This window comes from Calliphora vicina, chromosome 4, assembly GCF_958450345.1.
Source record: "Calliphora vicina chromosome 4, idCalVici1.1, whole genome shotgun sequence".
Classification (NCBI taxonomy): domain Eukaryota; kingdom Metazoa; phylum Arthropoda; class Insecta; order Diptera; family Calliphoridae; genus Calliphora; species Calliphora vicina.
Window position 1 is genome coordinate 32,167,113 of NC_088783.1, and position 60,948 is coordinate 32,228,060.

At 29.5% G+C, this 60,948-nt stretch overlaps 8 protein-coding genes and 1 long non-coding RNA gene across 10 annotated transcripts in view; 8 read left to right on the forward strand and 1 right to left on the reverse strand.

Annotated features, from left to right (window-relative positions):
* Nucleotides 1–253, forward strand: part of LOC135958072 (uncharacterized) — an 11,950-nt gene extending 11,697 nt beyond the window's left edge. Inside the window, exon 2 of the long non-coding RNA XR_010576446.1 lies at nucleotides 1–253. This exon is cut by the window's left edge and continues 1,630 nt beyond it. This is a non-coding gene — a long non-coding RNA (uncharacterized LOC135958072).
* A 6,477-nt stretch (nucleotides 254–6,730) lies between these two features.
* On the forward strand, nucleotides 6,731–13,204 carry BTBD9 (BTB (POZ) domain containing 9). Its single transcript, XM_065507967.1, has 5 exons — nucleotides 6,731–7,109; nucleotides 7,175–7,659; nucleotides 7,723–7,830; nucleotides 11,851–12,613; nucleotides 12,676–13,204. Exons 1-5 carry the CDS (start codon nucleotides 7,031–7,033, stop codon nucleotides 13,131–13,133), a joined length of 1,893 nt encoding a protein of 630 aa, XP_065364039.1. The 5' UTR covers nucleotides 6,731–7,030; the 3' UTR covers nucleotides 13,134–13,204.
* Nucleotides 13,205–26,966: 13,762 nt separating this feature from the next.
* On the forward strand, nucleotides 26,967–28,800 carry LOC135958221 (farnesol dehydrogenase-like). 2 transcript variants are annotated; one of them, XM_065509105.1, is made up of 3 exons: nucleotides 26,967–26,983; nucleotides 27,965–28,550; nucleotides 28,624–28,800. In XM_065509105.1, exons 2-3 carry the CDS (start codon nucleotides 27,975–27,977, stop codon nucleotides 28,798–28,800), a joined length of 753 nt encoding a protein of 250 aa, XP_065365177.1. In that variant the 5' UTR covers nucleotides 26,967–26,983; nucleotides 27,965–27,974. The 2 variants fall into 2 exon arrangements, with proteins under 2 accessions (XP_065365177.1, XP_065365176.1); XM_065509104.1 differs by lacking the exon at nucleotides 26,967–26,983 and having other exon boundaries at nucleotides 27,966–28,550.
* Nucleotides 28,801–34,241: 5,441 nt separating this feature from the next.
* LOC135958328 (dehydrogenase/reductase SDR family member 7-like) lies at nucleotides 34,242–38,981 on the forward strand. Its single transcript, XM_065509232.1, has 4 exons — nucleotides 34,242–34,935; nucleotides 35,006–35,180; nucleotides 38,160–38,746; nucleotides 38,800–38,981. Exons 1-4 carry the CDS (start codon nucleotides 34,360–34,362, stop codon nucleotides 38,974–38,976), a joined length of 1,515 nt encoding a protein of 504 aa, XP_065365304.1. The 5' UTR covers nucleotides 34,242–34,359; the 3' UTR covers nucleotides 38,977–38,981.
* A 2,537-nt stretch (nucleotides 38,982–41,518) lies between these two features.
* Nucleotides 41,519–42,392, reverse strand: LOC135958863 (farnesol dehydrogenase-like). The gene is made up of 2 exons (XM_065509797.1): nucleotides 41,799–42,392; nucleotides 41,519–41,727 (listed from the first exon to the last, which is right to left on the reverse strand). Exons 1-2 carry the CDS (start codon nucleotides 42,372–42,374, stop codon nucleotides 41,551–41,553), a joined length of 753 nt encoding a protein of 250 aa, XP_065365869.1. The 5' UTR covers nucleotides 42,375–42,392; the 3' UTR covers nucleotides 41,519–41,550.
* A 3,175-nt stretch (nucleotides 42,393–45,567) lies between these two features.
* On the forward strand, nucleotides 45,568–46,520 carry LOC135958864 (farnesol dehydrogenase-like). Its single transcript, XM_065509798.1, has 2 exons — nucleotides 45,568–46,184; nucleotides 46,246–46,520. Exons 1-2 carry the CDS (start codon nucleotides 45,612–45,614, stop codon nucleotides 46,420–46,422), a joined length of 750 nt encoding a protein of 249 aa, XP_065365870.1. The 5' UTR covers nucleotides 45,568–45,611; the 3' UTR covers nucleotides 46,423–46,520.
* A 3,714-nt stretch (nucleotides 46,521–50,234) lies between these two features.
* On the forward strand, nucleotides 50,235–51,207 carry LOC135957837 (farnesol dehydrogenase-like). The gene is made up of 2 exons (XM_065508643.1): nucleotides 50,235–50,865; nucleotides 50,932–51,207. The coding sequence occupies exons 1-2, from the start codon at nucleotides 50,293–50,295 to the stop codon at nucleotides 51,106–51,108; spliced, it is 750 nt and encodes a 249-aa protein (XP_065364715.1). The 5' UTR covers nucleotides 50,235–50,292; the 3' UTR covers nucleotides 51,109–51,207.
* A 3,138-nt stretch (nucleotides 51,208–54,345) lies between these two features.
* Nucleotides 54,346–55,288, forward strand: LOC135957524 (farnesol dehydrogenase-like). Its single transcript, XM_065508292.1, has 2 exons — nucleotides 54,346–54,972; nucleotides 55,036–55,288. The coding sequence occupies exons 1-2, from the start codon at nucleotides 54,400–54,402 to the stop codon at nucleotides 55,210–55,212; spliced, it is 750 nt and encodes a 249-aa protein (XP_065364364.1). The 5' UTR covers nucleotides 54,346–54,399; the 3' UTR covers nucleotides 55,213–55,288.
* Nucleotides 55,289–58,889: 3,601 nt separating this feature from the next.
* On the forward strand, nucleotides 58,890–59,845 carry LOC135957693 (farnesol dehydrogenase-like). Its single transcript, XM_065508479.1, has 2 exons — nucleotides 58,890–59,539; nucleotides 59,605–59,845. Exons 1-2 carry the CDS (start codon nucleotides 58,967–58,969, stop codon nucleotides 59,779–59,781), a joined length of 750 nt encoding a protein of 249 aa, XP_065364551.1. The 5' UTR covers nucleotides 58,890–58,966; the 3' UTR covers nucleotides 59,782–59,845.
* The last annotated feature ends 1,103 nt before the right edge of the window (nucleotides 59,846–60,948 follow it).

A 60,948-nucleotide genomic window follows, 5' to 3' on the forward strand; every position in this document is an offset into this window, starting at 1 on the left:
TAAATTGATACCATTATTATATTATAAAGCTCTAACTATTGTATCAATATCTAGGTATATGAAATCGTAGGTTTTGAATAGTTAAATTACACTAGTTTACAAGTTTTTTGTTCATGATTCGAAACTCGGGAAAAATATTGAAAAAAAATCCAGGACGCCAAACTTTTGAGATATTTAATAAGAAAATATTAAAAATAAAATTTAAATTACAACAAAAAATTAAAAATGAAAAAAAAATCGAGTTTTATCTTGACTTTATTTTGTTTTTTTTTTGCAAATAGTTGTTTATAGTTGTCAACATTAATTTCTAAAAATATTATTTTATACCTATGTAGGGTAAACGCTCCTATAGTCGGCATGACCCAGTAGTCGGCATTTTTGACTTAAAAGCTTAATAAATAAGAATAACGATAATTTTATACAAAAGTAAGATTTAACTTTAATTAAACATACACTCATTTATCTTTATGTAATGTTTAAATTTGGGTGAGATGAGTATTTTCATCTATTTTTGTCCTCATTAAGTGACCATCTTTCAACTGGTGCGGAAGTGCCTGTTTTTTAAGAAATTTTTTAGTGGCAAGGCCAACTAAAACAAGTTAGTAACCATATCAATTTAAGTAATATTTTTACCAGAGTGGTGTTAACAGATAAAACTTTGTTTAAATATTACCTACAATGTGAAAGTTTTCACAAAAAATATTTTTTTTGGTTATTTTAATTGATGCCGTCATTAGGAACAAAAATTTCTACGATTTTCAATAGTCGGCATAGTGATGCCGACTTCAGGAAAATTGCTAATTTTTTGTATTAAGCTCAAATTCTACAAATTTGTTTATTACTCATCTCTCTTGACAATAGATTTGAAGAAAATGAGTTTGAAATGAGTTTACCCAATAGTCGGCACAGTTTTAATTGAGCATTTTAAGAACTGCCGAGTATAGGAGACCAAGCATCCTGAACTCGGCAGCAGCTTTTTATTTGACTGGAGATCGTTAAACAGAGTAATATTTAGAGATTCAGTAGGTATTATTAATTCTAACATCTTAGAATTCCAAATATGGACACTCCAGAAAAAAAACCCATGCACCAATATCCTGAAAAAGCCTTAAAATATTTTCTATGCGAGAGAAGGCCCGATTTCTGTATTAGGTGCCAGTAAACAATATGGAGTTCCGCGTTCAAAAATATAGGACAAATTATACGGTTCCGAAGGTCCTATGAGAATGGGGCCGCAAACAGTGTTATCTAATTCCAAAGAAAGTGAGGATTAACTTAACACGGTTCAATCAATCGTGAAGAGCAGCAAACCACACCATTTGTATATGATCTACCCGGAAAGAAATGGTATAAAGGGGTTTTTAAACTGTTCTCTCTAAAATAATCATGTAAGGTACCTTAATAAACAGGCTCTTTACTAAATCAGTTGGAGTTATTAGTAGGTGATCGACCTGAAAATGAGAAAAGAAACGGATTTGGATCTAGCTTTTGAAATAGTCAACCGACTAGCTCCTAATATGAGCGTAGAATTGATTCCGATGACATTATCGAAGAGAACAATAACTTAAAAATAAATTATCAAACTATTGAAATTGTGAGTAATCTTACCATAGAGGCAGGCACGTTCATAATTAACAAGGAAAAGTTGAAAATATGGTAGTATCGCCAACTTTAGCTGCAGAAAATCACAATGAAACGTTGAAACCTGTTCACTACTCATCTCCAACTTTATCAAATAATTATTCAAATACTTGGTTTCAGCCTTTTAACTGTTCAAGTCCAATCCCAACAAGTTGTAGTTGTACATTTAAAATTTTTTCAAAGTTTTTTAATAATATTATGGTCACTGGGATATTGTATATGATTGCGGTAACCATAATATGTTTACGTTACCATTAACATGATTGTAAATAAATATATATTTATGGCAATCATTTTCATGATAATGATTTATCATAATATGTTGATCTCAGAATATGATGACCATAATCCTAGAACAACACAATATGTTGAAGTATTACATCATAAACATGGTTGCCACAAACACATAAATATTTACTACAATCATATGTATATATGATTGCTACAATGATGTGAATGGTAACTAACATAATTACAGTGACCATAATAGAAAAATAAAATAAACCAAAACAAATTAAAAAAGGAAGATAAAACGAGTTAGGGGCACATGTGAAGAGGATTTGGACACAGATCCTGAGGATGATGGTCTAAAAACGTAGGATATGATATTTGCCCACAGTGGTTTCACCTCAAATGCACTAATTTATGTTTTTTATTAGTATTTATTTAAATGGCTGATATTTTAAATAAAAAATAATTTGAATTCTTTTAAGATTTTATTCTTTTCTTAATAAAAAATTCTATGCCGACAATTGGGTCACAAATTGCCGACATTAGGATCAAGGGTGCCGACTTCGGGTACAAATCGTGTTTTTTCAAAAAAACGTAAATTGCTCAAATTTAATAAAAACTGCTTGAAAAGAATTAATTGAGTCTAAAACTATACAAATTACTAAACAACAATAACCCATTTACATCCCAATACCATGTTCGCACTCATAATGGTATCACTTTAAAAACTGAAAAAAAGTTAAACTGCCGACTACTGGTGCATTCACCCTATTTACTCCAGAATAAGTTTATAAAAAAATGTACCATTGAGTTTTTCAAATTTTGTTCGCGAATTATCAGGCCTGTCACACATTTTGTTCGTAATGGTTTCAATTCCATATTAATTCAAAAAATATTTAATAATTCTGTATTTCTGATTTTAATTCGAAAACGTTGTTAATATTAAAACACGAGTGAAGTTTTTGGTACGGAAATTGATTAAAATTTTTAGAAAAACAAATAAATACCTACAAAGAAATGTTAATTTCACTTTGAAAACTGAAAGTGGTTACATTCCGAAAAAAATTTTCGTTTAACTTTTTCTGAAGAAGCGAAATACGGAATTAATTCCACTTCCGATCGGAATGCAATTGTGTGACAGGCCTGTATAATAAATATAGGTACTACATATTTATTGGAATAGGTCTGACATTTATCAGTTACCCTTGCTACCAAAAATAAGGACAGATAGGATTTTGTAAAAATTGTAAAATTTTTAGTTGCATTTTATTCAGATGCATAACTTTTTTTGTAACTAAAAACTTCTAAAATATGATAAAACTTACTTTTCAAGTTTTTTTCCTTGAAAAATTTGACCTGTATTGGTATACAAATTTTTAATACCTATGAGGAGTCATGGAATAGACTCTCGAATATAAACACTACTATATTTCAATTCTCAAATAAATCACGGAACCAGAAACGGATATGGCATAAAAATCGATTCAGTAGTTGGCAATAGTGAATGTAAATTTTACAGAAACAATAAAAAGCACAACAAAATACGGTGAAAAAAATTACAACACAGCATTCTTTAAAACTACCACTACAATCTATAACTTACCAAAAAGACCTTGAACTGATTTTGTTGTTTTAGTTTTAATGCTGCTGCAGTTATAAAATAAATGTTGTTTAAAAAAAATTTAGCAAAAAAATCACTGCAAAATCCAGTTTTTATTTCAATCCTCTTAGAAACCGTTAGAATGTTTTAACGTAATCAACCAGAAATTAAATCCCACACTGTCACACTCTTTAAAAGCTATTTAATTAATGCACCGCAATTAACAGTTCAATGCAAAATAGAGAGAACTTTTGCACGACATGAAAATGTACAGAAATCATGTGAACATTTAAAATAAAAAAGAACTTAATTAAAAGGCTTAATAAATAGTATATTTAATTATGTATTTTCTTTTTTTAAGCCAAATCAAGGGTAAAACTAACACGGGTTACGACTTTGTTGCTATTTTACGTTGTTATTTTCTTTCGTTCTTCTTTTTTGACCCACACTTGAGTTAATAAACAACTAACGCACACACACACAAATCTTTGCTAGAGAGTGAATCAAATTGAAAATAAAGAATGAAAAAAGTCAGCAACAACTACAAATTAAATTATTTCTTCTTCGTTCTTGTTATTTATATTTTTTTCTCAATGAAGGGCAGCCAGCTGCAATATTCGTTATTATTGTTGTTGTTCCTGGTGTTGTCGTATTATAACAATATTTATTTTTTTTTGTTGCAATTCTCTAAACACTTCGATTTTTCACCAAAAACAAATGTAAGCAAAAATAAACATGTAACTACATGTACATACCTATGTAATTTATTTCTGGTATACCAAAATTTGTATTAGATTTGCAAAATTCTTACTTTTCCACTTGGAATTTTCCCTTAATTCACAATTTTCTTTTTTCAATCTTGTTGTACTTTAACAATAATTACGCAGTTTACTTTTTCGAAATTAGAAAAACTTTTTCTTTTCGTTATGAGCTTTTTTCTTCTGCTTTCTTGATATCCTTCTATAATTTTTTAACAATATTCTTGATGTTTTTGCGTTTCCATGTTTATTTTATTATTAGTTTTTCGGTTTATTTCCTGTATTTATTTTATTAAAATGTACATTACACAAGCGAAGAACTACCCAAAAAACACAAGTGTAAACTTTACACAATTTTATTTTTTCACATTCGTTCACTCTATGTTCTTTTTTCTATTTGAAAAAACACTCAAAAAATCAGTTTAACATAATGACCACGGATGATGTTTGAAAAAGTATCAAAAACTAGTTGATTTTTTGTGTTCAATATTTTCTGCATCTTCTTCGTTTTCTCTTTCATTGTTTTGTTTTTTATTTGTCTTCTTTACATATACCTTTGTTTATTTTGCATGCGAGAAAGAGAGAAAAATGTATACGAAAACATTGCACAGCTGTTCTGTCTACAATGTTGCCAGATCATTTTTGAAATTGAACTAAAAATTCGTCAAAATATTTTTGAAATCGTTAAAATATCGGAAAATTTTTCGGTTTTAGTGGAAAAAATATTTTGGAACTCCTTTATATTGAGGTGCTCATTTTATAAACCGTATCGGCAAACATTTGACAACAATTTTATGGAAAAAATTTCCTGCACTTTTTCTAAAAATTTCTTAAGGTTGAAAAAACTCGCATTAAAAAATTAGGTCGTCCGTGAATATTTAAATTTTAATGAAATTTTGAATGAAAGCAAAATGGGAAGTTTGAAAGGTCTGACCAAGGTGAATCCATTCAAGGTGCTATCAGCTCTACAAATACAACAATTGGTCTTAACAAATGTCAAAAATTAAACAAATATGTATTAAAACTTAATGTAGTGTAGATAATTGTATAGTGATGGCTTTACTTATTTATGTAAAAAATAAATATTTTGTTAATACGATTAGAATATGTAATCCTTACCTGTCCGACGAGTAAAAAATCCCTGTGTGTTTGTCAAACCGCCATGTAAATTAGATGGGGGTGTTTGACGAGTCTGTTTGACAAACAAAATCATGCTCGTTGTTGTTCCACTCGATTCCAGTCGTGCAAATTGTCAAAAACAAATACAAAATACGACTCTGTGCGAATAGAGGAGCAAAACATAATATCAGAAAACTACAACGACACACTGTTGCCAGATAGGTTTTTATAAAATCGTCAAAACTTCACTAAAAACTCGTCAAAATTTGACCATATTAATTTGAAATCGTCAAAAATAAAAATACCTAATATTTATTGGAAAAAACTAACAATCAAATAGAGTATTTACATATCTACATAATTAATTAAAAAATAAAAGTTAATTAGAATTATTTTAATTCTAAAATTAAACATATTGATGCCCTTCACCCCACAGAAACGGGATACTGAATGGTAATGTTATATATGAGTTTATAATTTCCATTTTTCTACATTTTTCATGTACATCGACAATAAGGATGGATATTATATGAAAGTTAACTCAAAGACCTTTCTAAGGAAATATTAAAAGTTTGGGCAGACAATGGGTTAGTTTCCGCAAATATAAATTGCCGTAATATATCAGGCTGTGCTAATTTTATATTATTTAATTTAAAAGATCTTTAGTAAAAGTATATAGAAATCCTTCAAGTAACTGTTTGTTACAGTTACAGGCGGACGAAAGCGGCAGAACTAAAATTTTTAGAATACAAATTTAACATTTCACAATTTTTTTTATTTAAAATCTTAATAAACTATTTTATTTTGATTCATGAAGTTCGTAAAATCAACTTAAGCTCTTTAAATTCGGAGATTGTTTTGTATTGTAATTCAAAAATTCGTGGTAAATCTCGGAAAAGTTAAGTTTTTAATATATTGCTTCCTTTACACCTTAATTTTTTTGAAGAAACTTGAAGAGCTAACAACTCTGCCTCCTTTTCATTAGTCAAGAAATTTCGGTATTAATTATATTCATTTATTTTTTTTATAAAATTCCTATCACAATTTTGATTTTATTCCGATAGGAGTACTAAAGCGGACTGGGTCAAGCTAGTAACTTAAAGTCGTAACTGTAACAGGGACCGTATCCTGTTCGAAACACAATACAGACCATCAGTTTCAACGATTCGTCAATATTTTCTCATATAGTGGATTCAAATAAACTACTTTTCTATTAACATCTATTAATAATTTAAAATTTTTCATTTTTTAATGATAAATTTCAAACTCCATTTTATTTTTTACAGTGTAACTAGAGTATTTCATTAATCTGGCAACAATTTCTATGGCATCTCTGTTTACTTTCCAATAAAACAAAATGCGAAATTCTACAAATTCCATTCCAACGAAAATTGGTGTATAAAAAAAATTTTGCGTCGTTCTACCGGAATAATTTTGATACAATCGAACCAAATCCATTAAAAACTCCAAAAATAGTTATAAATATAAACAATAAAGAAATTAAATATAAAAACATCAAAACAGACAATAAAATAATTTCAAAAACAGGGAAGTGTGTGTAAAAAGACAAAGAAAAACTAATTAGATAAGAAAAAAAATAGAGAAAAACTTTAAGAAAAAGGAATCGAAAGAAAATAATTTGATATTGCATGTTAAAATTAACTTTACGAAATATTTGGACATGAGCAGCCAAAGTCATCGTAAAATGTCTGGCGTACGTTTGCCAAATAAACCTCGATGTGATGAAATAGAACTTACAGGTAAAGTTTTTAATTGTTTTTAAGTGTCATGTAGTATAAATTATTGTCTTATTGGATTTTTCTAGAACTATTTTCCGCCCAAATGGCTCAGCTCTGCTTAAATGATGACTACTCGGATGTAGCGTTTATTGTGGAAGATCAAAGGCTGCCAGCTCACCGTGTTATGTTGGCTGGCCGCAGTGAATACTTTCGTGCACTTTTATATGGCGGCCTCTCAGAGTCCAAACAATCTGAAATACATCTTAAGGTACCAGTAGATGCCTTTAAGGCATTACTACGCTACATTTATTCCGGTCACTTGTCACTGACACAAATGGACGAAGATAACATATTGGATACATTGGGTTTGGCCAATCAGTATGGTCTCTCCGAATTGGAATTGGCCATATCGGACTATTTGCGCCAGTATTTAGCCTTGTCAAATGTTTGTGCAATTCTGGATGCTGCCCGTCTTTATAATTTGGAGAAGTTGGCAAAAGTTTGTTTGACATTTATGGATCGTAATGCTGCCGATATACTGCAACAGGAATCTTTTAAGAATTTATCAAAAGTAGGTGTTATTTTTATAGATGTTTTGGAATATGTTGTAAAAAATATTTGATATTTATTGCAGGAATCTCTACAAGAAGTTTTAAGACGTGATTCGTTTTTTGCACCCGAAGTACAGATTTTTGTAGCCGTCTGGGAGTGGTGCAAGCATAATAAAAATGTTGATATACAGGTAAATGAATTGCAAAATAAAGAAAGACTATTTTTAACATTCCACCATAACCCCCTGTCTATACTTGACAAATATTTATTATAACAATGACGTTTGTTGTCAAGACAAAGTTGTCTGTGCAAAAGCACTAACAATTTTGTCATAACGAAGCAATAATACTAATAAATGGAGAATATACTGGATAATTTTTTATCGTGACAACAATTTTGACGTTTATCATGATAAAAATTTATCAGGTATACCCAGGGGGTAACTCTCTAAATACATGACAATTCCGACATAACATAGATAGTAAAAATTATTAACATACAATTGGTCAATTCACAAGGTCTATTATCATGTCATATTGTCATAATGTCCTTATATTTCACAATGGTTTTTATTGTTTTTCAAGCAAAAAATGTCCTAAAATAATACTACTCTGTATGCTATGTTTATTGTGTTATCGTAACCAACCAGCCGAGCTGCCGAGTCGTGATATATTAGGACATTATGACAATATGTATAAGTAGTTTTCTTGGTATAACTTTTTTTAAGCTATTTTCCGGAATTTCAATTTTCAAAAACATGAACTTTTTGCTAATATAAATGTATATTACTAAGATAAATTCAAATTTACTAGGGCTTCAATTAAAATGTAGCAATTTTCAGGATTTTTAGTAGTCAATTTTAGCAAAACTACATTTGTAGGATGTGATTATACTTTTAAATTACTGCAAGAATGAAAACTAAAATATAAAGAATATGTAAGAACATTTTTATCATTATTTCAGTATTAATTTTACTTTTGTAATTTTTTTCGTTCAATACGTTTTTTAAATAATTATTAAAAATGGTTATATTGCGAAAATTTAAAACCCAAATTTTAATTCTGGATTTAAGCTTCAAAATTTATAAAAAAAATTTCGTGAGACAGTTACTGTAAAAACTCAACATTTGGGAGGAAGACCTTGTAAAACTAATCCAAGACAAGTTAATGTAATAGAAAGAGAGAGTTCAAGAAATTCCAAAAAATTACTCCCCGAGTGGTTATCTAAAATTGCAAATTAGTTCTTGAACTCTAAGCCGCAAGTCAAATGAAGCTGCTCTTGGTTACTAACGCACAGAGAAAAACTCTTATTTCTGAAAAAAACCGCACAAACAGCAAATTAAATTTATCCTCTTAACAATTCCATTAGAACTTCTTTCCTTTAAGAATTCATTCTTTATATAATTAATTTCTTATTGAATCATTAAAGTTTTCTTTAATTCAAATTCATTATAAAATAGCTTATTAATTTTTATTGAATTTTTTCAATTCAAATCTCAAACTCAATTTGAATTATTGTAATTAATTCGAAGCTCTGATACTGATTCACTACAAGATCCAGACAATTTTTGGAAAAATTAAACCTTTGTTCACAGAAAAAAGTAATTCATAATTGGAATGAATTTTGTAATAAATATTATTAATCGAACATGACTTTTTTCCCAAACTTTTTTCATTCAGATTAAGAACATGTTCATAAATATTATTAATTTGTACATGACGCAAATTTTAGCTTTTTTTACATAAATTCAATAATATTTTATAATAAATTGCATTATAATTTTATTGTGTAATAAATTAGTTCAATAATATTTGCATAATAGCCATATATTGGCCAATATTTCCAGATGAATCAACAATATCTGAAATTTTAAAAATATCATTAAACATGATAAAACTTTCATAAACATTAAAGCATGGCTCCCCAGCCATCCAAACCAGATTACAATAGCTATGTTCAGTAACTAAAAGTTGGTACTAGTTAGTAACAATTGTTACTGGAAAAGCGTTCATTAACTCAAAAACTTGCAAGTAGAGAAAAAATCAAGAGCGTATAAATTTTAGATAGTGTTCTCTCGTTGCAAACTATTACAAGTTCTATTTTGAACTCGTAATAGTTAGCAGCTTATATTTTATATGTTTTGTGTTATTATTTATTTATTTAAAATTTTATTTTTGTGGTGAAAAAATGTCAAAACAAAAGAATTTTCAATAAAATTGAAGAAAATGTGAGTATTTATACATTTTAAAAGGAATAAAATAAGAAAATTGTGTGTATAAAACAATTGTTACTGGAAAAACGTTCATTTACTTTTTACAATTTTTGAGAATTTAAGAGAGTAATTTTGTAAATTTTTATTTTATTCTCTGGTTGCAAGTATTGACTAGGAAAGTAAATGAACAGACCTAATATAATTATTTTCATATATTAACATAAGAAAGATATTGTAAAACTTTTAATTTATATGTAGAAATGGAAAATGAGAATAATTTATGATCCGATGGCAATTGATTCCAAATACGACAGATCCTTATTTTAAACGAATGTTCGAAAATTGAAAGATGTATTCGAGGTACTTCAAATTGAATATTCCGAGTAGAAGAAAGAAAATATACCAGCAAGATAATTGGTTTGACCAGTTTTCATAATCTTGTAGAAATATAAGAGTATATATACGTAGATGTAAGTAGTTACAACGGAGAAAAATGGGAATATATTCTGAAACACGGTCATGATCACGCGCTTAAAATCAAAAACATACCTACAATTTTTTCTAAGTATACTCTTTAGACAATAAATCCTAACGTAGTACTACCAGATACGACCTCTAGGCAGTAATTAAACTGTGACATTAACAAACCATATGCTAAACGGTATCTAAAAAATTTCGGTGTGTAAGCTTTAAAAGAATAAAGTCTTCTTAATGTCAGACATGTTCTTTTAGAAAGCCAATCAATGTGCAGATTAAATTTTAGGCTGGAGTCAATAATAATGCCAAGGCATTTGATAGAGTCAACATTTTCAATAGTTCTGCCATCAATGTAAATTGTAGGATTTAAGAAGTCATGATTTGGCAAATGAAAATTAATGGCTTTTGTTTTATTTAAATTTACACTAAGTTCATTAGAGTTTATCAAATTAATCATAAAGATGATTTGGAAATTGTTTTCCATTAAGCCCGCACTGAAAAGAAAAAAAATATCATCTGCAAAAACAAAGGATTTGCACTTATCATTATCCATTAATGAAATACAATCATTCAAATACATTAAAAATATAATAGGACCCAGAACCTTTAGGAACCCCAGAAGTAACAGTTCCAATACTCGAATTAATACCAAGTAGTGAAACAATGTTCCATCGTTCAGTTAAGTAAGAATAAATTAATCTACTAGCAGACTTAGAGAATTTAAATTTATCTATAAGTTTTCTTATAAGAATCTTATGATTGACTCGATCAAATGCCTTTGATAGATCCAGAGAAACCATTGTACAGTTTTCATGACGGTCAAGTTTAGTTCTTATTGAGTCAGTTAGAGCTATTAGTAATGAACTTGTGCTATGATTTCGACGAAGGGCATATTGATTGGAGTGCAGTAATGAAAAACGTTCACAGTGGGAAAGAATCTGTAGTTTAATAATATTTTCAACAATTTTCGAAATTGATGGTAAAATGCTAATAGGTCTTAAATTATCTGTACAGTAATTAATATTTTTTGCAATTGGTAACACTCTAGCCAATTTCCATGCATTAGGAAAGGTTTTTACCTATTAAATTTTGTTTCTCAAATTGTTTTTTCACCTATTTTTTTTCATTAAAAATTATTATTTATTATTTAAAAATTTGTTTTTTTTTTTTTTTATTATTATTTATTTTCAACAAAAATGTTTGCTTATCCAACAAACGGTTTGTCACCAAAAATAGTTTTCAATGTTTTCCTTAAAGTATACTTTGGTGAAGTGCATGGTACAGATTTTTTCCTCTCGAAAGTATCATAAAGTGGCTTTGCTCAGTAAAGATTTCTTGCATTGTCGTCCTTTGGCTAGCGCAAAGGTTTTCTCCTCTGGGAAGTATCAAAAAACTGACTTCGACCGGTAATGCAAGACAACTTACTGAGAGAAGTCGGGTTTTGATACACCCCAGAGGACAAAATACTAATATTTTTATTTGTATTATTATAAAACTGTCATTTGTTTTATTTAATTACAGTCTGTTGTATCATATGTTCGCTTGCCACTCATGAATCTCGAACACCTACTGCAAGTGGTACGTCCGTCAGGCATCTTAGAACCCGATAAACTCTTAGACGCCATCGAAGAACAAAGTACATCAAAATATTTACCATATCGAGCTGCCCTGTGGCCGGAGGAAAATGTAGCTACTGCAAAATTCGTATCACGTATGATACAGGGTGAATGTCGGGCTGAGTTATTGAATGGCGATGTCACCACCTATGACATGGAGAAGGGCTATTCACGGCACTGCATCACAGATACCAACGAAATGGCGATTGTCGTTGAGTTGGGCACCGCATGCATTATAAATCACATAAAAATTCTGCTATGGGATCGTGATAATCGTGCTTATTCGTATTTCATAGAAGTTTCTGCCAATAAAATACAGTGGGATCGTGTTATTGACTACTCCCAGTATTACTGCCGTTCGTGGCAATTTTTATATTTTCAAGCACGGCCTGTTCGTTACATAAAGCTGGTGGGCACGCATAATACCGTGAATAAAGTATTTCATGTGGTGGCTTTAGAGGCCATGTACACAACGAATCTGCCAAAAGTAGTTAATGGCATTGTCGCACCCACGGCAAATGTGGCCACCATCGAGATGAGTGCAGTGGTGGTAGATGGTGTCAGCCGCACCAGGAATGCTTTAATTAATGGTAACTACGTGGATTATGATTGGGATTCGGGTTATACTTGTCATCAATTGGAAAGTGGTGAAATTTTAGTGCGTTTGGGTAAGTTAAACATATTTTAATTTCATTTTTTGTATTACAACTTTCATATCTTATCTTTAAAGGACAACCCTATGTAATTGGTTCAATGCGCTTGCTACTGTGGGATTGTGATGATCGTAACTACAGTTTCTATATTGAAACCTCGGTAAATCAAAAAGATTGGGTTATGGTAGTGGACAAGCGCAATGAAAAGGCCAGATCATGGCAAAACTTTTCATTTACTCCCATACCGGTGGTGTTTATACGCATTGTGGGTACTCGCAATACAGCCAATGAAATCTTTCACTGTGTCCACTTGGAATGTCCGTCACAGGATCCCAATTTCATACTTGTTGAAAAAGAAAAACAACGTGTTGTTGAAGAAAAGAAACAGAAACAGCGTAAACTTGCCGATAATCAACCCAGTTCAAGCCGAGAGAGTACGTCACCACGTACTAGTTCGAATTTAGACCAAGCGCCGCAAGTAGATGAAGGTGTACTCGTCCAACTTGACAATAGTTATTTAGAAGAAACCAATTAAGTATTATTATAATTACTACGCGAATATTGAAAAGAAATTCGAATATAAAATACCAAATAATATCTCCAAAAGATTTTATTTTAGTTATTAGCTTGTTTGTAATATTTATATTTAAAAGAAAACCATCCTTAAGCAATAGTAATGTAAATTATTAACATTTTAATTTACAAAATTAATTAAAGCAATAATTTATTTGTGTGTTTCTGTAGGCTTTCTTTAAACGAAAAAAATATATATCTAAATTGACTTTTTAACTAAGGCCCTAATTTTATAAATCACGTCACCAAGTGATATTTATGTGGAAAGCACCAAAATTCAAGCGTTGATTTGCCTTTCATAATTTGAAAATTTTGTATATAAAACAAAAACAAATTTTTAAAATTTTTGAAATTTTGTTTTTGCTTTCCATATAAATATCACTTTGGTGACGTGATTTACAAAATTAGGGCCTAAGTTTAGATGTAAATTTTCCACTTTATTTAGCAGTACGACTGTTAGTTTTAATGTTTTTTTTTTGATGATTTTATTTTAAAAGGTACAAATTTGTTATATTTTCTTGCATGCTCATTATATACTTATTGTGCAAAGCCAATATTTCTTTAACATTCACAATTAGAAACTCTATTTTGCCTAATTTATTTTACTAAACATAAAAATTAACACATTTACTCACGTTTTTTGTTTTTGCTAAAAAAAATAAACAAAATTCTTATAAAATATGAAAACAAGTTTATGTAAATTTATTATTGAACGCCTAAATAAGAGTTTAACCTAAAGTTGTAGCTAAGATTTATGTTTTAATGCTACAAAATAATTTATATGTGTATAGTGTCTCAATATTTCGACAGGAGAGCTCTTGAAGAGTTATTCTTACACTAATCAATCAGATTGTACCAGGACACTGTAACATACAGGGAAATGATATAGTAGATGAACTGGGCAGATATGACTCAGGTCAGAACCATGGTATTAGGAAGACCTCCTATTTGTCACAAATACAGGCTAATATTTGAAAGATTTCGTGACTTCACCAACCAATCCTTGAATGATTGACTTCTTTGGTCACAAATGATTGGCTTATTTTGCCACAACAGCAGATGTCTTGGCACACATGAAACTTCTTGAGAATTTTGTTTGTTTTTTGTCCATCAGCCACATAAAAATCTTGGCCCTGCCAGTACATAAGTTTCATCATCTATCACACAATAGTTGTATTTCTTTATAAAATTTTACCTAAATTTGTTCGCTCGTTCTTTTGCTTCTAAGTTCTTTACCGCATTGCGATCTGGAACTTTATACGACTTCAACGCAGCATTAGCTTTGGCTCTGCACACAAAAGAATCAGAGCATTTTACTTTACGATGGAAGTGTGCGGTGCTCCTCGAAAGAGTTGTCGACTTCTTTTGCCTTACCAATATCTGTTAGACATTTTTTCTTCCTGATTAAGGTTTAACATAGCAAGAGAGCAATATGTTATTAGGTGTATGACTTAAAACGCGGGATTTACAGTAGATAAATACACATGGGAAGTTTTGCTTTGCTTCTTTAGTTTTAAAAAAAGTGCCGCTGAAGCAGAACGATTACTCACCAAAGCTTATGGTTCGTTTTCAACGTGCGAGAAATGGTATGTGTGCTTCAGAAGTGGAGATTTGACACGGAAAACTCCCAGAATGTGCGGCCAGACATGAATCCCTTTTATTTCATCATGACAACACTAGGAAAGAAGTGGTTGGGAGGTTTTACTTCACCCACTTTATAGTCCAGACATTTCTCGATCGATACAGCTCTCTTTAAGAAACGCTTTACTTCAGAACAAAATATCCTAAATTTGCTCGTTCTTGGCCTCAACTCGTACTTTTGGCTCGGAATCCATATGTTGCCAGAAAGATGGGAAAAGGTCATAGCTAAGAATGGCCAATACTTTAAATAAATTTATATTGTACAAAAGTTTGACAATAAAAGCTAAAATTTTGAAAAAATTCCGCATTTTTAATTCATACACCCAATGTGTTTATATGAGATAGGAATGAATGGCTCTCTTCATTTTTATTTCCTTCACCTTCGTGAGAAGGGTATATATAAGTTTGTCATTCCGTTTGTAATTTTCACAATATAATTTTCCAACCCTACAAAATATATATATTCTGGATCCTTATAGATAGAGGAGTCGATTAAGCCATGTCTGTCTGTCCGTCTGTCTGTTGAAATCAATTTTCTGAAGACCCCAGATATCTTCGGGATCCAAATCTTCAATAATTCTGTCAGACATGTTTCCGAGAAGTTTCCTATTTAAAATCACTAAAATCTTTCCACAATTGGCTGAGATATGAGAAAAAAACCAGGACAACCTTGATTTTTGACCTATATCTGGATTACTAAGTCATTAATATAGACAATATGGATATCTAATGATACATATTTCAAAGACATTTGCAACGACATATATAAGACCATAGTAAGTTGGACCTACAATGGGTCAAAATCGCAAATAAAAAATATTTTCTAACCGGAATTTTTTTTAGCCAAAAAAAAAAATTTATTTAAATTTAAAAAAAAATTTTAAAATTTAAAAAAAAAAATTTTAAAATTTAAAATAATAATTCGAAAATTTTCCAAAAAATGTTAGTTCGTCAAGTTGCCTGCCTGTTGTTATTTATTTGCAAATAAAATATCTAAATTTGTACTGCATACTTTAGGGGCTTTTTTATTACAGTTGACTGGAATCAAAAAAGCAGGTTTAAGCCGTAATTTTTTAATTTTTTTTCTTTACAAACCATCTCCTGAAAATTTCGAATCGAATAAAAAAAAATCAGCCAAATCGCTCCAGCCGTTCTCACGTGATGACATTACATACATGGACCATTTAATTTTTATATATATATATATAGATTTGTATTTTGAAGTATATTTTGGTGAAGGGTATATAAGATTCGGCACAGCCGAATATAGCTCTCTTACTTGTTTTAAAAATAACTATCCAAATAAATATTCTACAAGCGGATTGGATTTTATTTTTCTTATTATCTCAAAAGTGTGTAGTACAATGGGGTTTTCATTTCATTTGTTTCACACTTGAATTTTAAATGTTGTATTATTTACTTTGATTTTGAATACACATAAATCATGAACATTCAAAATAACGCAAAATTTTCAGTTTTATCTATAAACTTGTTTTTTTTTTATTCAAATTGCCAAAAAAAAAAATAAACACTTTTCATAATTTTCTGCTTAATAGCTTTTATTGTAACTCTAGAGCAGTTATGATTTTCACCTATTCAAGATACATACACCTGATATGAAGCATTTAAATGTATGCTAAAAGTTTTGACACATTCACCTTAAGGGCCAACCAAATTCCTTCGTACCCTATAAAATTTTCCAAATAAAAAAGAACATACTCTGCATATTTAATAAGTCAGCCAGTGTATCCATTGAGTATAAGGGCTATAGAATAATAACCAAGTAGATATGTATGTAGGTATGTATCTGTATTATAAATGATTAGCCTTAAGCCAAGTAGATACAAAAGCCTACCTCAACATTTATGCAGCTAAACACATTCACTTACACCTACAATTTCCATTGAAGGTGTAACTAAATGTGACTGTTTGAGCTTCACTGAATTTGTTAGCAGGAAGGTTAATAATGCGCACTTTTTTCTATATTTCCTTCCCTTAGTTTCTGTAGTTTTTATACGCTAATATCGTATAAACACCAAATTGTTAGTGAAAAGGTAAAAAAAAGATATGTAGATATGTATTGTATATTAAATTATCAAGATTAACCTAAATCATTTTCTATTATAATGAATAATTCACTACGTGAGATTCTTTAGAATGCTAAACAATAGCAAAAAGAGTGAAGGATTTTTTTTAGGTATTTTCTTTTTGTAAATGAATTAGCATATGGTTGAATATTTTTTTGGCGCGATGATAAATTACTTATATGATTAATTTTGATATAATTTTCTACTTCTCTTTTGTTATTTTAACATTCGCTTTAGAAGAACATTTATCATTTTGCGAAATACATAATAACCGTGGAGTGTTTTCCCAATCTGTGTCAATATTGACTATGACTTTCGATTGCTACTAAGTTGAGGAAAAAAGCAAATAGCGACAAAAAAACAAAGCAAAAAGTCTATTATAGACAATAAGACTAAAAACATACATTTATGTATGTTTTTCCATGTATCCCCCAAAGATGTTGTATTTGTAGATGGAACACATTTTGGATGACTAACTAACTATGGAGAGAGAGGTCAAGTAAATTGTTATCCTTGAGCTATCAAGCGCGTATATAAATAGCAAAAAAACATAATCGTACAACCAAGAAACTCATCATTTTGCTGTGGTTTTAGGCAAACTAGGATGAGTTACCAGCTGTGCCAATCTAGGTGTGTGTTTGTGAGTAGACATCACATCAGCCTTGGAATTAATTTAGTCATATGTGCAAAATCTACTGAAATGAAGCGAACTAAATTAAATTGCTAAATATTGTGAACAAACGAAAGAATTATTATTTGTAAAATAAAAGACTAAAATATAAAATTCACGCAAGATTTTAATTAAATAATAGAAACTGAATAGATTCCCAAGAAAAATAAATAAAAAATTTGTTCTGATTTTTTAATGGTAGCCTTGGAACTAGTATAACTAGAATAGTTCTATACATGATGTAATAAGGAAGGTGAGAGCGTTTCGACAACAAACACAATATTTCTTGCTGACAAGAGCATAGGTTTTGTCAAAATTGAATTTGTCAAATAAAAAATAAACAAATTTTTTTTTGGCATATTAACTAAAAAACAGCAGTTAAATTTAAATTATTTTTGAAAAAGAACAACGGTTTAATAGTGCTTTATAAAAATTTCATTATATGAAATCTTTTTATTTACATTTTCATTCATGTTTTTTGATTTAAATTTTTTTTTCTTTGAAAATTTATTATTTTTTCAAAATAAATTCAGTTTGACAAAACACAAGCACTTTCAACATAGATAAATAAAAATCAGCTGTGTTGTTGATTTCACCTTACTTAGTGCATCCTGGTTCTATAGATCTCCTATTAACTTGTCAATAATTATTGAAAAATTATTTCCATTTTTTTTGTATAAATACACAAACAAAGAATAACTACACAAATTAGTAGACAAATATACTGGGAATATTGGAAATATGTAGTAGAATATTGTGTTCTGCGACAATATTGGGAACCGAATAATTTTCCAAAAGTTTTTAATCTAATGCAACCGCAACTAAAATAATTAAAAAATATGGACTTAAAAATGAGGGATTTTTTAAAATTGTTTGCTTTTATTTTGAAATATTAATTTATTTAAAGTATTGGCCATTGTTAGCTATGACCTTTTCCCATCTTTCTAGTTACATATGGATTCCGAGCCAAAAGAACTGCTTATCTTTTGAGGCCAAGAACGAATCAAGTCAATTTCGGATATTCTGTTCCAAAGTGAAGCGTATCCCAGACAGAGCGTTCAGCATCGATGAAAAGAAATAGTAGTTGGAGGGTCAAGGTCTGTACTATAAAGTGGGTGAAGCAAAACTTCTCAACCACCTTATTCTAAATACTTTTTAACAGTGTTTTCATGATGGAATATTACAGCTTCATGTCTGGCCGCATAATCTGGACATTTTTCGGTCAATGCTCTCTTCAATCGAATGAATTGTGTTCTGTACTATTTCCCAGATTTCAGCAACTCATCTGGGAAATAGTACAGAACACAATTCATTCGATTGAAGAGAGCATTGACCGAAAAATGTCCAGATTATGCGGCCAGACATGAAGCTGTAATATTCCATCATGAAAACACTGTTAAAAAGTATTTAGAATAAGGTGGTTGAGAAGTTTTGCTTCACCCACTTTATAGTTAGTTAGGACCCTATTGCTCCCAACATATACAGAGTAATACCTTAGCGCCATGGATATTTGGCATCGTTTCAGCTGGTTCTCCGGGCTTCACATACGATCTATTACGCTTCGGGTTATCGTAATGGATCAAATTTTCATCGCAAGTAATGATTCGGTGCAAAACGCATTTTCTTTTATAGCGTTCAAGTATCATTTCGGAATTGCAAAATCGTCATTCAAGGTCTCTCGGCTTCAATTCGTATGATACCCAATTTCTCTGCTTTTGGATCCTGCTGCTCGCAAATGTTTTGCTACTTGAGTAGCTTCCAATGGATTTGCAAGCCCTGCTTGAGTTTTACAACAATCTTCAGGAGTAATGCCTTCAGACTTTTTTTGGCTGGCATTTCTGATCCGCACAAACCATCTCTCGCACGATAAAATCAATGGAATGCATTCACCATAAGCTTTGGCGAGCAATCGTTGTGCTTCAGCGGCGCATTTTTTTCAAATTAAAGCTATGACGCTTTGTTGGTACAAAATTCGACATTTTCGAAGCAAAAAAAAAACGTTGTTGTTTACTCTATAATGTTCAATAACTAAGTGAGAATAAACAAGTAAGAGAGCTATGTATATTCGGCTGTGCCGAATCTTATATACCTTTCACCAAATTATACTTTAATTATTTTTAATATTTTTAGGTAAACAAAATTTATTTTATTTCCAGTTGTTTTTTTCATTTTTTGGAAAAAAAAAATATCGAATTTTTTTAAAATTTTTTTTGATTTAAATTTTAAATTTCCTTTTGTTTTTTCAATTTTATTTTTTTTTTAATATTTAGTGAAAAAAAAATTCGGGTTAAAAAATATTTGTTCCGATTTTGACCCATTGTAGGTCCAACTTACTATGGTCTTATATACGTCGTTGCAAAGGTCTTTGAAATATCTATCATTAGATATCCATGACTTAGTAATTCAGATATAGGTCAAAAATCGAGGTTGTCCTGGTTTTTTCCTGATATCTCAGCTATTTGTGAACCAATTTTCTCGATTTTAAATAGCAACCGAGCCAGAAGAATTCCGGAGATATTGATGTATGAATCGTGTATGTAAGTTATTTGGGGCTTCGGAATGTTGATTTCAACAGACAGGCGGACATGGCTTAATCGACTCCGCTATCTATAAGGATCCAGAATATATATACTTTATAGGGTCGAAAAATTATATTGGTGAAATTACAAACGGAATGACAAACTTATAAGTATATACCCTTCTCACGAAGGTGAAGGGTATATATTATTGAAAACGAAAGTCGCGTTCAAAAGATACTCCATCTATTGTAAATCCCGCATTTTTAAGTCATACACCCAAAGCATATTATCGGTAAATATATGTAAGTCTTCTAGGGATAATTCTATAAATGAACCTAAGAAACAATACAAATTCTTCATCTGCTTCTTGGAACTAGCTTCAATTTCAAACAAAAATCTCTGATGAAATAACTAGTTCTAAAACTGTACCCAATAATGATTGTTTGCTAAAGCTTACGTAAAACCAGTCCGAGGTGGAAAATTTCAAACAAAAATCACTGATGAAAGAACTATAACTGTTCCTAAGGCTTCTTTAGAATCAGTTATGGAGGTTTAACCCTCTAACCCGAAAACTTTAAAAAGCAAAAAAATAGTTGTCGAATAATCTTTTTAGGGTAATTATGACCCAATAAACTCAGAACAGCCATCAGAAACTAATTTGCAAATTAAATTTAAGAACCAGGTGCAAAAAGGTGAAGTGTGCCTCAGGCATTATTGCCGGTTTAGGTGTAAAAAAACAATAATTATGATACGATTTGAATAAGAACTAATAAAAAATTTCGAATAGATCGGGCGACTAAAAGATAGTAAAACTTTGATTTAAAAAAAAAATTACACAAAATTTCACGTGCTAAAAATTATGACATCACTCACAAAACAGCTGACAGAACAATAACTAAAAGTCAGAATGCATTTCGATCTTCGAGGTAAATTTTTTTCGTTCACTTTTAGTATTAACCATCATCTAGATAACAGAAGTGCTCTAGGTGATAATAAGCGTAAATTTAAAAATTGTTTTCAGTTTATCCAATATTTTGGTATAATAGCAAATAATTGAAAACGGTGTCAACTAAAAAAAAACCCCACACAAAAGAGAAACTTTAATTAAATGAACATTTATCAGGTTTATTTAACATTTATTTAATTTCCTTGTGATTTAAGTTGATTCCATAGCACTTGTGTGTACAAGCATTTACGAAATGTTTGCTGTTTTATTTATGAGTTTTTATTTTTGGGTTGAGCATGTTGTGCATTTTAAAAGTGCAGTTTAGTTTACACTTTCCCATTGTTCGCTTTAACATTGGTTGTTGTTATTTTTGCTTTGTATTGTATTCTCTTGGTTGTGTGCGAGTGTTCTAAATGTGTGTTCACACCTTTAATTTCCGTTTATAATGAATGTAGCATATGTTTAGGGATTTTATTTATTTATTTTTCTGTTGCCTGCCAAAGTTCAAAATGTGGAAAATTATTTGAAAGTTTTATTGGATGTGAGTGTATGAGTGTGTTTATGTGCTTTTTAATGTTTATTTTAGTGAATACTGCTTCCGACATGTGTTTGTTATAAATTTGCTTTAAATTTTGTACTTTATAGACAAAAAAAAGGGGGACAACTGAGAGGTTTTTAATGTGGTAGAGATGTGTTGCATTAATAACTCATACAACACTATTAAATGTGTTTTGAAAAAGGCAGCAAGTGATTTAGGTTTATACTTAAACAGAAAATAATTGATTTGGTTTTAAAGAAACTACTTTGTAGATCCCTTACAATTGCAACCTAATAAATATTGAGATTATTTTAATACCAATTTATATAAAATAAACTGTTCTTTTCTTTTAATCCCTTAAACCTTTTCGACTTTGAATGTCTATAAAAATTTACATTTGTTTAGAAAATTGTACAAATTTAATCTTGATTTAAATCTTTAAACTAAAATAGAAATCTTAACCGACATAATAATACTTAAAGTGATTATTAACTTAAAGACTTTTTGTGTGAGACTTAAACGTACAAGAACATTTACAAGACATCATACACATGCACGACTACACTTAACATGGATGTAAGTACATCGGAAAGGCAAACAAAAAGTCACTTTACATTGTGAACTGAATGCTGCAGTAGACTTGCACTAATGCTCTCACACAAACTCACATACAAGTGGATACCAAATGTAACCCGAATTATCGGAAGGAAGTAAGCCAATGTGTAAGTTAGCAAATGCAGACAATGTAGAAAAAAGGACAGACGGACGGCCAAATAGATAGGCACACACACACACACAAAATTAAACTAATATTAAAGGCAAACCAAAAAGAGACCGTTCTTATACTACAAACATATCTGTAGTGAAAATAGTAGGCCAATTCTATCTAGTTAAATTTGTAATAAAGAGTTTTTCAATAGATTGTGTAATTTTACAGATATTATAGCGATTAAGTAGAGTTCATAGAAGTGTTTAAGACCTCAATAATCAAAAACAGGTTGTAGTGGAAGGATACTAGTTGCAAATTGTTACTTTGAGGTATGTTCATTCAGTTTGGATCCCGATATCTAAGATAATTTTAAGAAATTTATTAGCATATTGAATTAAACGGTTTTCCTAAGTGGATACTTCTACTTATATTAATATTGTTGCTGAGTATGACAACATTAAATGAGAAGCAGTTTTAAAAACATTGAGTGATCATTGTAGAAATATAACATTAGAGTGTCTTCGCTGGAAATTGCTGAAAGATGCTGGTAGCTCCCATATAAGGCCCATTTTCGAAAATCTCTTTAAAAATGTTGGTATACACATAAAATTAAACACGAATAACTTTCATATAGACATTAATAACATGATATAATTTCATGGCGATCGGTCCATAATTAGTCATAGCTCCCATCATAGCACACTTCCGAAATTCATTCACGAAAATAAATTATTGAAATTTTAAAAGAAAAATGATTTTGCTCATTTAGTTAGTGTAGGGTATTATATGGTCGGGCATGACCGACCATACTTTCTTACTTGTTTTTTTTTTAATTTTGTTTACCCAACCCCAATTAACACGAAGCCTGGTTATGGCCTAACTAATAGTCGGTTAAAAATATTTTTGTATGAAAACTGACAGTTTAACTATTAGTTAATACATAACTAGACTTCGTGTTACTGGGGGTAAAACTGTTTAAATTTTGTATTTTAAAGTATAATTTGGTGAAGGCTATATAAGATTGCTTGTTTTTTTTTCTAAATTAATTAAATTGGGTTGCGTATTTGCTGAAGAACGTACTGCTTTAGGATATTCGATAGTAACCGGAAATAATTAATTTTAAATGGAGTCGGCGCATACACTATAGCATATCTAGTGTCTCCTTGAAAGGAATGATCTATCAAAGTTCATTACGCCTAGCACATACTAAAATAACATTTCTACAATGAAGATCCTGTATTTAAACCGAAAAGAAACCCCATTTTGAAATACCTATACAAGTAATCCACATTTCTCTCATTCTCCTTTTTATTAACCAAAAAAGCATTTCCGAAAGACCAGTAAAATGATTGTGTGTGGAAAAAAAATTGCAAAAGAAATTCAAAATATTCAGCATTGCATAAAAATGATTCTACTCTGAGGTGTTCACATAAAAGCGGAAATCATTGTTAAGTTTCAAACATAAAATAACCAACAAAGTGAACAGAAACTGCAAAAAAAAGAAGAAAATCTCGTAAAGATGAAAAAACGACAACACTTGTGTAAATAATAGTCAAAGTGTTGGTATAATCGTTAACATTTTTTCCATTTTTGTTGTTTTTAACAGGAAGTAAACTGCACTATTTGTTAAAGAAAGATACATACTTACGTACGTACGACCAAACATATTATAGAAACGTGCGGAGAAAAACCTTCAACTTTTACTACGAACATTTTTACACAGTTTTTTAAATAAACTTTGGAATAAAACTAATTTTAAACAGATTTTCAAATGATGAGAATTTTAATTGTTTCTTCATTTTATGTTCTTTGTAGGTATGTAGGTATTTTGATGTTTGGCTGTGTGTAATTGTATTTTACTCATGTAGTTTTTGAGTTTGTTTTTCTTTTTGAGTGTGAATGATTGTAAATGATTGCGGAAAGTTGTAAGTGAATGTAATTAAATGTACGAATTTGTTTCTTTGGTAATATGTAGGAAGGAGAACATTAAAGTTTTGCATTAAAGTTTTTCGGTTAAATCAATTAGCTAAATGTTTCAAGGAGTTTTACAGTACTTCGAGTGATTAAGAATTGTCAGAAAGAAATTTAAAAATAAATTTTATTAAAAAGTTTTCTATTTTTAGAGAACTGCAGAACAATTGTTTAATAATATGTTATTATTAACAAGTAAGAGAGCTATATTCGGCTGTGCCAAATCTTATATACCCTTTAAATATGATTAGGTAAAAAAAATTAAATTTTTTAAAATTTTTTCGAAATTTTAAAAAGACAAAAAAAAATTTTAAATTTTTTGGTGAAAAAAATTTATACAAACAAATTTTTTTAAATAGCAGCTGAGCAGGATGAATTCCCGATATATTGATGTATCAATCATGTTTGTAAGTAATTTGGGGGCTACGGAAAGTTGATTTCAACATTCAGATGGTCAGACGGACATTGCTATAGCGACTCCGCTATCTATAACGATTTGCATAGAACGAAGGGCATAGAATAAACGCATAGAACGGAAGGAGAAAGTAAAAAATTACTCTCTTTTCACACATATAAAACCAAAATACATGGAATACATTTTCATGAATTAGATTTTTGACAACAGACTTAAGTATTTTGTTGTTAAGTTGTTGTCTATGGTGAAGGGCCTAAAAATAAATAATACATTAGATCAATTATAAAAACTTGTTCAGAAAATATTTTGTACGATTAACTTAATTTAAAGTTTGTAAGTGCTGAGTATAAGTAATCAATTAAGTAAAAACTATAATACGCCATGGTCTACCATTGAACAATTTTCTCTGCAGAGTAATTAATTCCAAATGAAAACTGACAAAAACACAAACATACGTTTAAAATTTTAGTTCTTTCCATTTATATTATATAAATTTTTTAAGAATAGTAGTTTTTCGTGAAATTTAAAAATTCCATTTTCTATCAAATGTTGGCATTTCATTTATATTTTAATACATTACACTATACAAAAAAAAAATTTTTTTCCAAAATTACAAGGTCCGACCAATAAATTTTGATAGAGGAGTAAAAAAAAGACACGTGTATCGGCGTTTTGAATTTCATTCGATGGGGGGGGGGGTTTTTTAAAGTTTCCCAGCTCTGGCACATTCTTATTGTTAATCGGCATAAGAAACCAAGTGATCCTTACATTTTTGGAATAAAATGTGTTCAGCAAAGTTATGTAAAATGTTACTTAGAACATCCTCTAAATACTCAAGGTATGGGTCTTTTTTGTTCTTCTTTTAAAAAAAGCAGGGATTTAAGGGGTTAAAATGTTCCGCAAAAATATTATCCGTGAAATTCTACTATAAGTCCCTGAATACACCAAAACGGAAAATTCAACCAGAAAGTCAGAAATAAGAGACAACAACAGAGAGCTTAGGGTTAATTTCTCATTTATTAAGAATTTAGCACTTGAGCACTCCATAAAGGTGTTCTATTGGGTTAAGGTCCGGTGACTGAGAAGACCATTCTATGAGAGGTACTTGGTTGATAGCAAACCAGTCCTTTGCCAATTTCGAGGAGTGCTTCATTGATCATTGCCCTGCTGAAACTCTCATCATAAGGGCATCTCTTCCTCAGCAAATGGAAGCATTAAGCTTTGCAATATATTTACGTAGTCTCAGGCGTACATCCAATATATTTGACCGACACCAGAAGAGGAGAAATATCCCCATATCATGATGGTCTGCCGAAAATCACTTACAAAATAAAAATTATAAAAACTTTAATAGAATAATGATTTGGGGTCGGGGTTCACCGACTATACTATTTTATTAAAAAGTTATATTGGGTTCAGACAATTTTTATATTGAATCTTTTGTAAAGACCGTCTAGTGCAAAGCCCGTATTTTTAAGTCATACTCAAAATATATCAGCCTTAAAGCCGATTTTAAGTCCATAAAATAAATTTCAAATATAATTTAAAATGTTGTTTTATTCATGATATAATAATTGTTGAAGGTAGAATCACTAGGGAGAGTTTTCAATATTTAGCCCTATAATGTCAAACTTTGATTTTGATTTTTTTCATATTTTTTTATATTTTCTTTTGTTTGGCGTTACAAGAATTGTATAATTGAGAATTTATTTTTTACTGGGTACACCCAGTAATTGTTGTATCATGGTTTTATTATTTTAAAATAAGCTTTTATCTACATTTTGTTTATTTTTTTTAATTTTGGAAATTTCTTACATTCCACTATGTGCCCATTTCCAATTTTTGTGGCAAAAAATTCAAATATTCAACTTTCGCTTTTTGAAAAAAAAATTCTACGGTTTAATTCCTAACCCTTCGACAACATAAATACCAAAAATTTATCCCAAGTGTCCACTCATTTTATATATAAACAGCTATGAAAGTTTACATTTTTTAAATAGAGTTTTCAAGCTGAAAAAGTGAAACAAATTACATTAGGGAAAAAGTGATTTTTTTTTTAAAAAATTGGTTATAACTAAGATTTTACCAAAATGGATTAGAATACCGGAGGTGTGTACTTAAAAAAAACTTAAAATATTTTACTAAATGTTTATATTATGTGCAAAATTTCGTGTTTTTATTAGTAATGTTTTTTGTGAAGTTACGAAAAAGTTGTTTGTCTTCTGTAGTATAGACTTACGTTGCCTGCATTTGCCTAAGGAATGATACATATGTGGTTATTTGTAGGAAGGTCAGGCTTCATTCCGTACTCAAATTGTTTGAAACTCTTGCACCGAAGCAAATAATTTTAATTTTTCTATAAAAAAAATTGTTTAAAATGGTATTTGTGGAAAGTGCTATGAGAATATAGATTGAGATTTTTTTGAAAATGTTTGTGAGTTGGTGGGGGTGGGGGGTGGTTTATCAGAAAAGAGGGCACGGGATATTGTAAATTTTTTGAAAATACTTATTTTAGCAGCAGGGGTATCTACACAAAGTTTTATGATGCTAGATCCCTTGGAAATAATTTTTGCCGCAATTTTGGCTTTTGGACACATAGAACATTCACTGAAAAATATTTTCATTTATTTGATTGTACATACGTGTTGGGAAAAGTTTTGAAAGCTTTTTTAAAATATTTCTTATGGTACGAAAAAAACAAAAGTTCTATTATAAAATAAAATCGCCTTTAACTATACTAAACATAACTTTAAATTTTCTTTTATGGTTAGGGGGAATGTTTGTAAATTATTCTTTTGTTATCTATATAATTTTATATTTAAAAATGTCTTATTAATGTCATTGTTTTTCAAAAAATAATTACTCTGTATTGTTTAACTTTAAAAAATTTGTGTAGGTCTATATTATCTAATAAAATGACTTTCATTATTTGATTATTTATTAATGTATATTTATAAAATCAAAACAAATACATAGAAATAGTAATTAGCAATACATATAGAACTAAATTGCTCAAATATCTTCTAAAACTAGACACTAATTATTAAATTAAAAACTTACAAACATCTGAACATGAACACAATGTAGCCATATAATTAAATTATTATTTCAATCTAACTACCTCTCTATAATTTCAATTTCAAGCTGAAAACTTTAAAATAATTTTACACAAATTGAATTGCTAACAGTAATGTAAAAACCATTAAATAAAACAAACGTAAAATATTAAAATTTTAAGCTAAATTTAACTAAAAAAACCAAAGGAAATCTATAGCTGAAATTATTTATAGAAAAAAGGAGAAATAATATGGAACGTTGGCAAAATAAAATCGCTGTGGTAACAGGTGCCAGTTCTGGCATTGGTATAGCCATAGTTAAGGATCTTATTAAAAATGGCTTGCAAGTTGTTGGTCTAGCCAGACGTGTCGAACGTGTGGAGGATATTAAAAAGTCATTGCCCAAAAATTTGCAAACAAAATTGACGGCTTTGAAATGTGATGTTTCCAATTTGAAATCGGTTAATGAGGCATTCGATAAAATTGTGCAGCATTTTGGTGGCATAGATATTTTAGTAAATAATGCTGGATGCCTCAAATTAGGACAATTAACCACCATGAATGTGGCTGATGTAGAACAAGTTCTGCAAACAAATGTCATGGGTGTGGTCTATTGTACCCAACGCGCTTTTAAATCAATGAAAGAACGTAATTTCAATGGCCATGTTGTGCTCATCAATAGTGTAGCTGGCCATAAAGTTGTGAGCAGTATTGATGGTAGCACACCCGAATTCAATATTTATCCACCCAGTAAATTCGCCATAACTGCTATTACGGAAATCTATAGACAGGAGTTTCGAGGATTGGGTACAAAGATTAAGGTTACTGTAAGTTGAAAAAAATTTTGCGTAAATTTAGTTTATATAATTAATTTTTTTTATTATTATTTTTTGTTTAAAGAGCATTAGTCCTGGTGCTGTGGATACAGAAATTTTAAATGATAATATAAAATCGTTATTACAAGGTACTATTCTAAAAGCTGAGGACATTGCTTCGGGTGTTTTGTATGCCATTTCAACGCCACCTCATGTGCAAATTCATGAAATGATTATTAAGCCGATTGGTGAAGTGTTATAAGCAGATTTAAGTTTTACAAATGTAAATGTATTATAACTGATTTTAATTTAATAATAACATTTTAAAATTTTCGTTATTGGTTACTTTATTATGTTTAATCCTCTAACCCGCAAGAGTGCCTCAAGGCATGTATTACAAAACACCAATTATCTCAAAAAGTAATTATAATTTTTTTTTTGAAATTTCCCTCGAAGGTCGGTATGCATTCTGACTTTTAATTATTGTTCTGTCGGTTGTTTTGTGAGTGATGTTATAATTTTAGCACGTGAAATTTTGTGTGTAATTTTTTTTAAAATCAAAGTTTTACTATCTTTTATTCGCCCGATCTATTTTTTATTAGTTCTTATTCATTGGTTTTTCAATAAAATCGTATCATAATTATTGTTTTTTACACCTAAACCGGCAACAATGCCCTGAGGCACTCTTCACCTTTTTGCACCTGGTTCCTAAACTTAATGTGCAAATTAGTTTCTGATGACTGTTCTTAGTTAATTGGGTCATAATTACCCAAAAAAAAATTATTTGAAAACTTTTTTTAGCTTTTTAAAGTTTGCGGGTTAGAGAGTTAATAGGAGGTGCAAAGTACACGCAGAGAAAAAACATGGTTCGACGTGGTTACGACAACTATACTCTGTTCGTTGTAACAATATATTGTTGGCGTAAACTTATAATTGTTGTTTTAATTTAATTTCAACAATATTTTAGTTACTGTAAACGTTTATATATTCATGTACAACCATTAATTGTTATAAATATGAATATGGTTCGGACAACTAAATAATGAGAAATAGGTAAACATATTATTATGTACAACCATTAAATGTTAAGTTTCTATACGCGTAGTCATAATATGTTTAAGATGCAAATAAAATATGTCTTTTTCCCCACCATTTGTGAGTGTTGGTGTTTGTCTAAGCTAAAATGTTTTTATAAGTAAATTTTGAGTGGCTCCAATTCTCATTCGCTCTATAGTTTTAACTGCGATAAAAATAAATTTCAGTGAATTTATTAATAGTATTTTAATTGGGAATTTAGTACCTTAAAACTAAAACCTATTAAATTAAAATGTTGTGTTTTCAAAAATAAATTTCAATAATAATATGATTACTTTGGATCTTAGTATGATTTCATTGGATCATAATATGATTTAATTGGGTCATAATGGTGGATTTGGGTCATATTGTGTTTGATTTATATCATAATATGATAATTTTAGAACATATTATGATTGATTTGTATCATAATATGATTATTTCAATGATATTTTATGATAATAATAATGAACATAATATGTTTTGGACAACAATAATAAATCTTATCATAATATGATGCTCTTAGATTATGTTTACCACAACCATGTTTTTCTCTGCGTGTATATAAAATCGCAGATTTCGGAGAATGAGTACAGAATAATAGAAATACTTAAAGTATTAATTGTTGTAAGTTTCCTCGAAAGCCGACAATCTCAAATCGGTTCCCACACCCAAAGAAAAAATATAGTTGTACATGTTTTCCATAACCATTTCAACATTTTTAAAAGTTTTTTAACAAATATACACTCTAATAAATTTTCATGTAAATTTCCTACATTAATAGTAGGAAACTTTTCTCCTTCTATAATTATGGTAAAAATACATGTTGTATGTAAATTCAAATATTTTTTTTTAGAACAAATGGTTTTTGTGTTTTTTTAGAAATAAAATGTTGACAATTTGTATATTAAAAGTTTAAATTAGTTTACACACTTTATGTGTAAAACTTCAATTTATGCACAATATATGTAATTTTAAACATAAAATGCCTGTTATATTATACAAATTGAAAATACAACATTTTGTTTGTAGTTTTGCTGAAAAAAGTATGTAATTGATTTTGATAAACATATTGTGCTTAAATTTACGCATATTGTGTAATTTTACATGAAAACTTACATACATTATAGTAGTAGATTTACATGCATTTTTTTAGAGTGTATAACAACTATGCAAATCCCAGACTATTAAGCACGTTAAAAAAGCTACAAAATGCAAATAAATTACTACAAAAACTACTCAACCTTTATTAAATTTCTTAACTAATCGACACAGACCCATAAATTCTTGTCCTTTAATTCTATTAATCTCGGTACTCGCTATTAGAGCGTATTTACTCACTGCATGTATAATTATTTGCGTTACTTTTTTTTTATTATATAGTCCCATTAATGGGGTCAGAATATTAAAAGCCATTAATAGGGGGGTCAGACGGCATGTATTGCTTGTGTATTGGGACATGTATTCGATACATATGGAATTCCATGTGTATGTCAAAATTCACGTTATACATACGATTCATAATTTCCACGTTCAAACGTACATAAGTAATTGCATGTGACATAACCTCTATTAGTTTATATGTTTGTTCTTTTTAACAATATATTTATTTAAAACGTTTTTAAATCACAATAAATATATTTAATGTAATGAAACTTATTTTGTTATGATTTTTCTTTACTCGTTTTTGTTATGTTTTTTTTTTTTTTATTTTGCACTCACACAGTGTTGTATTTCAAAATACAACACTGTTATACACACGAAAATAGAACATGCTCTAATTGCCAAAAATGTCACGAGTAATACACATGTATTTTACATACACAAAGTTTCATATGGATCACACGGTATGTATATGTTTACATATGGAAAAATGTCCCAATACATGGCACAAAACACAAGCAATACATGCCGTCTGACCCCCCTTTAATCAAGACAACATCACCCAACAAGACTGCCTTTATTCATCGATGCAAAAGGCAAGTGTGTAGCTGTTGAGTGCAGACAATGCCCATAATTATTACACCAAACTGAAGGACATTTAACGGTAAATGCAGGAGTAAGTAAATGACCGTTACTTAAGCAGCCACAAAATCTGTAATGTTGAGTATTATGTCTTAAATACAAGTGTAATAATTTAAATGTATAAACATCATTTCACGAAATGTTTGACTTTAAGAAATAAGACTCAGTTTTCAATGTTGCATTTAACGCTAGTTAATTTTGATTTTAGTGTTGAGAGGTGTAATTGATTTATAATTGCATGCTACATAATTGAAAGTATGAAAAGCGTATTGAATTTGCTTTAATATATATTTGTAAGTTGTTGTGATACCGACTCATAGAAGGCTACTGGGATGATCCATCCGAGCGGTTAGCAGTCGGATTTGTCATCACCGATTTTAAACAATTTTAGAAATATATTAACGAATTTAATAACAGGCTTGGGGTGTAATGATTATTGTATAATTTATTACTGGTAATAATAAATTACCTTTATCTTGTAATCTGATATGAAACATAAAATGTTACAAGTCCCAAAAAAGGACCTATAAGATGCAAACGCACTTCTTCTTAGCTGTGATTATTTGTCATTATGAATCATACCAATTAATTAATTAATAAAACTCCAGTATCAGATTACAAAAATATTTCAAATCATGGATTTTAGAACTTTTTTTGTCTCTCCTGTAATATTTCTGAAAAGCTTACGAAATGATTAATAAAGTAAAATTTTAAGAAAAAAACACACTAATGGAGTCAAATTTATTGAAAGAAGGTATGTACATCGAATTCAATTTAACGTTTATTAAAATCATCACTAAGTTTTTGATGAGATTTAGCCTAAGTTTATAGAATTATGCGGAATTTACTTTTAATTTTTAATAGTTTCAATTTATTCTGAAAAAAGTTTTTAAGTAACTCATCGTCCTCTATTTAGAATCATTGTAATTCTTAAAAATATTAATCTGAAGAGGTTTATATTGTAAATCAGCAGTTTAGGTTTCAAAACAGACCAATAATTGTTATACAATGAATATTAAAAATGTACAAAAATATTGAATTTATTAATTTTAGTCCCAAATTTTAAAAACCTGTTAACCGAGTGATAAACCGGTTAACCGAAAATCAACATTTTAAATTAACCGGTTTGCAAAAAATCGAAATTTCAAAGAAAACCCGGTTTTTCGGTTAACACTATATATGGCCCACTTCGAAAATTACTCACGAATATAAATTATTGAATTTTTAAAAGAGAAATGTTACTTAGTGTAGGGTATTATATGGCTTGACCGACCATACTTTCTTACTTGTTTGTTAAGGAAATTCGAAGATATTTGGAAAAATGCATGGTGATAATAATAAAAAAAACATATGGAAAAATCGACCCGTACGTTCGATACCGGAACTTAAGCCAATTAAACAAAAACCAATAGAGATATTTTATTGTGTAAATACCAGATAGAGACCTACATTAATACACTTTTAAAATAAATTAAACGCTTTTAAATATTCCGTTCCATTTCGCAGATTTTTACATTTCACTACTGTCAGCTAAAGTTGACTTCTATTTTGCGTACGTTTGTTACCACATGTTTTTAACTATAATTATGAAAACTTAAAGTAGATGGAATCCATCTTTTGCATTAAACACAGAGCTACCAAAATGCTATCGAATCGCCAAAAAAATGCTAGGAAAAGTTTTTTTCTATATTCTTTGGACATCAAAAGCGTACTAAGTAAGTAAGTTCGTGACCCCAGGAAATGCCCATATATGATTCATATATCAAATCGAAAAAAAAAAATTTATAATTTTTTTTCACTAATAAATTTGAAAAAAATTTCAGTAAAAATTAAATGATTAAATTAAATGTAGAACAAATTATAAAATTTCATTGCGAAAATAGTAAGAAAACGTGAAGTTGAAATCATAATTGAAAGTTAATAATTGGAAAATAAGTGGACATCTAATTTTTGTTTGCTGATTTTTGTTTTAATTAAATTTGATTAGAAAATATTTCATTATTACTCGTACCACGTAACACTGTGCCAACCTAGTTCCATCCCTAGCTAGTATCAAAGCTCATCCGATAGGATTCGAAGATAGCTCATCTCCTAAATAAATAATTTTCTTGTCAAGGATAATAAATGTTCATTTACGTAGCTTGGACTCCACATGATGTCCAAATCTGTAATTTCTAACAGGCTAATCCGATTGATATAAAATTTCACGGCGAACTTCACAGACCCGTCAGCAGCTGCGGGCACTTAAACTAATGCACCTTTGATATGTACAATTTGTAATCGCTGCTTAGCATTCGTTCATAATCAGAGATTAGAAAATATTTCATTATCACATGCAAACTGAACAATCAGTATTGTTTGTGTAGGTCGTCGTGCATACGAACTAATTAATTTGATTTATGTTTAATCTCAAATGTCAAATAACTAAAACAAATAGTGATTATCAATATAAAAATCATCTTGTAAAATTAGTATTAAATTAGAAACAAAAAGATTTGTAAATGAGAACAATTTAGTCTAATAATTGAATAAGTAGTATTATTCGAATCTCTATTCTATAATTTAAATTTTAAATAAAAAAACTTTTGCTAACAGTGTGATTAAAACCATTAAATAAAACAAACGTGCAATAGTAAAATTTTACAATTTTAAGCTTTATTTAAAAAAATAACTTAAGGAAATCTAAATTTGAAAATATTGATATAAAAAAGGAAGAAATAATATGGAACGTTGGCTAAATAAAATCGCAGTAGTAACTGGTGCCAGTTCTGGCATTGGTGTAGCCATTGTTAAGGATCTTCTTAAAAATGGTTTGCAAGTCGTTGGTTTAGCTAGACGTGTTGAACGTGTGGAGGATATTAAAAAGGAATTGCCCAAAAACTTGCAAACAAAACTGACAGCTTTGAAATGTGATGTTTCCAATCTGAAATCGGTAAATGAGACATTTGACAAAGTTGTGGACCATTTTGGTGGCATTGATATTCTAGTCAATAATGCTGGTTGCCTCAAACTAGGACAATTAACTACCATGAATGTAACTGACGCAGAAAATATTCTGCAAACAAATGTCATGGGTGTCGTCTATTGTACGCAACGTGCTTTCCAGTCAATGAAAAAACGTAATTTCAATGGTCATGTTGTGCTCATCAATAGTGTAGCTGGCCATAATATTATTAGCAGTGTTGTTGGCAGTGCACCCGAATTCAATATTTATCCGGCTACTAAATTTGCCATAACCGCAATGACAGAAATCTACAGACAGGAGTTCAATGGTTTGGGTACAAAGATAAAAGTAACTGTAAGTTGTTCATACTTAGATGTAATGAAATCTTGGTGAAGTGAAATTGTTCTTGAATTTTTCTTTATAGAGCATTAGTCCTGGCGCTGTGGATACAGAAATTTTAAATACTAATATTAAAACTGCTCTAGAGGGTACTATTCTAAAAGCTGAGGACATTGCTTCGGGTGTTTTGTATGCTATTTCAACGCCACCTCATGTGCAAATTCATGAAATGATTATTAAGCCGGTGGGAGAAATGTTTTAAGCAGATATCCCAACTCATTCACAAATTCAAGAGTTAGAATCACTTATTTCAAGAGTTAGATCACTTATTTTCAATTATAACAAATAAAATTAGTTAAAAACAAATGTTATAAATCAATTTTATTTACTCTTATGGCTTGGTTTGGACTTTTCAAGTGTGCTTGTTTTTATTATTTAACATTTGTGTTCTAATCTTTCTCACCTTTGGTTTCTATGTCAGAGATGATAAGTGTGTATATTAGTTTCTAATGCAATGATGCATTTGTTCATTAAAAAAATAAGGTTGGCTACCGATTCAAAACCGTTAAAAGGTAACCGTTAAAAGATAATTTCGGTAACGGTATTTTAACGGTAACAGTAGTCGAGCTGAAATCTTAAATGTCCTTTTTGAAAAGACTTTTTTTGATTTTCTCCAAAAAGTGTGAAATTGATCCCATAAGAGAGAAGTTAGAGGGTTAAGATCTTGCACAAAAATGATCCCCATAAAATTCCACAATATAAGTCTGACAATAAGAATTCTCTCAGACATTAACTAACAACATTTTTTATACCCTTCACCTTCGTGAAAAGGGTATATATAAGTTTGACATTCCGTTTGTAGTTTCCACAATATAACCCTATAAAGTATAAAGGTAGGGTCACACAAGACAAATATTTGACGAAAAAGACGTAACCACTAAATAAAATACATTTTAATTCTTTTATTTATTTGAAAAACTTATTTTACTTAGGTTGAAAACAAAAAATTTTGTTTTATTTTATTTGATGCTGTTTAATCTTACAAAACACTTGTAAGAGTAAACACGTCAAAAAAATTTGTGCTAAAAAAAGTAGTTACGTTTTCTTGAGCAAATATTTGCCATGTGTGACGCTACCTTAAGCCTTGTCCGCCCGTCTGTCTGTGTGTTGAAATCAACGTCCGAAGCACACAAATAACTTACATACACGATTCATACATCAATATCTCCGGAATTCTTCCGGCTCGGTTGCTATTTAAAATCGAGAGTCCACAAATGGCTGAGATATAAGGAAAAAAACAGGACATCCTCGATTTTTGACCTATATCTGGATTACTAAGTCCTTAATATAGACAATATCTATCTAATGATAGATATTTCAAAGACCTTTGCAACAACGTAAAAGACCATTGTAAGTTGGACCTACAACTGGGTCAAAATCGGAAAAATATTTTTTAACCCGAATTTTTTTTTTCACCAAAATTTTTTTTTCGCTAAATATTTAAAAAAAAAAATTGAAAAAACAAAAAATAAATTTTAAAATTAAAAAAAAAATTGAAAAAAAACAATTTTGTTTACCTAAAAAATATTGTTACGAAATTGTACTTGAATTCAAATATAACGATTTTAACACGGCTGATTTAGAAGTACCATAATGCTTTCAAATAGCAGTGCTGTAATAGCAAACTCTAACATATCTGTGGGCATTATTAACATTGAATAAAAGCTTTCAGTTGACCATTGATCGTAAGTTGGCAACGCTGTTTGCTGCGACCGTATATTCGAATTCGAATATTCAGTTAAAGAACATTGTAGAAAGTACACCACAGATGGCGTATGTATTAGAAACCTCTAGACAGTTAAATAGAAATCTAGAGTGCAGATGGCAGTGTTATAAATAGTGGCAGAGGTTGCAGTCGTGAGTTTATCAGAGACGCTATTCGAATAAACATCAACTGAGTGCCTTAAAGCGTGCTGTATTTTTCAAGTAAATTCGTGTACATTATAAAGTGTCTGTATTTCTGAGAATTTATAAACGTGTATAAAAAAAACATTGAGTGACTATTTAATTCTGTTGTTGTACATTTTTAAATAAATAAAGAGTTGTTACAATTTTCAAACTACTAAACGGCTTTTATTTGCAATCAAAAGTATCCAGTTTATTTAAAGGAAATAAAAAAGCGTTTTGAAAAGGTTAAAACGTAACAATATTTAAAATTTTTATTTTGAAGTATAATTTGGTGAAGGGTATATAAGATTCGGCACAGCCGAATATAGCTCTCTTAGTTGTATCAGTTTGTATAATGCACCCTTCGATCAAAAAACTGAAACTTTGACCCACTGTAAAACAAAATTCAGACCAGCTGGACTATAAGTTAATTCTACAAAAATAATCTAGTCAACATGCTCTTTCAGAATTATAGGGTCGCTATTCTGTTCCAATAATCCTATTGGACAGTGAGTGTAATTAATAAAGTCCTCAATTTATTTAAATTAATTCATTTTCAGTTTGGGGACTTAGTTCGTAGCTCCTTTAAATATATTTTATTAAATTATTCGAATAATATTTTTCACTCATTCGAATAATCGAGGAAATTTAAAAAATCAAACGATCACTCGAATAAACTTTTATTCGACTAAAACAAAACTCAAATAATTCATAAATATGGCTGTCAATATATTACTTTATAACAAAATTTATTTACATATTTTTATAAATTTTTGTAGATTTAATTTAAATTTACACACAAAATATTTAATTACTACATGCAAACTGAACACTTAGTATTATTTGCCGGTAAACAAAGTTAGTGTAGGTCGTCTATGCAAACTAATGAAATGAGTTGTACAATTTGATTTCTTAATAAACTCAACTGTCAACTAAATAAAATAGCACGCATGCATATATAAACAAATAACAATTATCAATATAAAAATAAATTTTTGAAAAATCTTAAAAACTTATTATTAAATTGAAAACACAAAGATGTGAACATGAGAACAATCTAGTCATATAATTAAATTAGTAGATTTATTTTACTTAATCTCACACACTCTCTATAATTTTAATTTCCAGCCAAAAAAAGCTTTAAAATAATTTCACACAAATTGATTTGCTAATAGTAATGTAAAAACCTTTAAACACAACAAACGTGCAAAAGTAAAATATTAAAATTTGAAGCTAAATTTCACTCAACAAAACAAAGGAAATCTATATCTGAAAATATTAATATAAAAAAGGGAGAAATAATATGGAACGTTGGCAAAATAAAATAGCAGTGGTAACAGGTGCCAGTTCTGGCATTGGTGTAGCCATTGTTAAGGATCTTGTTAATAATGGCTTGCAAGTTATTGGTTTGGCCAGACGTGTCGAACGTGTGGAGAATATTAAAAAGGAATTGCCCAAAAACTTGCAAACAAAACTGACAGCTTTGAAATGTGATGTTTCCAATTTGAAATCGGTAAATGAGACATTTGACAAAATTGTACAGCATTTTGGTGGCATAGATATTCTAGTAAATAATGCTGGTTGCCTCAAACTAGGACAATTAACTACCATGAATTTGGCTGATGCTGAACAAGTTCTGCAAACAAATGTCATGGGTGTCGTCTATTGTACCCAACGTGCTTTCCAGTCAATGAAAGAACGTAATTTCAGTGGCCATGTTGTGCTCATCAGTAGTATAGCTGGCCATAATGTTATTAGCAGTGTTGGTGGTAGGACACCCGAATACAATATTTATCCAGCAAGTAAATTTGCCATAACTGCTATTACGGAAATCTATAGACAGGAGTTTCGAGGATTGGGTACAAAGATAAAAGTAACTGTAAGTTGTAGTCATTTGGTTAAATGAAATTTTACTTATAATTTTCTTTATAGAGCATTAGTCCTGGTGCTGTGGATACAGAAATTATAAATGACAGTATTAAAACTGCTCTACAAGGTACTATTCTAAAAGCTGAGGACATTGCTTCGGGTGTTTTATATGCCATTTCAACGCCACCTCATGTGCAAATCCATGAAATGATTATTAAGCCGGTGGGTGAAATGTTTTAAGCAGATATCACAAATAACTTATCCAAAATTTCAATTGTTAAAAATAATCAATTATTTTTAGTTGTAAATAATATATTACTTAAATATAAATGTTGTAAAATTATTTTTATTTATGTGACTTGTTATGATTTTCTTATTTATTTGCCGAAATACAGCCTGATTGACTGCGATGGGTGAGTAAAATGAGGTTTAAGGACTGAGTGCTTATGTTGTTAAGGTACGAACTAATGGTAGTTTTTCGTTTTCCTAATGGTACATTTTAAATTTTATTTAATATCACTCCTGAGTGAGTGATAATCCATGGTGGAATTTAATGGTATTTTTTAGTTTTTGTAGTTGCATTTATTAAAAAATTAGAATAATGCAATAGACCCTAGACCAACATGATCGTGAATGAGTTACAATCCTCGGAGGGGGATTAAATAGTACTTTATATACCCATCATCAAAAAGGATGTGGGGTATATTGATTTTGCCATTCTAAGATGATCGAGCTATGTCCGTCCTTCTGTCTGTCTGTTGAAAATATTATAGGGACCAAACGAAATGTGTTAACTGGCTGAAATTTTTCACAAATAATTTCTGTTGATAAGGTTAGTCTGGTATTGTAAATAGGCAATATACAGAGAGCCTTAAAAGTGAGTAAACACCACAAATTATTTGATTATTTTTACGATAATGAAAATCCTTAAATCTATCCATCGATTATAATTTAAAAGTTTTGGTTTGTTGGAGATTGGGCTGATAAGAGATTCGTTTCTGAAAAAAAAGATTTAAGTCTGACTACAATGATCTTAAAAAAACTCAAAAAATTCACTGGTGTTTACTCACTTTTAAGACCCTCTATAGGTCCATGATTTTACCTAGCCCCCATACAAAAGTCCCCTGGAATACTGTTTGAACAGCCATAAATATGCTAATTATACGGCAATCCTGATAAAAAATTAGTACTAAGTACTCTGAAATTATACTGTAAAGTCCCCATACAAGGTCCCCCTCAGATAATGACTTGAATATCGTTTATTTCAAAAAGCAGTCAAGCAGGAAATTATTGATTTTAAGTAAATCAAACGAAACTTCCTAAAAAATACCAGTCAAGTGCTGTCACTTGACATCTTTCTGAACTAAACACGGATTTCTCGACTTTGCTTCTCCATGATAGAAGGACAGTAATTAATTTGTTTTTGCATTAAACGATGCATTTACCTTTACAAAACAGTACTCGCTCAAAAACTCAATTTTGAATTTTTGTTGCTTGACTGGTTTTTGCAATAAACGATTCAATTGTCCTATAATAACACTGTGCTATGATGGAAAAAAACTTGGAAAACGACCTTGCGTGGGTTATAGGTCTTACTGAGTACAATAAAAAATTTCAGAAACACCCTAAAATTCAGAAGTTATTCTAAAAAAACCGTTTTCAGTGATGTTCGTCGACTTATCGACCTGTAGCTTAGTCAGTTTTTGTCCGACTTTAAATTTTTTAACAGGTTTAGAAAGAAAAATAATTAAGCTTTAAAATGGCGTGTAGTTTTTGATACATTTGTAAGTTATAAGTATTATTTTTGTTAAGAGTATCTAAAAGAAAAACAAAATTTATTAACTTTTTTGATTTTAGTCGCTTTTCATTGCTTATTTTGATATGAAAGCTTATAAAAATTTATACCAATGTATAAAGAAAAATTAGTTCTTAACAAAACATGGTTCTAATTATTCCAATCGGATGAAAAGTGTAAAAGTTATTCAACTTTTCATAAACACCTTTTTTAGTATTTTTATCGCATAAAAAAAAAATATTTCTACAATCTTTAATTTCCAAGGTAATTTTTTTCGAACTTTTTTCGAATATTGCAAATATCGACGGATTTTAACAATTAATGTCTCATTTTTGTCTATATAAAAATTTCTTTAAAACACTGTGCAAAACAAAATCGGTTTTCATAGAAAAAAATTAAAATAACTATTGTTGAATTTTAAAAATAACGAAAAAAATAAAAAGTAAAGCGAAACTTTTTATAAAAACTTACACAAGTTTTTGCCTATCCATAATTGTTTAAAATCGGTCTAAAAATGTGTGAGTTAGAGGTACTAAAGTACTACGACCTACCCTAAATCAGTTTTTTCAAAATAACTCAAAATTTTGAGGGTGTTTCAAAATCTTTGAAAACGGTTTTAGTATGTCCTCACCTAGGCCTACAACTTCCATTAGGTTGCTTTTCAAATTCTGACAAAAAGTGTTATTTTGTAGCAGAGTGTTGTTAATATCGTGAAGAATATAGCCAGATATATAGTTTTATATAAATTATATTGGTGGTGGGTGTATAAGAATCGGCACAGTTGTATAAATCACTAATACTTATTTTTTTCTAAATTTAATATTTCATACAGCTGACAACAGCAAATTAAGTTTTGTTTGATGTTTAAAATTTAGAGCCACGTCGCGCCGCTGTTGTTAATTACACAAGTAATTACTCAAAACATGAAATTAAATAATTAATAATAATAATAGTATTTTATTTATAAATATTATTAGATATGTTTATAGGTATAATCTATTTTCATACACATTTAAGTATTAAAATTTTTCACCAACTGGTTTGATAGTTATTTCGTGAATTTGTACATGAGGTGGAGTAGAGAGAGTGTATAAAACAGCATTTGAAATATCATGAGCATTGAGAATAGTATCTTTCATAGCCTCCTTCAAGGGATCACTAACGATTTCGGTATCCACCAAACCGGGACTGATGCTCTATTAATTGGAAATATAAATAAGTAAATAAGGCAACAATAAAGCAAATCGTTAAAAAAAATAACACTTACAGTAATTTTAATTTTGGTGCCCAAACCCTTAAATTCCTGCCTGTAGATTTCTGTTATAGCTGTTACAGCAAACTTCGATGGTGAGTAAATATTCGTGGTAGGCATATTATTCATTACACCAGGAAAAACACTATGACCAGCTACACTATTAATGAGCACAACATGGCCATCAACATTTCGCTCCTTCATGGATTTAAAGGCTCTTTGTGTACAGTAGACAATGCCCATGACATTTGTTTGCAATACATTTTGAATATCCTGCACATCCATGGAAACCAATTGGCCTGCTTTGGCGCAACCAGCATTGTTGACCAGAATATCGACACCACCAAATTTCGCAATAATTTCATCGAACGCTTCATTGACCGATTGTTGCTTGGAAACATCACATTTGATGGCAGTTAATAGAGATTTTTGGTCGGCTGACAAACTGTCTCTGAGTTCTTCAACACGTTCTTTGCGCCTGGCTAAACCCACTACTTGTACGCCTGCCTTAAGCAGATCTTTAACAATGGCCGAGCCAATACCCGAACTGGCACCGGTAACAACAGCGACTTTTTTCTGCCAACGTTCCATTTTCAAAGTTTGTGTGTTAATGACTTGCGTATTAATTGGAAAGGTTTTATTTATAGGAACTTGTGTAGTGTTTTGCTTTTTTTTTCTCTTATACTATTATTAGTAGTCACTTTCGATTAGTTATTTGGTATGAGAATTGATAAAGAGATTAGATAGCAATTGCTAGTGTGATTTAATGTCTACATGTATATTTGTAAATAAATATGTTAGAATTTGTTAGTTTGACCGGCTTTTTTAACACAATCATACAAAAGACTGGGTATTCAAATTATTCGATTTTTCTCTTGTTCGAATAAAACGAATAAGAGATTTTAAATTGTTCGAATAATTCGAACACACGTTTAAAATTAATCGAATTATTCTAATAATTTATTATACCCTACACCACCATAGTGGGGAGGGTATTATGCGTTTGTGCAGATGTGTGTAACGCCCAAAAATATTGGTCTAACACCCACCTTAAAGTATACCGATCGACTTAGAATCACTTTCTGAGTCGATTAAACGATGTCCGTCCGTCCGTCCGTCTGGCTGGCTGTCCATGTAAACCTTGTGCGCAGAGTACAGGTCGCAATTTTGAAGATATTTCGATAAAATTTGGTACATATAATTTTTTCGGCCCAAGGACGAAGCCTATTGAAACTGGATGAAATCGGTCCATTATTTCACCTAGCCCCCATACAAATGTCCTCTCGAAATTGGACTTTATCGTTCATAAATGTTTAATTTATATATGTATCTACACAAATTTCGCTCCAAATAAGTTTTATATATACAAAATTCATGTCACCAACTTTTGTTACGATCGGTCCGTAATTAGTCATAGCTCCCATATAGACCCGCATCCGAAAATCACTTTAACGTGCTTAAATCACTTAAAAGTGTTGGTATATACAAAAAATCCAACATAAATAACTTTCATATAGACATAAATCACACGACCTAATTTTATGGTGATCGGTCCATAATTGGTCTTAGCTCCCATATAAGGCCCACTTCCGAAAATCACTCACGAATATAAATTATTGATATTTTAAAAGAAAAATATTTTTACTCATTTACTTGGTGAAGGGTATTATATGGTCGGGCTTGACCGACCATACTTTTTTACTTGTTTTTTTTTTTTAAAGTAAAGTAAAACTAAGAATAACGTTAACGTTAACAACTCAAGTATTGATAATGTTAAAAAACAAAACGAAAACAGAGTATCATTCAATTTTCATCAGAAATATTCCGATCAGATTAACTCCCGAACAAAATAAAAAAAAAAAATTTCATTTGCGACCCCACAAAGTATATATATTCTGGATCGTTATAGATATCGAAGTCGATAAGCCATGTCCGTTTGTAAGTCTGTATGTTGAAATCAACTTTCCGTAGCCCCCAAATAACGTACATACATGATACCTAAGGAAAAAAACCGGGACAACCTCGATTTTTGCCCTAATTTTGATCTATATCTGGATTACTAAGTCATTAATATAGACAATATGGATATCTAATGATAGATATTTCAAAGTCCATTGCAACGATGATAAGGTTACAGTAAGTTGGACCTACAATGGGTCGATATCGGGAAAAATATTTTTTGACCCAAAATTTGTTTTCATCAAATAATTTTTTTTGTCATATTTCTTTACCAAAAAAAAAATTTGGAAAAAAATTTTTTAAAAATATTAAAAAATAATTTGAAAATAAATTTTTTGTCATAAATTCTTTTTCAAAAAAAAAAAAAATTAAAAAAAAATTTTGAAAAAAAATATTTTAAAAAAAAATTAAAAAACAATTTGGAAAAAAGAATTTAAAACAAAAATTTAGTATTGTTTAAATAAAAATATTTAAAAAATATATATATTTTTAAGTATAATTTGATGAAGGGTATATAAGATTCGGCACAGCTGAATATAGCTCTCTTGTTAGAATTGTAACTTCTTGCAGTAATATTTATATATTTATAGAAGGAGCTATCGGCCCACTCATCTACAGTAATCGAAAGACTCCCTTTATCTTTAGTTATTTGCCGAATTTCAGAAACAATACAATTTTTGTAAGTCATTATTACTTATTTAAATTTGGAATTATGAAAAATTTTAAGCAATTTAATAAATTTAAATATATGTGTAGATTTATTCCTTTTATTTGATTATTGTTCTTATAATTATTCGTAAGAAATTATTCGATTAATCGAACGACCATTACTCGAATACCCTACACAAGATTTAAGATTTATTGAATATTATTGATTATAATTTTATATATCGTCATATTAAATGCAAATTTAGGTAGTAAAATTAGATTTTTGTACCCGGCATTGCACGGGGTTTCATTCTAAATGGGTGAATACTTTTAATTTCCGTTCCTAAAAGTATATATTAGGCTATGGAGGATCAAAAATTAAAAAATCGTATAGCAGAAACGCAATCTACGGAAAATTCTAAGAAAGTTTCCTCAAGAAACCATAGGTCTAAAATCAAATCCTATCTTGCGCATTTTATCCAATGATATTTCAATGCGATATTAGAATGCGTTTCTGCTGTATGATTTTTCGTAAAAAAGCTATAAATTTGCGTTACCATTTTTAAATTAAATATTGGACTTTTCCATACATGATGTAAATATAAAATATAAACATTTTTTGACTCGTATTTATTTTTAAATTTAAATTTTAATATTTTGATAAGGTTTTTAGGTGCGGATTTCCTTTGGCGAGATTCAATAGGATCTAACTCTGTGTCGCACTCAAGGGGTTTTATTATGAAATTCTTCAATAAACTAATATTCTCTATAATATATAGATTAGGGTAGTGCAAGGTTTCATTTACAGTCTAGACGCAATACTACTTAGTTTAATAATAGAAAAATAAACAAAACTTCACACTGATTGGATCTAAGGTATTAGTAAATATAAATGAATTTGCAAAATATATACGTATTTAAAAATATTTAATAATCATGATTTGTCAAATATTTTTTTATATAAATTAGGGTAGCGTACATTATGAGATGTAGAAACTTATTTTTCAATATTATAAACAAACAATGACGAGTGCTATGGAACAAAGATATTTCAATTTCAACCAAAACTAAAGTATTAAACAAACAAAAGTATAGGGTCGATCAGTGATATGGCAAATAATCTAATCAATATAATTTCAATAAAATTTGCAACAAACTGAATAGTGTTTATAAAAACGTCCAGGTGTTTATATTAAAATTTGAAAAAATTAAGAAATTATTATGGAACGTTGGCAAAATAAAGTGGCTGTTGTAACAGGAGCCAGTTCGGGTATTGGTTCTGCCATTGTTAAGGATCTCATTAATAATGGTTTACAAGTTGTCGGTCTGGCCAGACGAGTAGAGCGTGTCGAAGAAATTAAAAAGCAATTGCCAGTTAAACTACAATCGAAATTAACAGCTCTTAAATGTGATGTTTCCAATTTGAAATCGGTTAATGAGGCCTTCGATAAGATCATCTCCCACTTTGGTGGTGTCGACATTTTAGTCAATAATGCTGGTTGCATGAAAAGTGGTCAGCTAAGTACGGGTAATATCGAGGACATTCAGCACGTTTTACAAACAAATGTCATGGGAGTTGTGTATTGTACCCAACGCGCTTTCAAATCCATGAAGGAGCGTAATTTTGATGGTCATGTGGTTTTAATTAACAGTATTGTCGGCCATAAGGTCATAACTATTGGAAATCAGACGATAAACACTAATATATATTCCCCTAGTAAATTTGCCATTACCGCTATAACGGAAATTTATAGACAAGAGTTTAGGGGTTTGGGTACTAAAATTAAAATTACGGTAAGTTGCAATATTTTTGTAAACTATGATTTATTGGAAATTAAATATTTTCTCTTTCTAGAGCGTAAGTCCTGGCGCAGTTGACACTGAAATTGTACCTGATTATATGAGAGTATTTTTTGATGGCACTATACTGAAGTCTGAAGATATTTCTCAAGGTGTTTTGTATGCCATTTCTACACCACCGCATGTGCAAATTCATGAAATGACTATTAAGCCAGTGGGTGAAATGTTCTAATGGATTTTAAATAACTATTAATGTGTATATAATAATTTTGTAAAGAAAAACTGTAAAACATTAGGTTTTAAATAAATATATGGGGGATTTCATGTCAAGTGAACCCACTTTTGAAATCGATGTCTTCCGATCGGTATGAAATTTGCACCAAGGTTAGTTCTATTGGATAGTAAAAATTTTTTAACAAGATCGGTGGAGAACTCTCTGAGTTGACATTTTGGGTTGCTTGGCATTTTGGGCAAGAAGGTGTTTTTTCTCATCCATGTTACTTACTACCTATTGTTCTTAGAAAAATGTGTCTCAAATAGTTGAGATAGCTATCCTTAAAAACCTATTTGGTAGCTTAGTGGGATGCAAGTTGGATATCAAAATAAATGTTTTGTAACTCAAAACATAAAATTTTTGACTTTTTATGCGAAATCAAAAACTTTGTTGACCTTTTTTTTTTCAAAATGGACCCTTTTTAATGTTTTTTTTTTTGCTCAAAAGAAAGTTTAGATATTTACCTTGAAGACCTTTTTGGTCGCTTAGTGGGATGCAAGTAGGCTTGCCAGATCGAAAAGCTTGACATTCAGAAGAAAAATCTTGATTTTTCTTGATAATTTAAAATTCAGTTAAATTAAGAAAAGAAAATTATATTTATTTCATTTGATTTAATTAAAACAGTGTTTGAGGATATATAAAGGGTATTTAAAATAAAACAGTTAAAAATACTACGTTAATATGTAACTAATTTTTTATTAACAAAAACAAACAATAAAATTATATTTAATTCAGACTTTTCATTACTGAACTAATATTAACAGAAACTAAAATACATTGCATAACATTTAAATTAAAGCACAGTTCACTTTTAAATCTCTTTATTTTGCCACGTGTATTTGGTATTCTTAGTAACAAATTTAATCTAACTCGTAGCATCTGATGTAAATAAATACTGCTGAAAATTTCTAAAATTTTCATCACAATTTTGTATAAGGAATTTATACTTTTTGAAAAGCTAACTCTACGTAAAATATTTGCATTTTCAATAGAAAAATATTTTTAATTGTCAAAAGTTATATATATTTTTCAAAAATAAACGAAATTCCCCTATGTTTTTGAGGTGGCAAATTATTTTGGTTGAAAAATTTCTAAAATTCCTTTTTAGCTTCACAAATGAAATTTTTTCTTGATTCTTGACAATCAAGCCAAAATAAGCCCGTTAGGCAACCCTAGATGCAAGTGGGATATCTATGAAGGCGTATTTAACCAGGTGGCAGCGTAACGCCAGCTGACTGTTTTTTGCTCTACTCAAGGCGAATTTATACAAGGTGGAGTCAGTCAAACAGCTGATAATTTTTTTTTCGCTTTTTGGTTCTAACAACTGTCATAGCTTGTTTTTATATTTAAATATATACTATTCTAAGCTTACTAACAAAATATTAATTGTTTACATAAATAAGTAAAGCCCTCACTATTGAATTATCTACACTATATTAAGTTTAAATACTTATTTGTTTAATTTTGGTTTTTTGACATTTGTTAAGACCAGTCGTTGTTTTTGTAGAACTGACACCACCTTGTATGAATTCGCCTTGGCTCTACTCATGTTTACCTTCTGAAATGTCAAAAACTTGTTTACAAAATTTTTTAAAATTGTTATAAGAGTAAAAAGATTATATTTAAAATATTTTAAATATATAATATTTTTTATTTCATTTTAAAAATTTTGTTTTTGTTAATTTTTTTTGGACAGTTTAGAAGGTAAAAATTACTGTTGTTCTTGTATGTTGTAATTGTTGTAGTTACGCTGCCACCTGGTTAATACATCTTGATATCTATCAAACTAAATATTTTGTGCAAGGTTTCTTTTACAGTCTAGACGCAATGCCAAAATTCATAATTTTCTTTGAGTGATTTGTAAATATAAATGAATTTACAAAATGCATATGTATTTAAAAACATTTAATAACATAGTGCAACACGAAAAAATATAACCATATAGAGTAACTTCGGGTAATGTGGACTACCGTTTTGTTTCTTCTAAATTTTGGCCACAATATATATGGATATTTAAAAAGTTGTGAAGCAATATATTAGCTAATATATTCCCTAATTGTTTTTGCAGTTGAAAATTTTTTCCGTCAAAGGATAAAAAAATTATGTGAAAATATTGTAAGGAACCCAAAAACCAGCATTAAAAAAATTGGAGGGTAATATGGACCACTATATGAGGGTAATGTGGACTAGTATTTAATACATAAAATTCATGAACCAGCTAATCATGAATGATTAAAAAATTTAATTTCAATATATTTTTATTAATACAAACTAAAAAGTCGCGTTCTTGGCTTAGATAGATTGCTTACAAAGTACATAGTTATTGTCGGGTAATATGGACCAGTAGTACATAATCAAGTAATTTAAGTGGTCCACATTAAACGAACTTGGGTTACAGTGGTAAAAAATATTTTTACCTAATAATCTAAATGTGCTTAAATTCTTACCAAATATATGCAAAACTACGTGTCCACTTTAACTATATAAAACAACCAAACATTAAATTCTACAAAGTAACTGTACCAAATTTTGTTTCCTACTTGAGCCGAAAAAAATGTTGAGCACGCGCATTAATTTCAATACAAGAATAAATAGCCAACATATCAATTACTCATGAAAGCAAATGTGCAATTGTCGTTTCAAACAAATTGTAAAATGTACGACAAATCAGTTTTATCATACCTTCAATAGTTTCTGAAAAAATACACTGGTCCACATTAGACGCATAGTCCACAATACCCGAAGTTACTCTAAGGACACCACTACAAACCAACCAACAAAAAAAGACCCGTGTTTTTTTAATTTACAAAAAAAAAAAAAAATTCAGGTTAAAAATATTTTTCCCGATTTTGACCCATTGTAGGTCCAAATTACAATAGCCTCATATACATCGATGCAATGGACTTTAAAATATCTATCATTAGTAATATCCATAGTATCTATATTAATGACTTAGTAATCCCGATATAGATCAAAAATAGGCCAAACATCGAGGTTGTCCCGAATTTTTTCTTATATCTCTTCATTTGTGGACCGATTTTCTCGATTTTAAATAGCAACCGAGCCGATATATTGATGTATCAATGTTTGTAAGTTATATGGGGGCTACGGAAAGTTGATTTCAACATACAGACGGATAGACGGACAGACGGACATGGCTATATCGACTTCAATATCTATAACGATCCAGAATATATATACTTGTGGGGTCGCAAATGAAAAATGTAGAAATTACAAACGGAATGACAAACTTATATGTATATACCCTTGCCACTAAGGCTATAGTAATTTGGACCTACAATGGGTTAAAATCGGGAAAAATAGTTTTCAATCCGAAATTTTTTTTACCATAACATTTTTTTACCATAAAATTTTTTTGTCATAATTTTATTTTTCGCTAATAAATTTAAAAAAAAATTCAAATAAATTTTAGAAACCATTTTTTTTTTTTGTCTTTTATCATGTTGTAGTGTCCGTATATGGTTATATTTCCATGACTTAAAAAATTACACACTGTGTAATCATGATTTGTCAACTACTTTTTTACATAAATTAAAGGGATATACAAGCTTATTTTTCAATATTAAAAACAAACAATGAACAAAGATATTTCAATTTCAACCAAAATTAAAGTATTAAACAAACAAATTATTATTCGAGTTTTTTTTTATCTACAAAGTATAGGGTCGGCCATTGTATGACAAGATAATTTATTTCAATATATTTTCAATAAAATTTGCAACAAATTGAATAGTGTTTATAAAAACGTCCAGGTGTTAACATCTAAAATAGAAAATATCAAAAAAAAAAAAAAATTAAGGACATATTATGGAACGTTGGCAAAATAAAGTGGCTGTTGTAACAGGAGCCAGTTCAGGCATTGGTTCGGCCATTGTTAAGGATCTCATTATTAATGGTTTACAAGTTGTGGGTCTGGCCAGACGTGTGGAGCGTGTCGAAGAAATTAAAAAGCAATTGCCAGTTAAACTACAATCAAAACTAACCGCTGTTAAATGTGATGTTTCCAATTTGAAATCGGTTAATGAGGCCTTCGATAAGATCATATCCCATTTTGGTGGTGTCGACATTTTAGTGAATAATGCTGGTTGCATGAAAACTGGTTATCTAAGTACGTGTAATATCGATGACGTTCAGCTAGTTTTACAAACAAATGTCATGGGTGTTGTCTATTGTACCCAACGTGCTTTCAAATCCATGAAGGAGCGCAATTTTGATGGTCATGTGGTTTTAATTAACAGTATTGGGGGACATAATGTCATATCTGTTGGAAATAAGACGAAGGACAATAATATATATGCACCTAGTAAATTTGCCATCACCGCTATAACGGAAATTTATAGGCAAGAGTTTAGGGGTTTGGGTACTAAAATTAAAATTACGGTAAGTTTCAATATTTTTGTAAACTATGTTTTATTTGAAGTACAATTTTTTTATTTTTCTACATAGAGCGTAAGTCCTGGCGCAGTTGATACTGAACTTTTACCTGATAATATTAAGGAAATACTGGGTGAAACTTTACTAAAACCTCAAGATATTTCTCAAGGTATTTTGTATGCCATTTCTACACCACCGCATGTGCAAGTTCATGAACTGACTATTAAGCCAGTGGGTGAAATGTTTTAATGGGATTTAAATAACTATTAATGTGTATATAATAATTTTGTAAAGAAAAACTGTAAAACATTAGATTTTAAATAAATATATAAGTCAAAATTTTGATAACTGCTTACAGTTTTTTTAATAAAATAAGCCAACAGTGAAAACAGTCAAAATATCAAGCGATTCAGTGTTTCAATTCAAGAAACAAGAAATTAACCATACATGGTACTTCGGACTTCATGGTACTTTTTATACCCTTCAGCATGAGAAAATAGGGTCTAAAAGTTTGTCATTCCGTTTGTAATTTCTAAATTTTACATACAATATACATATTTTGGATCATAATAGATACACGCAGACAAAAAAACATGTTTACGACAACTATACTCTGTTCTTTTGTAACAATATATTTCTCTCTCTCGTACTCTTTTAATGTTCTTTTAATTAAATTTCAGCAATATTTTAGTTACTGTAAACATTTGTATGTTCATCGCAATTATCAATTTGAATATGGTTCACTGAAACATACTTATATTCCAAGCAACTAAATAATGATAACTATGCAAACATATTTGTGTGTTTAAATAAAGCGTTTGATTCAAGTTTGTATGAAGAATACTGGAAAAAGGGTTGAAACTGAATATATTTTACATAGAATTTTATTTTAACGTTTGTCGTTTCGATTTATAAAATAAGACCTTAAGACAAAATAATAAAAAATTAAATTAAAAAAAAAGACATTGACATACAAACGATTTACAAACGAATAATTTTAAATGTCACAAATTAAAAACTATTAGCATAACTAAAAATAAATGTCAATTATTTTATTACTAGTTGACCGCCCGGCTTCGCCCGGTAGCATTTACTAATGTTAGTTCTTCACCTGCCTGTTCTTATTTATTTGCAAATAAAATATCTAAATTTGTACTGCATACTTTAGGGAGCTTTTTAATTACAGTTGACTGTACTCAAAAAAAAAAAAAAATCCGAGTTTTACCCGGAATTTTTTGAATTTTTTTTCTTTACAAACCATGTCCTGAAAATTTCGAATCAAATAAAAAAAAATCAGCCAAAAAAAATCAGCCGTTCTCACGTGATGCCATTACATACATGGACCATTTCATTTTTATATATATAGATTTTGAAAGTACTCAAATCTTTAGAATCTAAAGGTTTAAAATCATAAAATATCTAAAGTTTAGATATTTTATGATTTTGTTCAGCCGTTAATATATTGATTGAAATTTTCTGAGCGAAGCCAGGTTTTGATACACCCCAGAGGAGGAAAACTTTGCGCTACGCCATAGGCCCGCAATGCAAAAAATGTTTGGTAAGCAAAGAATAATTTTACTTTTGTAGTTCTTTATTTCATTGGGAGTTAGATTACATAAATAAATTGCTTCGGATTGGGAAGTATTTCATTTCTATTGGGATTTATTTCATTGGGAGTTATTTCGTTTTTTTGGGAATAATATTTTTAAAATTATGAAACCGCCGATTATTGGGAGTAATTTAATTTTTCATGTTGGGAATTATTACATTTTTGATGGGAGTTATTTCATTTGGGAGCTATTTCACGGTACCTAGCGACCCTATAATTCTAAAAGGGCATGTTGAGTAGATAATTTTTGTGGAATAAACTTATTGTTTATTTTTTTTTTACGGTCGGTCAAAGTTTTAATTTTTTGTAAGTTAATGTCTGAGAGAATTCTTATTGTTATAGTTGTATTGTGGAATTTTATGGAAGATCTTAACCGTCTATCTCATTTCTTTATTTCGAGAAAATCAAAAAAAGTCCTTTCAAAAAGGACATTAAAGGATTAAAATATTCTACGAACATTTTTGCCGGAAAATTTCAGTGGGGGTCACCAATGATACAAAAGTTGTCAATAGAGCGCTTTACGCTTAATTAGCAAAATTACAAGCCATCTCGGTTCTCACATTTTTTAAAAATATCACCAAAAATCCAAGTATGATCCGAATGAACTGAAATTTAAAATATAAATAGTCCTTAAGGAGATCTGCAAAAATCATGCAATCGCAATCGTGTTTAGCGTTCATCTTGGAAATTAAATATTTAAAAAAATTTAATTGATAAAAAGTTAAAAAATTAAATTAGGGCGCTCGAAAATGATTTTTTTGATATGCCCAAATATTCTAAGTTGATCAGAAATATATGGTATGATAATTCTTTTTGGTGTGCCATATTGATATTGGTCGTTATAAATATCATAACGTTATGAAATTCTTCAATAAACTAAAATGCTCTATAAAATATCGATTAGGGTAGTGCAAGCAATACTAATTTAATAATAGAAAAATAAACAAAAATTCTCCATTTTCTTCGACTGATTAGATATAATGTGTAAACAAATGAATTTGCAAAATTTATGTATATTTAAAAATATTTGATAATCATGATTTGTCAACCTCATTCTCTAAATTAGAGTAGAGTCAATTCCAATAGGAAAAAAAGTATTTGAAAAAAATGCTTTTATTCATTATACTTATGTATTTATGTAAATTTGAAGTACAAATATGAAAAATCCAAAAATTCTTATGGCGTTTTCTTTTCTGACACAAATTGTTTTCAAAATATTTTGTACAATTTATTAAATGTTACTCATTCCCTCACAAAAGAACAAAAATTAATGCCATTTATGCAGTTTTCTTTTATGTAGCATATAACACTTTTAATAAAAAATACTTAAACTATTTCATTAACACCAAAGAACTTAAAAAAATTCATTTATTTTTCAAAAACAATAACAAGAAAGCTGTGTTAACAGTGCTGCCTTTTTAATCCTTTGATCAAATTGAGGGTGAAACATGTTGCATATTTTCGGGATTTTAGGGCAACATTATTTGAAAAGAACACGTTTTACGCTTACAAAACTACATTTTTTTAGACTATCTGTTTTTACAAAATGTTATGGATATAAATAATTTAATATTGAAATTTCAGCCTCAACTGATTTTTTAAAGCTACCACCTTATTGTATATAATTAAAATTCTAAGTTATTTCTTATAATTAAACATTAAAACCCAACAATGCTGACTGCTATGGAACAAAGATAATTAATATATATAACATTTCAAACAAATTTAAAGTATTAAACTAATAAAATTACTATTCATAAAAACAAACAAAAAATAGTTTTTTTTATCTACAAAGTAAAGGGTCAGTGATATGGCAATTAATCTAATCAATATATTTTCAAGAAAATTTGCAACAAACTGAATAGTGTTTATAAAAACGTCCAGGTGTTAACATCTAAAATAGAAAAAATCAAAAAAATTAAGAAATTATTATGGAACGTTGGCAAAATAAAGTGGCTGTTGTAACAGGAGCCAGTTCGGGTATTGGTTCGGCCATTGTTAAGAATCTCATTAATAATGGTTTACAAGTTGTGGGTCTGGCCAGACGAGTAGAGCGTGTTGAAGAAATTAAAAAGCAATTGCCAGTTAAACTACAATCGAAATTAACCGCTCTTAAATGTGATGTTTCCAATTTGAAATCGGTTAATGAGGCCTTCGATAAGATCATCTCCCACTTTGGTGGTGTCGACATTTTAGTCAATAATGCTGGTTGCATGAAAAGTGGTCAACTAAGTACGGGTAATGTCGAGGACATTCAGCAAGTTTTACAAACAAATGTCATGGGAGTTGTGTATTGTACCCAACGTGCTTTCAAATCCATGAAAGAGCGCAATTTTGATGGTCATGTGGTTTTAATTAACAGTATTGCCGGACATAATGTCATATCTGTTGGAAATCAGACGCCAGAAAGTAATATATATTCACCTAGTAAATTTGCCATTACCGCTATAACGGAAATTTATAGGCAAGAGTTTAGGGGTTTGGGTACTAAAATTAAAATTACGGTAAGTTTCAATATTTTTTTGTAAACTATGATTTATTTGAAGTATTTTTTTTTCTCTTTCTAGAGCGTAAGTCCTGGCGCAGTTGACACTGAAATTATACCTGATAATATGAGAGAATTTCTTGGTGACACTATACTAAAATCCGAAGATATTTCTCAAGGTGTTTTGTATGCCATTTCTACACCACCACATGTGCAAATTCATGAAATGACTATTAAGCCAGTGGGTGAAATGTTCTAAAGGTTGTTAATAAACCATATTCAACAATGTTATATTAATTTTTATAGTATACTGCAAAATATTAGGTTTTAAATATATATATAACTAAGTCTAAATTTTAAAAATTAATTTTAAAATTAATTAAATAAATGTAAAATTTAACACCAAGTTTATTACAATTGATTAATGATATTAAAAAAAAATAGAGAATCATATATTCATAACTTTGCTAATCGATCGATATTATTTAGGATATTATTTTTGCTACTGATATATTAATGTATTGGTATTTATTAAATATCGGTAGTCATAATCAAAGACAAGACCATGGTTGTTTCATTTATTCATCTTTATCAATTAACCTTATTCAGCTAGAACTAAGATTGTCATTTGAATAAAAATTATTCGAATAATCGAAACTAGCCACATATAATCTACATATAAAAAAATATTACTTGACCAAATTTATAAAGAACGATCAAAGATTTAGCTTATATTCCAGATATGTATATATGGAAATGAAATTCATTATTTTATAACAAAAACATTTTTTTTTGGTGAAAAAGAAAATTCGGTGTAGGACCGACTTACTTTGGCCTTATATACACCATTACAAAGGTCTTTGAAATTTATATTACTGGATATCCATATCGAGCCCTTAGCGTCAAATTATCGTAAACGACAAAACACAAATTTTACAGGAAAAGGTTTTTTCGATTATTTTGAAATTTATACATACGTTCAAGCTATTTGTCTATTTTTCAAAAATATTTATAACTTTTGACAATTAAAAATTCATGGAATACTTTATTGAAAAATATGACAAAAAATGTTTTTTATTGAATTTTTGCATAGATACAAATTTTTCGAATTGAAATAAAATTGTTATTTATGTATAGTTTTTAATGAAATTTCACAGTTATGTAAAATTTTCTATTCAAAATGGAAAAATAAAAACGAATTTTGAAATTTATTATCAGTAATCCCGCAATTCCCAAAAAAGTGTTGAAAAATCCCAAAAATGGAAATTTGTAGTTTTTTGGCTATAATATCCATACCAGGGTAGGAGTTATCGGAACCCTTTACAAAATAATTAAAAGCATATTGGGCCATCTAAAATCGGTTTCTATATTTTGTTATCGAATATGCGATTTGAGAATTTTTGCTCTAAAGTTTAATTTTACATAAAAAATAGGTGATTTTTGAATGGACCTGGTCCCTACGGTAACAAAAATTTTTAATTTTTTTTTCAAATTCAGAACTTAAACTCGACAGTACTTCTTCTTTGCTCATGTGAAATTTCATTCAAACCAATCTTACCATTTAGAAGTTACAGATTTATTTCCCTCTTTTTTTTTGCTATACCACTATGTTTCGCTTACGATAAAATTCGTTTACTGTAAAATGTAAACATTGACTTACGATAAAATCTTACCCCCTATAATTTTGAAGTTATTAATAATTTTGATATTCTGAGAACGCTAAAACATCAGTCGGTCCATAAAATTTTAATTATTGCAATAAAAAAAAAAAATTGAAAATGTCGCTTACGATAATTTGGCGCTAAGGTCTCGATATTGTCTATATTAATGAAATTAGTACAAGAGATTATATTGATAAAAAAATAGGTCAAAAATCGATAGGTCAAAAATCGAGGTTGTCCGAGGAAATGAGAAAAAAGTGTAATTCTACAATCTTTAAAATCGTATCGAAAACACAAATTAGGCATCATTTTATATTTTTCATATACACGAGGGCGGCTTGAGGCTTCACCCTCGTTTAGTGTTTCAAGTCCAAATTCAAAACTTAAACCCAGCTATACCTCTTCTATAGTAGTGGGACAGTTTATTAAAATGGAATTAATGATTTAGAAGTTACTTTTTTTCATTCCCTCCACTGTAAGACGCCAATCCTAAATCAAAACCAAACAGTAACTTTTTCGGGATTCATTGGAAGCTCTGTGAATTGGTATCGACCCAAATTTGACAATTTAGTTGTTCATCCTGAAATCTTGCCCGAACAGAACTCCCATTTTTATAAAAGAAATTTCAAGAATATCCATCCATGGTGATTTGGAAATACAAACTGAATAAATGACAGGCAATTCTACAGATGTAGCTTCATCAATATGGCAGTTATCAACTGTCAAATTGAGGAAGTCCCTATTGGAAAACCCTTTAAATTGGAAATGTTTAGTAATTAAATTAGATTGATTAACAAAGGTATCTATTATAGTAATCTTAAATCCACTACAATTATATTTTTGCTGTTATAAATGTAGAAGAGTTAAAAAATAAATCCTTTCCAATCAATTTTCTTTCTGTGCCTATAAAATATAAAATACACATTACTACACGGAAAAAAACTATCTGAATATCTGATAAATATAGAAAATAGTTTTTGCTGTATAAAATTAAATTCAAATATTGACGAAGTAAACTGACCACTAAAAAAACTGTCGATCATTTGAACCTTTGTAATTTTTATATGATCTATACATCAAGAGAGTGATTTCTCATCATGAATATCAAATTAAAAACAGTAGTTTTTGAGCATAAAATCATTCAACTTCTATTAAATACAAATAAAACAAGTAAGAGAGCTATATTCGGCTGTGCCGAATCTTATATACCCTTCACCAAATTATACTTCAAAATACAAATTTATAATATTTTTAGGTAAACAAAATTTATTTTTTTTCCAAAGTTGTTTTTTTAATTTTTTGTAAATTTTTTTTTTAGAATTGCTATTTTAAATTTTAATTTTTTTTTAAATCTTAAAAAAAAATGTTTGTTTTTTAATTTTTTTTTTGGTAAAAAAAAATTCGGGTTAAAAATTTTTTTTTTACGATTTTGACCCATTTTAGGTCCAACTTACTATGGTCTTATATACGTCGTAATGAAATATGTATCATTAGATTTCCATATTGTCTATATTAATGACTTAGTAATGCAGATATAGGTCAAAAATCGAGGTTGTCCTGGTTTTTTCCTCATATCTCAGCCATCTGTGGACTGATTTTAAATAGGAAACTTCTCGAAAGCATGTCTGACAGAATTATTGAAGATTTGGATCCCGAAAGTATCTGGGGTCTTCAGAAAATTGATATCAATAGACAGACAGACCGAGATAGCTTAATCGACTCCGCTATATATAAGAATCCAGAATATATAGCATTGGTATCGAGCAGTACGCCCGCGGGCACCGTCTACTTTATAGGGTCGGAAAATTATATTGTGGAAATTACAAACGGAATGACAAACTTATAAAAACAAAAAAATTTACTTGATGTCAATTTCTGTTTTATATATTTTTTTGTCTTTACAGATACTCATCTTTTAAAATGTAAAAGTGCGTGTCGATTAATATTTTTAAAAAAAGTACGACCCTATTATATTTTGTGGTATAATGATTCGTAGTTATTTCTTATCTATACAGGTAGATAATAGAAACTAACAATGACGACTAAACGCTACAAATATGTATATACAACAAAAATAATCAATATATTTTGATTCTATCTAACGCCACTAGTACTATTTAACCAAATTTACTAATCGCTCAAGTAAAATGTTTTTTTATCTAGCCGGTCAGAGTGACTGGCAAATAAACTAGTCATTGTGTTCTCAACCAATTCAGTAGTGTTTATAACAAACTGAGTAGTATTTTTAATAAACTGAGTAGTGTGTAAACAAACGTCAAGGTGTTAAGACTGTACCTCAGTTAAGAAAAATTTTATTAAAATAAAATAAAACAAAACAATACGTAAAATATAATGGAACGTTGGGAAAATAAAGTGGCTGTTGTAACTGGAGCTAGCTCGGGCATTGGTGCTGCCATTGTCAAAGATCTCATTAATAGTGGTTTACAAGTTGTGGGTCTGGCTAGACGTGTAGAGCGTGTTGAAGAAATTAAGGCACAATTGCCAGTTAAACTACAATCGAAATTAACTGCCCTTAAATGTGATGTTTCCAATTTGAAATCGGTTAATGAGGCTTTCGATAAAATCATCTCACACTTTGGTGGTGTTGACATTTTAATCAATAATGCTGGTTGCATTAAGAACGGACAACTATGCACCGCTAATGTCGATGACATTCAACAGGTGCTACAAACAAATGTCATGGGAGTTGTGTATTGTACCCAACGTGCTTTCAAATCCATGAAGGAGCGTAATTTTGATGGTCATGTGGTTTTAATTAACAGTATTGCCGGTCATAATGTCATTGCTCTAGGCAATCAAGCACCCGATGGTAACATGTATTCACCTAGTAAATTTGCCATCACTGCTATAACAGAGATTTATAGACAAGAGTTTAAGGGTTTGGGCACTAAGATTAAAGTTACGGTAAGTTTAGAATATTTTTGAAACTAAGACTTTTGTTAAATAATTTGTTTTGTTTTCTTTTGTAGAGCGTTAGTCCCGGTGCTGTTGACACTGAAATTGTACCTGATAATATTAAGGAATTACTGGGTGAAACCTTACTAAAAGCTGAAGATATTTCTCAAGGTGTTTTGTATGCCATTTCTACACCACCTCATGTTCAAATCCATGAAATGACTATTAAGCCAGTCGGTGAAATGTTTTGAGTGAATTTAGTTAAATTGTATTACAGACTTTTTTATAGTTATTAATTTATTTCCTACATCTTACAAAGCTACATTATATTAGTTTAAATAAATAATTATATCAACATTTATTTTGTTTCATATGTTTTATTCTTATATGATTAAGTGTTTTTATTAGTATTTTAGAAATTAATAAAAGTTGATTTTCTTAAGTATTTAATTTTGTGAATAATTATTTTATCTTTTATAAAGGTAAAAAACTAGTTCTTCTTTTTGGAAATTCTTGTTCAGTTGTGAGCAGGGCTGAGATTTTCAAGTACTACAAAAACCAAAATAAATGTAAATATAAGATATTCAAAATTATGCTTTGAAACTAGAAAAAAAAAAATTATTATAAGATGCAAAAAGTTTTAATTAAAATTAAACAATTTTAAATATGTAATAAAAATCTTAAAACATGCAAATTTTATGACCAATTGAGCAAGAAATTATGTTGCATTATAAAAAAATATTCAACATCAAAACAATGTAATTTTTTTTTGGAAATCATTTGATTTAGAAACAAACATGACTACAAACATGAATTTGCATGTAAATCGCAGCCCTGCTTATGAGTAAACAAAACTAAAAAAAGTAGTAGCATTTCGTAGATTGATTAAAAACTATTAAATATTATTTTTATGAATCTCTCAAAGATTTTTATAATACAACAACATCTTATTGTGGAATCTAATATTTAAAAAAAAAACTGGTTTGTAAAGCTTTATTGGGCAAATATTTTATCTAATAATTGTATCCACTATTTTAAGCAACTATTTGTTTGTAGTTTCTAACACTATGTTACAAAATAACGAACAAAATTTAATAGTGTAGGTTGTAGGCGTTTTTTTAATGTTTAAATAATGTATACATTTTTATATATCTATATAATAGGTTGGCAATTATTTTACATTTATGATGCTCGAAAAATCTAAAAAATTTCTCCGAAAAATGGTGTAAATTTTATCAAAATCGGATAACGTTTAGAGGTTTCACATTTTATTGGATGTTACGAGTTTTGGATTAAATTAGCAATATTTAAAATAAAATTCATGTTGAAAAATAACGAGTAAGAGAGCTATATTTGGCAGTGCCGAATCTTATATACCCTTCACCAAATTATGCTTCAAAATAAAAATTTTAAATATT

Coding starts and splice junctions, on each gene's coding strand:
- BTBD9 (XM_065507967.1), top strand. CDS start 7,031: ATGAGCAGCCAAAGTCATCGTAAAATGTCTGGCGTACGTTTGCCAAAT. Junction 7,831..11,850: donor ATAAAAATGTTGATATACAG/GTAAATGAATTG, acceptor ATTTAATTACAG/TCTGTTGTATCATATGTTCG. Junction 12,614..12,675: donor TGAAATTTTAGTGCGTTTGG/GTAAGTTAAACA, acceptor TTATCTTTAAAG/GACAACCCTATGTAATTGGT.
- LOC135958221 (XM_065509105.1), top strand. CDS start 27,975: ATGGAACGTTGGCAAAATAAAATCGCTGTGGTAACAGGTGCCAGTTCT. Junction 28,551..28,623: donor GTACAAAGATTAAGGTTACT/GTAAGTTGAAAA, acceptor TTTTGTTTAAAG/AGCATTAGTCCTGGTGCTGT.
- LOC135958328 (XM_065509232.1), top strand. CDS start 34,360: ATGGAACGTTGGCTAAATAAAATCGCAGTAGTAACTGGTGCCAGTTCT. Junction 34,936..35,005: donor GTACAAAGATAAAAGTAACT/GTAAGTTGTTCA, acceptor TTTTCTTTATAG/AGCATTAGTCCTGGCGCTGT. Junction 38,747..38,799: donor GTACAAAGATAAAAGTAACT/GTAAGTTGTAGT, acceptor TTTTCTTTATAG/AGCATTAGTCCTGGTGCTGT.
- LOC135958863 (XM_065509797.1), bottom strand. CDS start 42,374: ATGGAACGTTGGCAGAAAAAAGTCGCTGTTGTTACCGGTGCCAGTTCG. Junction 41,728..41,798: donor GCACCAAAATTAAAATTACT/GTAAGTGTTATT, acceptor TCCAATTAATAG/AGCATCAGTCCCGGTTTGGT.
- LOC135958864 (XM_065509798.1), top strand. CDS start 45,612: ATGGAACGTTGGCAAAATAAAGTGGCTGTTGTAACAGGAGCCAGTTCG. Junction 46,185..46,245: donor GTACTAAAATTAAAATTACG/GTAAGTTGCAAT, acceptor TTCTCTTTCTAG/AGCGTAAGTCCTGGCGCAGT.
- LOC135957837 (XM_065508643.1), top strand. CDS start 50,293: ATGGAACGTTGGCAAAATAAAGTGGCTGTTGTAACAGGAGCCAGTTCA. Junction 50,866..50,931: donor GTACTAAAATTAAAATTACG/GTAAGTTTCAAT, acceptor TTTTCTACATAG/AGCGTAAGTCCTGGCGCAGT.
- LOC135957524 (XM_065508292.1), top strand. CDS start 54,400: ATGGAACGTTGGCAAAATAAAGTGGCTGTTGTAACAGGAGCCAGTTCG. Junction 54,973..55,035: donor GTACTAAAATTAAAATTACG/GTAAGTTTCAAT, acceptor TTCTCTTTCTAG/AGCGTAAGTCCTGGCGCAGT.
- LOC135957693 (XM_065508479.1), top strand. CDS start 58,967: ATGGAACGTTGGGAAAATAAAGTGGCTGTTGTAACTGGAGCTAGCTCG. Junction 59,540..59,604: donor GCACTAAGATTAAAGTTACG/GTAAGTTTAGAA, acceptor TTTCTTTTGTAG/AGCGTTAGTCCCGGTGCTGT.